The sequence below is a fragment of the Desmodus rotundus genome, chromosome 1 (genome assembly GCF_022682495.2).
Source record: "Desmodus rotundus isolate HL8 chromosome 1, HLdesRot8A.1, whole genome shotgun sequence".
Taxonomy (NCBI): domain Eukaryota; kingdom Metazoa; phylum Chordata; class Mammalia; order Chiroptera; family Phyllostomidae; genus Desmodus; species Desmodus rotundus.
In genome coordinates, this window is record NC_071387.1 from 136579215 (window position 1) to 136651303 (window position 72089).

Consider the following 72089-nt stretch of genomic DNA (forward strand, 5'->3'; position numbering starts at 1 on the left):
TCCATGGCGCCCGGGGTGGGGATGGGGGAGGGGGTGGTGCCCTGGGGACTGAGTGCCCCCCTCAACAAGAGGGCAGGGAAAAGTAGAACCACCTTAGTTCAGACTGGAGACTCTAGTGAGCCTGAGAATGAATATTTGAAGGGGTAGCTACTAGATACCATATTCTTTCTACCTTTGGAGAAACTCAGTGTTATTGTGTAAAATAATCTCTAAAATACAGTACTATAGAGTTATACTTTCAGGGATATGGAATGAAATCAAAGAAGGTAAAGACAGGCTTCCAGGTTCTACAAACTCCCTTTAAGAGCAATTGGGCATTAATCTCTTTGATTAATTTATTATCTCTGCCTTACTAATTTATCTCTCAGGATTTGGCCCCAGGAAGTAGAATCACTATAATTGATGTAGAAAGGAAATTTGTTACAGAGACTTTCACATCCCACAGCTGTGGGAGCTGGTGCAGAAGTGTGTACAAAGCTGTTGCTGTGCATCTTGTACTAGGCCTCAAGTCTCAAAAGGTTGGGTAGGTCAGCAGTCTTGAAAGAAAGCTGGATGTGCAGTAGGGGAGAACAGAGAAAAATTAGAACCTATGAATGTAACAGGGTTACATGTAAGGGGGGACCCCAAGTAGGGATTTGTAATGGGGTCCAGAACTCAGAGTCCAGGAAATATTAGAAAAATATATGTATATAGGATATTCTCATCCCCACAAGTCTGAGCTGGGGGATGGGACGCATGGAGCAGGGCCATTGAGAGTTGTTTCGAATAGCAACAGTTTTGCAGGTAATCTCTAGAATGGTCACTTAACATATCTATAACCTTTAACTGGTTTTATAGCTATGTTAAACAGCTCTGGCCATGCTTTGAGCCAGGGGAACGGGAGTGACTTCAACCCATGAGGTAATTGGGAGGCCACTCCCCCTGGTTACAGAGCCTGCGTAAGAGCTTGGAGATGATTGGCTCCACACCACAGGGCCACACCTGCCCAGACTTACTATGGCAGCCCAATAAAGCTGGAAAAATACGGGAATTCTGGCAGCTGTGGCCAATTGTGGGAGTGTTACAGAGCAAGGGGGGGGGGGGTTCACGATAAATTATTACAGAAAGGATTCCCCCTTTCTGTCTCTGGAGGTTCCTTCCCCCACGCCCACCAGCTAGGTTCAAAATGCCCACCTGCTAGGTTCGAAATGCCCACCGCCAGAGGAAAGACGTCTCTCAATGCCAGAGACTGGTGAAAAGGAAAGGAATTGTTTATTTAAAAGTTACACAAACTTAGAGTAATGACTTAATGTCTTCAATAAGATACCAAAGTCCTCTAGAATGCCCACAGATGCACAGTCCTTCCCTCTCCCTGTGCCCAGTCCGGGGTACCGTGTCTCAGGAAAAGAAGTAGAAGTCCGTGATTCAGGCTCCCGGCACCATCAGCTGTGTGGCTGCCGCAATCTCCAGTTAATCCAAAGCCATGCGGCACCTTCTCACGGCCCACCAGCAAGAGTCCTTTCTCCCCTTTTCTTCCTGGCAAAGTCTCTCCTGCTGCCTAAGCCACGTGGCAAAAAGAAGCACTCCAAAACCTCATGGTCCTCTTCCTTTCCCTTCAGAACCGCATGGACCTCTACCTATCTACTTGCTTCAGAACCTCGTGGTTCTCTCCTTTCCCCTCAGAACCTCTTGGTCCTCCTATTCACTCCAGAACCGTGTGGCCCCCTATTTACTTCAGAGCCGCGTGGTCTACTCCTTTCTCCCCCAAAACCTTGTGGTCCTCCCCCTTCTATGGCTGCCGCGCCTAGGTTTAAATCCCAGCGCCCATCTTCCTTTGCAGCCCCATTTCTGACTCCTCCTACAGTCAGCTACACCTGCCAGCATCCCCATATTCTTCCAGCTTTACTGGGCTGCCATAGTAAGTCTGGGCAGGTGTGGCCCCATGGCATGGAGACAATCATCTCCAAGCTCTCACACAGGCCCTGTAACCAGGGGGAGTTGCTTCCCAGTCCCATCCTGGGTGGAAGTCACTCCCATCTCCCTGGCTCAAAGCAGGGCCACAGCTATTTAACATATCCATGAAACCAGTTAAAGGTTATAGATCTGTTAAATGACTGTGCCAGGGGTTAGCTGCAAAGCTCTTGCTACCCAAAACAGCTCTGAATGGCCCTGTTCCATGTGTCCCATCCCCCCTGGCTCAGGCTTGTGGGGGTGAGGACATCCTACATACATTTTTCTAATATTTCCTGGACACCCCGAGTCCTGGACGCCATCACAAATCCCTTCTTGGGGCCCTCCTCTTGGCTGCACCCTGCTTCACCATGAAGTGAAGAGAGCCGTGTGCATCAGCTCTCTGACTAGGAGCTACCAAACGGCCATTTCTTTTCATTCCAGCCGACTTGGTCTTTGGCAACCTAGGCACGGCTGTTTCATGGCATTTCATTTTTTCTTCCCTAACAGCCTTGTCTGAGTCCCAGGTCCACTTTCTTTTTCTTTCAAGTGTCATCAAATATTCTATAAGTATTTCCTGAGCCCTTAACATGCACCAAGTACAGGAAAAACCTTAGGCCCGGGCTGGGATAAAATATGTGGTGAGGGAAGTCTCTTCAGTTTGTGGGAGGACATAGCATATTCCCGTGCATGTCTGCTCCCCGAAAGATTGCAGCAGCTTCATTAAACTTCAATAGATTAGATACAGATATAGATGTATAGATATGGGCATGATGGTGCTTTTTAAATTTCACCTAACCTATCGCTGCTAGAGTTTTGCATATAGAATTCTGATTGTTTTCTCTTGATAAACACTCCATGTTTCCACTACAGCACAATTAATATGTGACTTGGAAGACACATCAGATCTCTAGGGTTTGTTTATTAGTATGCTATGCCCAAAGCTTGGGCTTTCATCTTACCCACTAAACATACATTAGAATGATTAACCTATAGATGGCATTACATATTAAGGAGTTCTAGTTAGGATATAAAATGAAAAATCAATTTCCATTTTTACTCTTTTACCAACCATCAGTACATCCTACCACAATGCAGGAAGAATCGTCAACACATTTGTGCCAAACAGCAACAAAAGACACAGTATCTATCATTAACTTTTTACAAATGCGACTTTAAAACTAAAAGAAATAAAAACAGGGGCCATATAAATGACTGCAAGTTTATTAAAAAACAAAACTTAGTTCCACACACATGTAAAGTATACAAGTGTGCAATAAAATACATTCCAAAGCAGAAACTCATAGTTATGTTTATACGCAAAAGACAGAGCAGACATGTTCTAACTTGCATATTCAATTTTGTTAGATTTTCCGAACAAGTGGATGCAAAATACTAGACCTACCAAAAGCAGTGATGCCTAAACTATGTTTTTAAACCTAAGGGGAGAAGAGAAATTTCCTGCTTCACCATTCAGGTTGAAATACTTTTTAATTTATTTTTCAATGTTGGCTCCTTTTACTGCTTTATTAAAGATACATTAGTAGCTCTAAAATTTTAATAATAAATAATTACAATAAACACTACAAAAAGTATGTTATTAAAAAACACTTCTGAAAGCACTTTAAAACTGTGGACCATGTGAAACTAATGTATAACACAAACAAAAAAGATTTATATGCTACCCTCAGTCACTACTATTCTTTATTTTTCACTTACATTTGTACACTCAGTGCTTTTGAAAACGATTTGGGGAAACATAAACATACATAGTATAACAAAATGCATATCAGAAGTGAATAATTTGTGGCACAGGTAAATAAGAGCAGAGACAATGGAATAAATTCAAAAACTACACAAAATGCATGCCCTAGGGCAGGGGCCGCACCCTCAGGCCCCTTTAGTGGCCTGTTAAGAACTGGCTGCAACTGAAGCTCACATGAGCTCCTCCTCCTGTCTCCCCGCCCATCCCCACTTAGTTCGTGGAAAAAACGGTCCTTGGTGCCAGAAAGGTTGGCGACCCCTGCTCTAGAGTACTATAACTGACATCAAGCCTCTAATTTGGCAGTGCAGTGTCTGTAACAGTAAAGCCAGAGGAAACAACCGGTTACTTGCCCTGTAGCTTCCAAAATATAAAGATCGGCCAGTTTCTCAATCAAGCACATTTGTTGCTCATAGGGGCACCGAAGATAAGTATCTTTACTAGACAAAGTTGTATGTTTTGGTTTTGTTATTGTTTTTAAAATATATTTAATATACATATTAAAGACATACAATGTAATATAATATATGTATATACTTATGCCCTAAGGTAGGATAAAGAATTCATGAAAGTAGCTTCCAGCATCTATTGGGAAATCATACCGTCAAATCAAATGAATGCATAGATAGTAAATGCTTTGAAAGTCTGTAGCAAAAAATGATAGCAACAAGAATATTAGTCTAGAAAATATGTGCCATGCATTTTAGCCACACTTCCTGATGTTTTAAAAAAGTGTGTATTTGTGTGCATTTGTATTTTTCAGTAAAGAACCCCCAAATACTTAATAATAAAATATCATAGTATGTATTCCAATATACATGTCAATTGCTGAATACAAAGCAATAAATTGTTGAAAGACATGTACCAAAGGCCAAAAGATGCCTTTGGTTTTGGAATATCTGATCTGAAGTCATTCTTTCTAACATTAACTACATCATCAATTCACTTGGCTCAAGTTTAAGAAAATACATTTCTGTCGACTGCAAAAAGGAGAACGTATTACTTTCCTATTCTCTCTAAAAAGAACATGTTTCCAGTTCAAGCAAAAGTGACAGCAAGTCAAGATGTTTGCTATTAAATCTGGATGTTTAAAAATGTATGAAAACATGAGTACTGTACAAAAAATCAATAATGAAGTATTTATGTTGATTCTAGATAGCTATCTTCTTAGGTGCTGTACATATATGAGATAAATTGAGAGAGCATTCTGATAACATTTTAAATTACCTAGGTCTCTCTAGTCAAGAATAATGTATAAACATAAGCTACTGATTTACATGGGCCAATAAATTCCATTTTGTATTTAATTGTTTTGAGTTTGGGTCACTTTTTTCTTTTTTAATTAAATTTATTAGGGTGACATTGGTTAATAGAATCATATAGGTTTCAAGTGTGCATTTCTATGATACATGATCTGTATATTGCACTGTGTGCCCACCACCTGAAGTCAAACCATCTTCTGTCATTATATATTGGGTCCCTTTCACCTCCCACCACCTCTGCACCCCTTCCCTCCGGTATCCACTATGCTATTGTCTGTGTCACTTCTCATTATGGCTGCAAATAGTACACCTATATGTCCTGGTCACTAAATAAAGGACAAAGTAAAGTCAACAAAGGATCCACATTATCTAATATTATTCTTAACTGGTATTTCCACAAAATGATGAAAACAATGAGTTCGATACTGAAATCCTCATACTTTAAGCTAGCCTACCATTCCAATAAAAAAGTTGAGATAGAAAGCCCAGATTGCTAACTGTCAAGTACAGAGTCTGCTACGCCTTTTAGATGGGATAACTATTCAGTCAACAGGACTATAAATTGGTAATACTAGAAGCTTGCTTAAAGATGAATAAATTAGCTAATTCTTTCATCCAACTCTTACTGCATTGTCCTTTGTCACTTCAACTAATCTTTCAGTCTGTGATTAAATGTCTCTTTTTCAGAAACCCTTCCCTCAACTTACAAAGTAAATCAGAGTTACTCTTATAATTTCTAGCTGTATCTTTTACTTTTACGTAGCTTTTTGTCAGGAATTACATTCCTATGCTCATACGATTATTTAATAGCAGTATCCCCACCACTATAAACTGCGATTCTTGTGAGTGTACTATTCTCTCTCTGTTTCTGTTGTATCTTCAGCATCAGCATCCAGCATAGTAGTACCTGACATTAGTAGGTGGTACTGGATAAATTAATAAATGAACAGATGAGGAATTGGATGAAAGAATGGATGACTGAAACAATATGCATATACTAAAGAAATACATACGTATGAATACTCATTTTCCCCTTCCGAGTTCCAGAGCCCTGCATTGTCAAAATCAAAACAAAGCAGTAGTGAGAAGGCATCATTGAATCTTACTATACAACATGGAGCAGGAGTTGACAATTCAACTACTTTCAACAAATCAAGTTCTGTAAATCACATTATTTATTGATGCGTGTTTGTAGGCAGGTCCTTAAAGTTTGGGAACAGGACTGAACTCACTGGGAGTAAATTGGTTACAAGTATGCCATTTGTTGAACATGAAATAGGAGAAATTTCATGAATTGTTTAAGATTGACGCTAGAGAGATGGGAGTAACATTGACTGTGTGCTATGTGTGAGGCATATTTTATACAGTTTCACAATAAATTAAAAGGTGGGAATTATTATTCCATTAGGTAGCAGGAGAAACTGAAATTTAAAGCTTAAATACAGTGAAATATGCCTAAAACTACAAAATGAAAACGTGACCTTCCCCCTCTAACACATGGCCTCCTCAAGGAAAATTATAATCTGAATGTCCATTTTATTATTCTAACTGATCTAGTTTAATAAATATATACATGCTTATGTCTGATTGGTAGTGAAATTTGAAAGTGATTAAGTAAAAATTTTCTTTACTAGAAATATGCAAGAAATATAATAGCATCTGAGTGGCTTATGCTTTTAATGGGACCAAAAAAAGATGTGTACTGTGCAAAGAAAACAAAAATGAGTAAAGCTTTGTAGAGCTACATAGAAATGCAAACATTTTTGAGTGTTTAATAAATATTATCTAAACAATACAACAGGCAATGCAACCAAAAAAAAAAAAAAAGACAAATAGAGCTAGGGAAGACGTTATGTACAAGGTATATTGTGAGTATAAAAACTGGGTTATAAAAGTACATGCATTATATAACATTCATTATAGAGATAAGTATAGTGATAGAGAAATGCCATATGTAATCAATTCTACAGTGCTTATTTTGCTAGTCTTTTCCATGTTTCCTCTCAGATCCTTTTCCCATCCATCCCTAGCTCTGACGACCCTGCAAACTCTATCCCCTAGGCTTCTTGCCATCTGGCTCGCTTTTAGTTTCAAGTAATGGAAGGCATGTGTGAGCAATTGGGGAAGGGGAGGGAAGAGACGAGACAGCTCTTTCCTTTTCTCCTTGCTGTAGAAGGCATCTTAAGCCAGGCATCCCCTCCATGCTCTAGCTCCAACTGGTCTCTCCCTCCACGGTTCAGGCTCCTTCCATGATTCCAGCTTCTGCCAGGTACCGTGGCTCACATATCCGAATAACACCACCCCATTCCTTTACTCTTCCACCCTGAAATTGAGATCAGCTCCTATACGGGGCTAATCTCTTGTCTTAACTTACCTCTGTCTGCCTTTTAGCTTCTAACATTTTTTTAGTAGTTCTCTACTAAATTATTTCTACTGAATTTCCTGACAGTGTTTCCTGATTGAACACTAACTGATGCTCACATTGTTCTGATGTCCTAACAACTCTAAAATTGGATTGGATACTATCATTTTTGATGAAGAGAGAACAAAACTAATTTATTTACCATTGCCTGTGTATGTGCATCAAAACTTGCAGAATGGGCGTCAGCAGCTTAAAGAAAGATCTCGGAGAAGACAATCAAACACTCTGTTAAGAGACAATAGAACACACTGCATCATCTATGCTCTTGCAGTTGCAGCAGACATCAGGGGAAAACATGTAAACTGACCGCTCTGAGACAAAAAGTGATTCAACAGAGTTAGCATTTCATGTAAAGATAATTTAGGAGTATCTTAACCAGTTTGCTTTGCTCATATTTTCTTCCTTCTGCATGTACATGTGCAATATGTGCTTGAAGTATGTGCTAAATGTCTACAAAAGGCCTTTTAGTGCGTAAAAATAAAAATATGTCAGAGACAAGCATTTTATCATCATTTTAATTGGCAGAATTTTTTTTTCTTTTGTCGTGGTTCTAACATAATGAATCATCTTATAACTGATGTTATCTTAGATTGGATGAAATATATCAGATGTACAGGCCAATCACTAGAAACATTATTTCCAAGTTCAGATTTCCTCAGAAAACTAAAAATGGATCTGCCTTTTCACCTGGCAATTCCATTGCTAGGATTATATCCTAGGAACCCTGAAACACCAATCCAAAATAACTTGTGCACCCCAATGTTCAGAGCAGCACAATTTACGATAGCCAAGTGCTGGAAGCAACCTAAGTGCCCATCAGTAAATGAGTGGATCAAAAAACTATGGTACATTTACTCAATGGAATTCTATGCAGCAGAAAGAAAGAAGCAGCTCCTACCCTTTGTGACAGCATGGATGGAACTGGAAAGCATTATGCTAAGTGAAATAAGCCAGGTGGTGAGGGACAAATACCATATGATCTCACCTTTAACTGGAACCCAATCAACAAAACAAACAAACAAGCAAAACATAACCAAAGACACTGAAATTGAGAACAGGCTGACAGTGACCAGAGGGGAGGGGGGAGGGGATTACAGGGGAAAAGGGTGAAGGGTTTGCAGGAACAATTATAAAGGACACATGGACAATAATGGGGGGGTACAAACAGGGGAGGGCGGTGAGGAGAGCTGGGGGTGGGGAGAAAAGGCAGAAAACTGTACTTGCACAACAATTAAAAAAATGTTTATCTCAAAAAAATTTGAAAAAAAAAAAGAAACATTACTTCCAAGTTCAGTATAGGGACTGCTATGACTTTTTAGTTGCTTCATAATTTTACTCCCTTAACACTTTTCTGGTTAAATTACTATGATGTTGAAGTATCATTAAAGTATTTTTAAATATGAAAAATCTATTTCTAAACAAATGACATATTAAGTCTAAACTTGTATTAGAGGTGTATTCTTGACTTCTGGCTTACATAGCAGAGTCTGCATTCAAACCTGGTTTGTTAATGCTCCTCTCTATTTCTCTCCTTGGTTAATCAACACTATAGCCTTTAAATCAAACAGTATTTCCTTTTCTCATAAAAGGACCAACAATTATTGACATTTCTTTTTTGTGGTTAAAACACTTCGAAATGATCTCATAGTTAATGGGTAGGCTATATTTAACTTAAATATTATCCAATAAATTGATCCTGGCAAAGAGATGGACCCCAAATCTGGGGTGTTCAGCTAAGTAAGTTAAGAAACAAGATCATGATAAGAATGCAGGAGAATCCATTCTGGGGAAATAAACTCTGGATTAGAAGTGAGGTTCCCAATGACAGGCTGAGATCTCCCTAATAGTATCCCTGTTTGTCAGGATGATAAGAAGGAGGTAATACAGGAAGGGAAACACATACAGCAATTACAAAATTCGGGACACTGTTGGAAGTGTTTTACATGCATTTACTCATTTTATCTTTCCAATAACCCAGTACTATTATACCTTCAATGTATGCATGCAGACTAGTGCAAGAAGCCAAAATTATTTGGAGAAAGAACAATAAATATGCCTCATTGCAGAATGTAAATATTTACAGTTTTTGTAGAGATTGTCCTTAACTTTAGTGCCTGCCATGTATCCTAGACACCATGAACTGAATAAGATTCTGAAACCAAAATAGAACCTTTTGTTTTAAGTGTCCTAGATGCAAAAGATCATGGTTTCGGAAAGGGCGAGGTTCTACTCTATTGGTAACTTCATAAAGTGAAAGTATTTTTTATATCACTTGTTTTTTTTCTAGTTCTGTAAAATCAACTTTGGGGCTCTGATTTATACCAACCTGAAAAACTTCTGCACAGCAAAAGAAACGATCAATGGAGCGAAGGCACCGACTGATTGGGAGAAAATATTTGCGAATCGTATATCCAGCATGAGGTTAATCTCCTAACCACATATGCAACTCCTACAACTCAATAACAATAAGAAGAAGAACAACAACAAAAACCCTAATGACGTGGTTAAAAAAAATAGGCTAAAAATTGAATAGGCATTTTTCCAAAGAAGACATACAAATGGCCAACACATATATGAAAACAATGTTCATTGTGACTAATCCTCAGGGAAATGCAAATGAAAACCACAGTGAGATACCACCTTACACCGGTCAGGATGGCTGTGGAAAAAAACAAAAGTTAAGTGTTGATGAGAATGTTGAGAAATTAGAGCCCTTGGACAATGTTGGTTAGAAGACAAAATGGTGCAGCCACCATGAAAAACAGGAGGATGCTCTTCAATTATTTTTTTTTTAATGAACTACCTTAGGACATAGCAACCCTACTTCTGGGTATATAAACAAAAGAAATCAGGATCGCAAAGAGATATTAGTACTCCCATGTTTATTACAGCACCAGTTGCAATAGTGAAGATGTGGAAAGACCCTGAACATTCACGGACAGTGAATGGATAAGAAAGATGTGACATACACATTAAAGGGAATATTATTCAGCCTTTAAAACAAGAAATTTCTGCAGTATGTGATGGTGTGAGTGGACCTTGAGGATCTTGTGGTAAGTGAAATAAGCCAGACACAGCAAGTTAAAAGATTTATGATTCTGATTTTATGAGTTATATAATAGTCAAGTTCATTAAAATCAGAGCCTGGAATGGCAGTAGCCAGGCATTGGGGTCAGCAGGAAATGGGGAGTAATTAATCGATCTCCACATCAAGCACTTCCATTTGCTGTCCCCTCAAAAGGTGACCCTAATTTAGGAAATATCTGTATTGCCCTCGCAGGGCACTGCATTCTTTCAAGAGCTCACTCTGCAAATGCAGCAATTTCCAAATCTGACTATACATTCTAGTAACCTGGGATGCTTTACACAATACGCCTGAGGCCCAGCCCTAGAGAAGCTCACTTAATTGGTTGGAGTTGTAGCCTTGGTATCAGAAATGTTTTAAAATCCCCCAGATGATTCTGATATATAGTCAAGATTGAAACTAGTTTTACAATCAGAAGGTTCAATTTACAGAGAACAACTAATCTTGTCAATTGGTTTCAACGTTTCCCTGGCAGCAATACCAGACTGCAGTTCTTAAACTGAGGTGAGCTTCCAGGCCACATAGTGAACTTGTAAAGTCACAGACTGTCCAGCCCAAACTTTTTGATTCAAAAGTATGGACTAACACCTGGAAAACATAAGAGCACAATATTTTAAAGAAAACATTGGTGTGAAAGTAGCCAGGCCTTGCAAAATTCCAGAATTGGAAACTAAAATGCTATTTGTTGTTAAAACAACAGAACAAAATGAACCAAAGCAAACAAACATATAGTTACTATCCACTCCTCCTCTTTGTTTCTCTCTTGCTATCATTTTTTCACCGTTGATATAAATTTTGGCTACACCCTAGCCCATGTGGCAGAAAACTTGGCCGAGGTTTTACATTTTAACCATTCAATAACCATTCTCAGATATGAGTCAAATCTTAGTTTCAGCTCTCCATTCACTGTGGTGGGCTCTGAATGGCCCATCTGGGGTCAGGTGCCCACCTGCTTTGCCAGATGTAGCCTGAAGGCAGAGTCAGACTGCTCGAAGCGCATGTGAACGCGACCGTGGAGCAGCTCCCGGCAGAGGTGCTGGGGATGTCCCCGCAGTGCTCACACAGGTTTGATGACAAGACAAATAAACGAGTGACTCACACTAAAGCATAACATCCAGTTTTAAAGTTTTTATAAATAAGCTTTGATTCATACATCCTTAGAAAGGAAAGTATTTTTCCCTTGGTGTCAAGCAAAATAGTAATTAAAGCAATTTATTTGGATTTACATTATTTTTGGATACTTGATTCCCATCCTTTACCCTCTCCTGTACTTGTGTTGACTTCATATTAGTAAGAAAGCCTTTAAACAAGTGCAGAACTGGCTTTTCATCTTTTTTTCTTCTCTTGTAAGAAAATATATAGTTTCCACATAACAATATACTCAGTGTATGTTTTTAGAACTGCTTTATTTATCAGTATCCTCCAATGATTCATGTTAAACAAAAATGTTTGTTCACAAAACATATGAACAGTGCCGATACTAAACACTGGAGTTCCCAGTTTCTACTTCCCTTAACTCCCTTTACCTAATTTAGTGATGTTTTTTTCACAAAGACTCTATCAGACATAGTGGAATTTCATTAATAGTTCTATAAACTCTCTATAATTTTTCAAAGCCCTTTCTTGAGGTTGCAATGTGCTAGGCCAGGATGCAGGCCAAGTGCAGGGTTAAGTGTCTTCAGTAACAACATAAGTAAAACAAAACCAAGAAGCACGCCAAGAAATGAGGGACCAAGCAGGAAGCAGAGTGCAGAAGCAGGAGAGTGAGGCTGGGTAAGTATCTGAACTGCATCATGAGCTTGTGGCCTGTGATTATTTATTTGATGTGCCAAGGTATACGAACAGATCACCTGGTTCCATTTAAAGTTTTAGTCTTAGGCTAATTTCTTCTTTCCTCCACCTTTAGGGCTTACACAGCAGATTTATACACATTCTGGGGCATTCCTAAAGCTACAGGGAAGTTGGCATCATGGTTTTATTTTACTTTACCCTTTCTACAAAATCAAAATTAGGAGCTTGCAACAGTGTTTGTGGGAGGGAAGTACTTCTTTGATAACCTACCCAGATTCCCCTTCTTGTATGTCAGTGTTGATTGTGGGGGTGATGGTGCATGGGGGAGCCTGAATCTTATTAGGACTGTGGAAAAAAATTTACATAGAACATAGATTTAAAACAGAATTTTTAAAGAAAAATTCTTAATTTGTAAAACAGATTATTTACATATTTGTCTGTGATCCTAGTCATCCTTTGAGATGAACTTTATAGGTATGCTACATAATTTTCAACTTTAAAAATGGGTTTGCTTTATAAAATGGAAGAACCTTCATTGCTGCTAATTAATCATGCCAAAGTGGTCATCAGATCACAATTACAAATTTCATTATGGCTTAAATGATTTAAACAGTATATACATATGATTAAATTTTGTTGCATATAGTTATATTACCTCCATTTAGAACAGGAAAAAACAGTTAATTTAACTTTTAAACTTTTTTCTTAATAAAAGAAGATTCAATGAAAAAATCTAAACCCTTAATGGATGTCAGAGATTAAATCCTTATAATGCAATTGTTTGCTCTGTTGTAGTACTATTGATGGTTAGAAAATATTGTGTAAAGGGGTCCCATTTTAAAAATCAGATTTGCATTTAGTCTTGGCTTTTAGTCATATTTTGTATGCTACAAAAATTATACAATAGATCTAGACATTCCTTTCCTTCTCTACAAAACTGAAGGTATTAAATTTACTTCTAAAGTCCATTATAGCTCTAAGATTCTACAAAATACAGCAATCTATTTAGTGTCCATTTTTTTCTTTCAAATAATAGCAGTTGATTAACATGAAGAATTTGCATTATCTTTTCTTTTTATTATTCCTAGGAGATTTTGTGGTACATGAATGAAAGAAACATCGTGAGCATTATCCAAAATTATCAATTTTACTTTCTTATTCATTCTACAAATTAAGCAATATTTTTTGCTTACCAACCATGTGAAGGCATTGCCGTTAAATATCATGGCCACTAGAAATTCTTGCTCTTAAAGGGCTTTCACGGAAGTTTCATACTGCTGTCCAATGAGTTGTATGTCTTACATATATTTGATTTGCTCTGCAGTGCTGACTGCATGGTATTTGTGATTTTTACAAGATTTTTTAAACATTTTATTTGCTTATTAAAGAGTAATTTTACATAAATACATCCATTTCTGGTTTATTTTTCCTTTGTGTGGCATCCAGTATATCCTTCCAAATTAATGAGCCATTTAAAATATAATGATTATTACCCAGATATGATATGCTCTTTTTAGAATTAAAACACAAGTATGGTACTTCTAACAGATTCCATATTTTGAGTATACACATCATAAGTGTGCCCTTATTATTCTGAAAGGCATTAAATTTCTTTTAAGAAAATTAGAAGATAAAAATAGGTTTTTGTATATACACATTGATTCTCCATTTATTTGATATTCTCTCCTTCCTGTAAATTGAAATTTCCATCTTGTATTATTTTCATTCAACCTGAAAAATATCCTTTTGTATTCCTTGTAGTACTGTCTGTTTGAATAAGTTTCCTCAGCTTTCATTTGCCTGAAAATATCTCTATTTTGTCACATTAAAAAATAATTTTACTGGATAAAGAATTCAGGATTGATAGCTTCTTTATTTCTTTTAGCACCTGAAAAATAGTACTGCATGGTCTTCTGGTCTCCATCTTTTCTGATGAAAAGTATGCTTTCATTTGTATTATTGCTCATCTGTATGTAATGCATTTTTTTTCTATGTTTCTGTCAAGATTTTCTATTTTGGACTCTGATATTTGTGATGCTTGTATGACTCTGATATGCCTAAATATGGTTTTCTTTGCATTTATTTTGCTAACTGCTCCTTGATCTTCTTGGAACTGTAGGTCAAAGTTTTCCAGTTATCATTTGAAAACAATATTTCATTGCCACATTATAGTCTGATTTTTCTTTGGGGGCTCCAATCCATATATATTAAATTGTATAGTATTGTCTTATAAGTTCATAGGGGTTCTGTTTACTTTCTTTAACATTTTTTATTTTTGTTCTTGAGACTGAATAATTTTTTCCCAAGCCACTCTAAATGGGCAAGATTCAATGTCCTAATTCTGTCTCTTCCAAGAATCTTGTTAGAACTTGATTTTAAGTTTTGTTAAAGTGCCACAAGAGTGGGCCTTTCTCTGGGTATGGCCTTTATCATGGAGCAGTGATTCAGCTTGATTCACACATTGTTGGGAAGTGTTGTGGAGGTCTGTTCAGTATATCTGGGCGTGTTTAACACCTCTGGCTCTCACCTCTGAGAATCACCAAGCCTTGAATGGCCGTGCCTATGTTTGCACTGTCCAGCTCTCAGGCAAGGACTTGGGGTAACCCCCCCATGACCTTGATGACCTCTAAACACTCCTTGTTTTAATGCCCTGTCACACAGTTTCCAGCCACTTCAAAAGTCCAGAGATCTAACCTCTGCCTCTTTATATGAGAGAGACTTCCACATTCTCATTGAACTCTACGTAAATGCACTGCAGCTGGAAAATTCTCCAGAGGCAGAGATCCAGAGAAAGGGGGGGCTGGCCTTCTTTCTTTCCTCTCAATAGCCATAGCCCAAGTATAAGGTTTTCTTTCATATATCTAATCCTAACCCTTATTCATGTTCCTAGAGATTATGGAGTGCCTATCCCAACAACACTGTTCTTTTCTTATTCTTGCTCTTTAATCGTCTCTTTGACACTCCAATTCTGCCTTCACATTCTAGCTTTTAGTATTCTTGGCCTCCTGGTTTTGTGATCAGTTCATATTCTTAACTTTGTTTCCTTTTGGACTTCAGGATACAGATGGTCCCCTGATGTGGAAGTTTCCTGCCACTTAAAGTGGAAGAGATTTCTTCTGTCAAATGTGACCGTGATAGTTGAGTAAACCTCCTACCTTGGACAAGTAAGGGAATTTTGACATCAAGAAATAATTATTGAGCCTTGTTTTCCATGAAAATGAAAAGAAAATGAAATAGTTATAATGCAAATTTTATTTTATTTTCTGGCTAACATAAATATAATTTGGCTGGAGAAAGTATATCCATCTAAATATTAAAATTCCCAGACTCCTAAGCTAGAGCGGCCATGTGCCATCCCTGTCACCAGTGAGATTCACATCAGGGGCATGAGGTGGGGCTTTTAGCTAACCATTTGTTTTCACTATTTGTTTGTTTGTTTAAAAAATGACACACATGACCCCTCACTTCTTTTCACGCCGGGTCCCCACGCCCCTCCCCCTCACCCACTCTGCACCAGCAAGTTCTGATCTTAGACTTGATGTACATGACCCAGACAGAGTTGTGTGATCTCAAAAGAATGGGAGGTATCTGGAGTAAAACTGAACTAAACCTGTGGCCTGGTACCAAGCCTCTTACAGCTTCAATTTAAATCCGTCAATCCCAACTTGACTAAAGACATCGGAGAAGTAAATGCTTATTTGCTGTATGACACCGGCATCTTTTGGGTTATTGTTTATAGAACATTATTCTAGCAATAGTTGACTGAGAGGACAAGCTGGACTCAAATCATGAAAACCCTTCATTAGGAGAAGATAAAATGTAGCAGGGAATAGCTCACCTCTGCTGCTAAACTGTCTGGATTCACTGCCCAGCTCTATTGTTTTTACTCATGTGGATTTTCACCAAATTGATTACCATGTGTCTCAGTTTCCTTAATTGTAAAGCAGGAATAATAATGTGGGGTTTTTGTTTGCTTGTTTGTTTTGGGTGAGGATAAACAAAGATAATCATTTAACATTTGATAACACTACATCTAGTACATAATGCTTAATTAATATTCAAAAGTATCATTCAATACTACTGTGGAATTTAGATTTTACTAGCAGGCCAGTGGTTTTTAGCTATATTTCCATGAAAGACTGGTGGGTTTCCTGATAAATTAGAATAATGGTGGTCTTTTTCCAGTATGCAAATTAATGTAAGTAAATTGATATAAACTACACATTATAAGAATTCTTCTTCCCTATGTTTTTAAACCTTGAGTGCTTGACACAGTGTTGTTATAAGCCAACTGAAAACAAGTAAATGTACAAGTATTGCTATTATTATTAATTGAAAAAAATCAGAAACAACAATTATGTTTAGTTTGAAAGCTTGTCTTTTTAAGTAGACATGTGTACCCCAAATTGTCATTTTTTATTATACAAGCAAAATACAATATTTTCTCCCAGGAAACTTGCTCATATTGCTGTGATGAAATTGAAAATATGTTTCATGAAAATTTACAAATAATATGGTATTCTGAGGAAAAAATGATAATTTGTACCCTGGCCAGTGTGGTTCAGTTTGTTGGAGCGTCGTCCCATAAACTGAAAGGTTGCAAGTTCAGTCCTCGGTCAGGACACATAACCTAGGTGGTTCAGGTAGTCCCTGTTCCAGCACCTAACAGAGGCAGCCAATTGATGTTTCTCTCTCCCTTCGAAGTTTCTCTATCTCCCTCTGTCTCTCAAACCAATGCAAAAATGTCCTTGGGTGAGGATGAAATAATTTGCAGTTGCTTTCCCTGTTTTTGAGGACTGAGAATCTTTGGGGGGAAATCTATTTGTTTGTTCTTTGTTATTTTAAGACAAGTTTTGAGCTTGAAAGTTTACCCTAACTGTAAGGTATAGAGCTTAATTGAAGGTATATAGGGCTGGAAACTAAGCAGGCTAGTGGATAGCCCTAGCAATATAAAAATAATTTCTTGTCAAAAGCAGGGAACAGAAAAGAGTTAATTAATAAAAGGACATTTAGGGAAGTGAAAAAGATTTGACAACAGCTGGATGCAGTTGGTGAGGAAAAGAGAATCTTAAACTATAGTATAAATGAAAATTACCCCGAGAGTTTAAGAAAAATGCATTCATAGTCCATGTTCCCACTCCCCAAAATTCTGACTCAGACCTAGAAACTGTATTTTTAACACTTCTCATTTCTGATTCTGGTTCAGGGGGCTGACAGTCACACTTGGAGAAACTTAGAACATGGTATACTCTAATCATTTGAAACCAGTAGTTTGACTCTGCTATTTCAGAATTACTTAGCACTTTGCATATTCCAGTTACTGGCAAGGGTTGCTGTAGATGAGAAGCCAACAGGAAAGGATGATGTCAAGATTTTAGCCCTGAGAACCCTAGAGAAGAATAATGCTAGTAACCAAGAAAAGGAACACAATAGTAAAATGTGATATGGTAAGGAATGAAAGATGATGCAATTTTTTGATGTGTTGTATACTGGACTTTTTTAAAGGGTGGAGAATGGCATAAAATACCAACCCTATGCCACGTATGGCTCTGAATAAGGCTGTGAATAAGGGAGATGAGTAACCTAAAGAGCCACCTTATTATCCACTAGGCTGGAAGCTAAAATTAGGGTGTGTCAACAACGGTCTTCCTCACACTGGAATCCAGCAGTAAGATGCCCAGTACCTGCAATTCTGCCACACAGGACCTATTACATTAATCTGTTACCCCTAAGCAGCTCAAGCCACTATGCTGTCTACCCTACCTACAATAGTCCTTTAAAAATAATTTTACTGCAGATCCCATACTTGTCATTTATAACATGCACTTCAGCATTCAAAATGTGTCCACTTGTTTATTTTGTTATCTCTATTTGAACCTAAGTGCAGCAAAGATCACATCTTATTTGTCTACTCTCCAATAGTCATAATTTAGCACAGTGTTAAGCAAGTAGAAATTCTAAACAATTTGTTAAGTTTTTTTAAAAAAAGAACAAATATTAACTTTGGCTTCTGGTCAGGTTTTGTTGTTTGTTATTACCTGCTCAAGCCAAAAATCCATGTTAGTGATGTCAAAGTTAAACAGGTGAGAAAGACATTATTCAAAATTATCATAATAATAGAAGACAGAACTCAGAGCTCTACTACCCAGAAACAAAGAGCTAGAAGAGACTTAAAACAGTTGAAGCAGGGATCATCATTGGGCACTTGTGTTTACAAATTGAACCTATTAAAAGGAAAAGTTAATTGTTTTCTCTTAGTTGCACAAAAGGCAGTTCTACAACTTGGAACAAGTTGCCTCCCACAGAAACTGGAAATAGAAGTGCCATTGCCTTTGTTGATCGAATTTTGAAAGGATGGCTCCTGGTTTGTAAAACAGACAAAAACTTTTTTAAACATTTACATCTCAAAAGGGCAGATAATGAGTTTACGATTACAAGATTTCTAAAGTTAATGCTCGTTAATGCTCGCAGGAAAGGAACGTCAGGACCTAGAAGACGGGAAGAAACTTGTCTAACATTCCGTAACCTGAGCTGAGAGGAACGTCAAGCCAGTCTTAATCATTGATTGGCTGTGTTTCTGCAGTTTTGCACCAAGGAATTCAAATTGCGAACTCGCGATTTCTCATGGCCTCCTTATGCAAAGAGTTGAACATTTTTGCTTAGGACCTATCCATAGACCTCGACCCCTCTCCTGGCTGGGCACGTGCACAGAAGGCACCACGCCCTGACGTCACTGCATGCGCCTGCACTACATGTTAGCAACCGAAAGCGTCCGTAGTAGCAGTGGCTACAGAGATGTACGAACTTCCGGTTTCTCGGCCGCTGCCGCCCCTGCAACTGCTGTCGTCTCTGCCACCTGCCGCGGCCGGGTCTCTTCCCCGGGAGTTGATCACTTCTTCCTCGTTCTCCATTGCGCCCATGGTCCCTCCTGGAGCCAGGACTGCGGGCCCCGCGGCTCCGGCGTGGTGAGAGGCTGGTCCGGGTACAATGAAGGCCCTGCAGCCCAGCTGCTGCCCCCGCCGCCTTCTGGCCTCCGCCCTCCTGCTGTTGCTAATCCTACCAGGGCTAAGAGGGCCCTTGGCGGTACTGCTGCAGGTGGCAGAGGCCGCTGCGGACTCCGGCCCTCACGACCCTGGACCACGGACTCTGTCCCCCCTGCCGCCTGGCCCTACTGCCGCCCACTCCCCTGGCCGCGCTCGGGCTGAGGCCGCCGCACCGCGGAGCGCTGAGGGTGGCAATGGCAGCAGCCCCGGGGCGGCGCCTGCCTCGGATGACCTAGCAGGGAAGGCGGGGGCAGAAGGCTCGGTGGGTGGCGCCGCTGTGAGCCCCAACCCCGGCGAGAAGCCCATGACCCAGCGGGCCCTGACCGTGTTGATGGTGGTGAGCGGCGTGGTGCTGGTGTACTTCGTCGTCAGGACTGTCAGGTGAGGCGAAGCCTCCATGAGCCGCCTGGTGACCTTCTAGCACAGCAGTGTTCTGTGACCTGGCCTTGCCCTCTCTCCTCTCCCACTCTCAGAGGTGCCTGCCTGAGAGAGAGATGTGAAGATGTCTTAAAGGCCTGTAGTGCCTTTGGGAGAATTTAAACCCCCAAGTAGTTGCTCCCTTTCATTTATAAGTTATAAATTAGTAGCCCCCACCAAATCACTTTTCTTTGCCTCAAAGGGCACACTTTCCTTGAAGAAGTAGTAATCTTGTGTTCAATCCCAATAGCTTGTAATGCTTCTCTTTCTACTCTACATACTTTGTCATTTTGCCTATTAGAATGAAAACTTCTGAAGGCAGGATTCCTATTTAGTAACATTTTTAAGTCCTAGAGTTCTTTGTACAATATCACCACTTAATTGGAAATTAATACTTAAGTGGATTAATAGTACGTATTGCAGAAGAACTTTAAGGTTATTTTGTAAATTATAAAAGAAGAAAATTGCTTCCTTAACCGTGGTCTCTTAGCATTGGTCTTTAATCTACCATCTACATAATTAGATTGTACGTTCCTATAGTCCACCAGCTTTGACCTGGAAAAGTGATGATTTTGTATGGTTCAGTCTGTGTCATACTCCTTATTAATCAGAAACATTTAGCATTTACCTTCCATGGCACAAAGTGTTTCAGTGCAAAGTGTTATGAGCTGCATGGTAAGATGGAAACCTGATAACCTCTGCAGCAAAGGAAGAAAATGTCATAAATATGATCCAGTTTTAATATTAGAGCAAATGTTTAGTATCCTAACAAAACTGTAAGAATTGATATATTGACTTTAAATTTACAAAGATTTTAATAAGTGTATGGATCGATTTGATATGTCATGCAAAACCTTTCCAAAATGAATTCACCTATAAATAATTCTGTCATTCAAAAATTTATGACATAAAGGTTTTTATGACAGTATGTCAAAAGATTATGACATAAACATTTTATTTTTTACTTTAGAGAGAGAAAAGAAGGGAGAGAGAGAAACGTCGATTTGTTGTTCGACTTAATTATTTATTCATTGTTTCATCCTCGCGTGCGCACTGACCGAAAGCACAGTTGAAATCCTGGCTTATCTGGACAGTGCTCTGACCAACTGAGCTACCCGGCCTGGACCAAAATGAACAGTTTCTAAAGCCTTACTATAGGATGCTAGATTGTGCAGTTATTTAAATTTCAGATTTGGAACACATATCGGTTAAATGACACCTTTCCCTTTACATATGAGGAAGCTGACCCAGAAGTACAGTTCTTTGTTTTCTTTGTTTGATACTTTTCCAGTTAAGGTGGCTGTGTCCTGACTGATGATAACCTTCTAGTTAAGTAAACCAGATCATTGTGTTGTAAGTACTGGGCTAAACATAAAAGTAGATGATTGCCACTTACTTTTTCTACTACTCTTAGTGCCTTATCAATAGAAAAAGAATTATATAATCCCATTAGTGATCTTTGTTACTGTTATCAGTAACCTCCATTCGATGCATTCCTTTGTTACTGACGTAGATTTGTTTATGGCATCATTCGTGACATTAAAACATTCCAACCATGTAATAGGATTGATTTGGAAAAACCTGTAATAAAGCCTCTTTAATGGGTTATTTGGGGACCCCCCGGAAGAGCTGATATATAAAGCCAAGATGTCATTGTTAGAAGAAGCCAGCCAATAGGAGAGCTAAGGGAGTTTCCTCCTTTGTAAAATGGAGTAGATGGCAGATTTGTGGGAATGTAGCGGTTTATTGTTTTCCAAACTTGATATTTTTTCCTGTAACTACTTACCCTCTATTATTTCATACATTTCTTTAAATGTATTTATTTAAATTAAAGTTTCCTTTAAAAATCTGTTTATTATTTTGTGAATGGGAAACCAACATTCATTGGCTTAAATAACTAATTTAAAAAGTACTCTGTAAGCCACCAGTTCTAGATATGTAATACAGGGAGCCCTGGGGAGGGTGAGGGGGGGCAGGTGGAAGGGGGTTCTCTGAGACCTCTTCAGGAAATCTGCAAAATGAAAACTATTTTCAAAATAGCACCTTCTCCTACAAGTTGATAAGGTAGAAGAAGTTCAATGATAGAGTTTTGAATTCCACATTGCAACTATCTTATAGGAAACTTCCTCTGGTTGAGTTTTGCTGTGGTAGCAAAAAAGAATAAACACCAGCATCTGGAAAGTCTATTAAAATTCTCTTTTCTAAGTTCATATCAGTGTGAACCTAGATTTTCTGCATATCTTCAACCAAACAACGCATTGTAAATGATGGAATACAGAAGCAAATACAAAAATTTAACTTTTCTATTTTTTATCATTTTCCATTTTCTATCTCTTTCTACTTTCTGTCTAGTTCTGTTTAACAGTAAAGGGATTTGAAAAAACCTAAATCAGTGCCATTTTTTTTTACAATTTTGGCTTTCATTTTGATAATATATTTTTCATGAGAAAATATTTTACCATGCAATGGATTTTTTAAATTAAATAATAATTCTTTAAAAATTTTCTTATATTTAATTAACATTAAATATATCTATCTATATCCATATAAATATATCTCTCTCTGTATATGTTCTTTGGGGTCCTAAGTTTTAACAGTGTAAAGGAAACCCAAGACCGAGTGTTTGAGACCGACTGGTATAAACCATTATTTGAGCTACATACTATTGCTCAAGAAAGCCAGTGAATACAGGCTCACTTTCTTTTAAAAAAGGAAGTTCTGAAATGTTTGTGAGGTGATAAAGTCATATTACCCCCAAACTGAGACTTTATTCTTGACATAAAGATTAGAAGAAAATTTAAGCAAAAATTCTTTTTTTTCACTCTATGATTGTTATTTAATTTTTTTCACTCTATGATTGTCATTCAGGTTGACACTTGAACAACATTGGGGGTTAGGGATGCGGATCCCCCTGCAGTGGAAAGTCTGGGCATGACTTCTAACTCCCCTAAAACGTGACTAATAGCCTGCTGTTTACTGGAAGTCTTATTGATAACATAGTCAATGAACACATATTTTGTATGTTATATGTATTATACACAATATTCTTACAATAAAGTAAGCTAGAACAAAGAAAATGTTTATAAAATTATAATGAAGAGAAAATACATTTACAGTATATATTTTTTAAAAATCCACGTGTAAGTAGAACTGCACAGTTCAAACTGTGCTGTTCAAGGATTCATAGTAGTTCCTCTAAAGATACAGAGTAGCCTGCATATTACGTTTTTTGTAAATTATGGGTCTCTGTTAAATTTGGGGGATGTATACCTATGGGGTGGGCAAAAGTAGGTTTACAGTTGTTTATATGGTTTTATATATTGTAAACCTACTGTTGCCTATCCCTGTATATATAAATGTTATTGCCATTGATTTTCTTCTTTTTAAATTACATTTTATTGATTATGCTATTACAGTTGTCCTGATTTTTCCCCCTTTGCCCCCCCTCTACCCAGCACCCCACACTCCCTCAGGCAATCCCCTTACCATTGTTTATGTACATGGGTCATGCATATAACTTCTTTGGCTACTCCATATCTATACTGTACTTTACATCCCCATGGCTATTCTGTAACTACCTATCTGTACTTCTTAATCCCTTCACCTCTTTACCCATTCCCCCACACCCTCCCATCTGGCAACCATCAAAATGTTCTCTGTATCTATGATTCTGTCTCTGTTCTTGTTTGCTTAGTTTGTTTTTTAGATCAAATTATTGATAGATTTGTATATTTTTTGTCATTTTATTGTTCCTAGTTTTGATCTTCTTTTTCTTAAGGTAAGTCGCTTTAACATTTTATATAATAGTCTGGTAATGATGAACTCCTTTAACTGTACCTGTCTGGGAAGCACTTTATCTGCCCTTCCATCCTAAATGATAGCTTTGCTGGATAGAGTTCACTCTTGGATGTAGGTTCTGACCTTTCATGACTTTCAATACTTCTTTCCAGCCCCTTCTTGCCTATAAGGTTTCTTTGAGAGATCAGCTGATAGTCTTATGGGAATTCCCCTGTAGGTCATTAACTTCTTTTCTCTTGCTGCTTTTAAGATTCTCTCTTTAACCTTTGGCATTTTAATTATGATGTGTTTTGGACTGGGCCTCTTTGCATCCATCTTGTTTGGGACTCTCTGTGCTTCCTGGACTTGCGTGTTTTTCCTTCACCAAATTAGGGAAGTTTTCTTTCACTATTTTTTTCAAATTTCTAATTTCTTGCACTTTCTTTTCTCCCTCTGGTACCCATATGATGTGAATGTTGGACCTCTTGAAGCTGTCCCAGAGGCTGCTTATACTATCCTCATTTTTTTGGATTCTTTTTTCTTCTTGTTCTGATTTGTTGTTTTTTGCTTCCTTATGTTCCCTATCATTGATTTGATTCTAAGCTATATCCATTATACTGTTGTTTCCCTGTAAATTGTTCTTTATTTCAGTTAGTGCATCCTTTGTTTCTGACTGGATCTTTTTTATGCTGTTGAGGTCCTCACTAAGTTCCTCGAGCATCCTTATAACCACTGTTTTGAACTCTGCATCTGGTAGATTGCTTATCTCCATTTCATGTATCTTCATTTTCTGGAGTTTTGATCTGTTCTTTCATTCGGGCCATGTTTCTATGTCTCCTGATTTGGGCAGCCTTCCCATGATTTTTTCTAGGTATTAAGTAGAGCTTCTTTGACTCCATGTCTTGGTATCGTGGCCTAATGTAGTCGGTGTCCTGTAGGGTCCAGTGGCACAGCCTCCCCCATCCCCCAAGCTGGGTACTCAAGGTGCACCCTTTGTGTTGGCTGAGTACACCATCCTCTTTTAGTTGAGCCTTGGTTGCTGTTGGCAGATCAATGGGAGGGATTTACCCAGGCCAGTCAGCTACAAGGACTGGCTGTGACCGCTTATCACCAACCTCTCCTCTGGAGGGGCAGGCTGGTGACACTCTGACATAGTCTGTACCTGTCCTCTACATGTGCTGCCCCTGGGGTTTCCCGAGTGGTTCAGGTCAAGGTCAGACCGCTCATGTGTTTTTCCCAGGGCCATGCTACATGTGTTATAAAGCAATCTGAGATGATTGCTACTTGTGCTAGGCTTGGAGATTTCCGGGCGAAGCCAAGCTGTGAATCTAGGCTGGCTGCTGCTAGTGCCAGGCTTGGGGCTCACTGAGGCCAGCTGTTGCTTTTTTTATAGGATTTAGGAAGTTGTGAAGCATGAGCCAAGACCAGCCATTCATGTGGAAATGCAGCGTGGATGGGCCAGTAAATTGAATGGGGCAGAGTCTCTGGGGATCTCTAAGGCAGGTCAAACAGCATTAGGTTGATAGAGTCTCAGATATGGCACCAGCTTGTGGGCTCTGTGGGGGGGAGGGTTTAGAAAAGGGACAGTGGCTTCTGCTTACCTTGATCCCAGACATTTCAGTTTCTCCCTATATTCCATTAGTGGTTTTTAAGCTGCTAGCCCAGTGCTGCACCTCGGAGGGAGCGAGTCTGAGTAGTTGAATTTGTGTGTGAGTTCTTTAAGAGGAACTTTTTGGGTCTCCAGAAGTATTTTCCACTGACTCAATCCCTGCTGGTTTTTGCAGCTAGAAGTTGTGGGGACTCATCTTCCTTGCACTGGAACCCTGGGCTGGAGTCCTGGTGTGGGGCTGGGACTCCTCGATCCTGAGATATCCTTCTTGAATTTTTATCCCCCACATGTGGGTGAGAGACCAGCCCGTTCTACATCTGTGCCCCTCCTACCAGTTTGGACAGATGTGGTTTCTTTAATTCTGTAGTTGTCAGACTTCCATTCAGTTTGATTTCTGATGGTTCCAAGTGATAGTTGTTCTATATTTTAGTTGTAATTTTGATGTGGTTGTATGAAGAGGGGAGCCATGTCTGCCTGTACCTCCATCTTAACCAGAAGTGCCATTGATGTTCTCTCTTTGTTGCTGTAAAGCTTGGAAGGCTACAGTTGTTTCAGTACAACTAGGTTGGATGACTCACTAACATGTATGTTAACTGTCAAATTCTGAACTATGTCCAGGAAAAACTGCACTCTTTAACCAGCATCTATTTTCTTCCTTCAGTATAAGTCCTAAATATAGTGGCTATGTGATATCCAAAGCTTGACTGATGCTAACAATATCTGGATAGTGTTCAGAACTCATATACCTTTTGCTTCTAGATTGTGGGATGAAAACCACTCATTTTGGTGAATGCCCATTTTGGCCCCCCTCTTCCACAGTATGTGTGACAGCACACCAGCATTAGTGATACTTGCCAACGGGGAAGAATACGCCAAAATCATAATTTCTTTAACTGATATGAGGTAATACTGAGAATATGTTACTTGTAAAATTAAAACCCCAAATTCTTTTGTTCTCATCTAATCCAGTTATAATGAATATGTGACTAGAAATGATGTCAACTTTGAATCTGGAAATACTCTAAAGAACAATTAGAAATTGAAAAATATATACAAGTGACAGTAGGAACAGATCAGGCTTCCTAAAATTAATATATAATCTCTATGAGAAACTCATTGTCTGTCTTAATTCCCTGCTAAATCCCCATTCCTGAACATTATGTACATTTTGTAGGTTCTGCATAGGTAGTTAGTTAATGAATGAGTGTTCTTAGTTCTTTATTTTGCTGTATAGTTAGGTGTTAAAGATTTGGAAATTTAAGGGTAATTGCTACTTATTGATAGAACAAAGAAGTATGAAGATCTCATTTAACACTTACATTTCCTTCCTCTTGGAGGACATTTTTCTCACAGCAAAGTCTATAAAGCAAGAAGAGATTACTGCATAGGGCCATTATTATTTTTAATCAAAATCGTAGGTTTTAAGGCCAGCCAAATTGCTGAGTTACCATATGGAGGACAACTGTCCTGGAGGATAGACCAAGCCTGCAGCTTAATTTTCATAATGGAGAAATAAACTTTGATTGCATTAAGCCATTGAGATTGAGATTGTTACCTCAGCATAACCTATATGGACCTGATTAAAATACACAGCCTCTCATTGGTTCCGGTATCCTTTAAATTATATGTGTACCTCAGAGGTTTTGCCATTTCAGCATAAGTCCTTCACAGTTGTCACAGTTGGGTAAGGGAGACTACGGAATGCAGAGGGGCTCTTGGCTGGGTCAGGCCAGAAATGAGTCTGATTGTATAAAGAGCTGGGAAGAAAGAGGGGTGTGTGTCTGTGTGTTACAGGTTGGTGGACACCAGTAATGTCTGCCATGTGAAGTGATAATACCAAAGGTCATATAGCTGGAAATTGGCCAAGCTCCTCCAGAACCCAGAGTTTGAATTCTATTTTTGGCATTCCTTCTGTGTTGCTTAGTGAGTTCTGAAATTATTGATTGATTATATTTTTGTTCTTTTATTGGGATGAATTTGCATTACACAGAATAATAAGACAAATTTTTATTGATACTGAAAATAGTAAGCAACTAAATAATGTTTTAACAGTTCAGTCTGCATTATTCCCCCAAGCTTTCTTATAAAGTATACACATTATTATGGATGCACGGTGACACCCATTGCAAAACTATCCCAACTCTTGAAAAAGTAGCACTGCTATGTAACCTTAACAAAATTTATCTACTCTTTAATTGCCTGTTCTTTTTTCTTCTCACTTTGACTGGCTTACTTAATTTACTATGTATATCTTTTTCTACTTCATAGTTTCTGGCTTCTACTTTTTACTTTCTTATAATGTAGGTCTGCTATGACCCATCCTTCTTCTTACTATGCCTTATAGTGTCTCCAAGAGTCCTTTAGTCTCCATTACCCTTTCAAAATGTCTCCTCTTCCTGTTTGCACCTACCTGCACCTGTTTTCTCCCCTGTGGACTTCCTAAGCAGATAATCTGATTGGCTTATCTCTGTAGGCTAGGCTACTTCATAGATCACAATCCAGTCTAGAGATTTATAGGCTTTGTTTGGAAAAGGTGCCCATTCCAGGATCATATTGGTTCTAGCTGAGAGTAGGGGGTTTGCATAACAGAAGATAATTAACCATCCTTCCCATTCAGAAGAGCTTATAGGACTAGGGACAGTGGACATGACAGGTCACATGATAACATGCCTTGTGCCTTTTTCTAGTGTCAGAGATTTCCATCATTTTTAGGGTTAGGGCCCCAATACGTAAACTGGCTGAAAGCAACTATGCTGATTGGCAACACTTCCACTGAAGCCTGGGACTCTGAGGAGTCCAGTATAAAAACAGTTGTTTTAATAAATTTGGGCTGCTGAAACTCTGAGGAGAGAAACAGATGAAAAGGATATGATACTATAGATGAAGATGGGACCACTGAGCTAAGCTGAAAAAATCAAGTAGAATAAAGCTATGAGAAGTTGGTGGTGGTGTGTGTGTGTGGCACTTTGATTTTTGATTGACAACTGCTGAGAGGAAAAAACAACAACATATGATTGATTTATTCAGGGTGGACAGATTGCTAATAGAACCTGCCTGAGAGATTCTTGAAAAGAATGAATCAGATGGAAATACATATCTGGGTAACAGAAGATTGACAACCTAGCTCAGAGAAGCTAAGATGCTAAGTGCCCTTATCAGTTAGGTTTTCACCTACAAGTAATGGAACTCCAATTAAAAGTGACTTTAATAAAAAATATTTATTGTTTTTGTTATTAACTTATCATGAATATGACAGGCTCAGGCTTGGTTCAGTGATTTTGTGAGATTAACCAGACTTCTGGCTCTTCCCACCCGTGACTCTCCATAGAATGGCTACTTCAGTTTTTAGTATTATGTTCTTACACAATTATTGTCTCAACCAGGAAAGAGGGAAGGGGCCTTGAACACAGGCTTTCTCTTCCTATATTTTCTTTTTTTTGACCAGGGAGAAAAATCTTTTCCAGAAACCCTGCTACTGGAGGCATCCCCTTCTATGCCATTTGTCTGCACTGCTTTATCTATTCAACCCTAGACAATGATCGGCGAAAGGAAAATTACACTTTCAGGATTAGTTTATACCAGTTATTATGATAATTATGTATCTCTTAGGGCTGGGCTCAATTGCTATCTAAACAAAATCATAGTCCTGTTAAGGAGAGAAGAGGGTTTCCTGTTGGATAAATAAAATGTTCGTATTAATGCAAGTAGCTACCAAGTTATTACTTTTTACCACAGAAGGATTAACCAAAAAGTACAGTTCCCCAGAACAATATGCCCAATCTGGTATAATGTAAGGTACTGGGGATCAGAAGACTGTCTTGGTAGCCACTTTTGTGACCTTGATTTAAATTACTTTGATTTAGTAGGAATACAGTATGACTTAATATTTAAGAACCCAGGCTTGGGAGTCAAATTACTTGTATTTGAACCCTAGCTCTACCATAATTTTTTCTAAGCTCTGCCTTTCTATGTTTAAAATGAGGGTAATGGTTCTGAGGGTACAGAATTATTATGAGGATTACATCAGGTAATGCTTGTAAACTCCTTAGCCCAATGTTTGACATATGTGCACATTCAGTAACTATTTTTAGTGATTTTTGTGTGTGTCTAGAATGGAATTGTAATATATTTGGGGGGCTACTATAATATCTTTTCTAATACCTCCCCCATACCATACTATGTATGATATCTGACCTCTGACACTATAATCGGGGAGAGGGCCGATCTAACAAGGTTGTGGGGGGGGAGAAAAGGAGATTATAAGAAAAATTTGCTGGAGGGGCTGGTCAAAGAGTCAGTCAAAGGCCGTCTGGGATGAGTCTTGGTGGGGGGTGATGGTAGGTTGTAAATAGGACTTTCAGGCTGCTTAAGAAATAAACCCGTGCTGAACTGTCAGAAGTGGAGGTCAGAAGAATTATCAAGCCCCGCATCCCAAGGCTTGTGGCCTAAAGAGAGCACTAGGAAGTCCACGCACAGACGGAGAGATCACTAGGGCACTGTGTGCCACATGTGCGTTTCACATAGGGTACTTCAGAGCTAAGCCTGTGACAGGGACTTAGGATTTACTTCCCCTGGAGGTAACCACCAGCGTACCGTCAAGTGGGAGACAGATCTAAGCATAAGAACTGAGAGTATGCGCTGAATTACAAGTAGATGGGCGGGAAAAGGCTATCAGAGAAAGCAAGATGGAAATATTGTGAACATAGATGAGCACACATTTGATCTTTCCTTACTTTTGGGTGTTAGCAGTGAATGTTTTACTGAAGATGACCAGTGGTGGAATACTTTGTTGCAGGAATCTTCTATTTAGCGCTGCACTTGGTCAAGGTTGTGGTAGTGACAGAGCTTGTTGAATGATAGGCCAACGGAGAGGATCTGAGAACAATTACGAAAAGAAACTGAAGAAATTTAAAATAACAGTGGCTTGAAAACTTTACTGTGGGATCAATAGTTCATGAGAGCACCATTGCTTTGCATCAAAGTAGAATAATCATAATGATCCTCACAGATTAAAAAAACAGTCAAATTAACCCACTTTATCCCGTATAGTACGGCAGGTATATTGCTAACATTGGATGTGGCTTCCATGTAGAATGCTGAGAATGTTAAAGAGAACAGCACAGACTCAGTTTGGCTTTTGACAGGATAAACTTTAGTGAGTAGATGAAAGATAACTACATGTTACACTATAGTAAATTTTCATACCCAAAAGATAAAAATGGAACTCCACAGAACAGGGTGCAAGTTGAATATTGGGGGTTCTAATTTGGGTAGTATATGAGAATCACCTGGCTTCTACCGAAAATATCCAAATGCGAATACTAGAGACCTGGACTGAGTGCATCTTTCATGTAATGATTCTAGTACAAAAGACCATTATCCATATTATGATTTAAAAATTGAGCCCTGGCTGGTGTAGCTCAGTGGATTCAGCACAGGCCTGCGAAGCAAAGAATTGCCGGTTTGATTCCCAGTCAGGGTGCATGCCTGGGTTGCAGGTGAGGTCCCCAGTGTGGGGCACATGAGGGGCAACCACACATTGATGTTTCTCTCCCTCTCTTTCTCCTTCCCTTCCCCTCTCTCTAAAAATAAATTAACAAAATCTTTTTAAAAATTTAAAAATAAAAATAAAAATTGACTAGCTCCTCTAAATTTTACTGTGGTGCGTTCCTGGAGATAAATGTTCTTTCAGGCTTCTCTTATCCCAAAAGTGATGGTTTGCATATGAAATTATAGATATCTTTGTTTTACAGAGAAAATGCAAGATATACTGTGAATCCATATATTTCAGTGAAATAATTTAACCTATTTATTAGTCATCTGCTTTATGCCAATGCCTGTGTGTTGTGGGTATAGTAGTGAACAAAAACAGATCTGTTTTCTGCTTCCATGAAACTAATGGTCTAGCAGGAAAGGCAAATAATTACACAAATAAGTATGCAAGACATCTTTGGGAAGTTCTTTAAAGGAGATGTACGTAGGGCTATGGAAGCCAGTAGGTGTTTGTGACGGAGCTAGGTTGATCAGGAAAGGCTGTAGCTGAAAGATGAATAGGCACTAACATAAGGTGGTGGGTGGGGAAGAGTGTGAGGCCAGTGAGAGAAAGCATGGCTATTCTAAGGGAATGAGAGAAGGCACTGGCCGGAGTGATGAACGTGAAGTAGAATGTGAAAGCCATGTGAGGTAGGAAGCCATTGGGGGTTTTAGAGGATGGAGGGGAGGTTAGTGGGTGACCAGAGAGTAGATAGAGGAAGACGGTTTGAAGCTATTTTAATAGTCAAGGCAATTGATAGCAGTGGTGAGCACTGTAAGTGAACTTCAATGAATCTCAGGAAGTATAATCAATAGGACTTTGTGTTTGCAACTTTAGTTTAACTTGACTGACTTTGTGAAGGCTCTACCTTCAAATAAGGTCATATGCTAAAATTTTATCAAGCTTACTTTAGTAATGATTTTTCCTCTGTAGCTTTTACATGTTATTTTAACAGAAATAATTCTTAACAAACTGAGTATAATGAAACATGGAGGAATCTGAATCTCTATATAGGATTGGTATTTGAATAATAACTTGAATATGTAGAAGAGATCTGATCAAGATCATTTACCTGTGCATGCCATGTGATGAGTGAATGTAATTCAGTATAAGGTTAGGATTTCAACATGTGAATTTCAGGGAACACAATTCAACCCATACTCTTATCTCAATTCAACCCAATATACTCTTATCTCTTATTAGTGTTTACTTATTGAAAAACATGAAATGAAAACTGATGGACTGGGTTTGGGTGATAAGAGATGAAGATGAGAGAAATAATTTTTACTGTATGTTATATATACAGTTGTGATGGATTTCTTGATGAAAGTCATAGACAACTAATATTGTGGCTTACTAATTTTTGTTTCCTTAAGTCACAACAGCAAAAAAAATTAGTTCCAAAACCATCATTGGTTACTAATTCACTGCTTTGCAAAAAGCAGTCGAGAAAAATTTCATTTCGGTAGTTGCACCTTTATTTATTAAGATTTACTCTGCTCTATCATTATGTCTCATCACACAGGGGGAGTATATGTGTATAAAATATACAATAAAATATACCTCAGTCTAGTTTTGAAAAATGCTATAGAAGAAATTAAGGAATAATATTACTGACGTTATTTCATAGTTAATGATACCCTACAGGCATTCAGTGTAAAGGGGAAAAAAAGACTAAAGTCTGATGGGTATGGCCAGTGACCTTGGTTGGTTTTCTTACTTTCATAGAGGAGAAAATGAAATGGAGTTTTATTCTGTTGTGTTTGTTTTGTGTGGCATTATACATTTTTACATAAAATTTTATCAAGCTTACTTTAGTAGTTTAGTTTTATTTTCCTACTGTAGTTTTCCCATATTATTGAAATAATTCTTACCAGCCTGAGTGTAATGGAATAATGAGGAATCTGCATCTATATAGGATATCTATTTGAATAATATCTTGAATAACTAGAAGAGGTCTGATCAAAATCATTTACCTGTGCATGCCACGTGATGAGTGAATATAATTCAATATAATAAACCATGTAGCTAATTTCTTTCGCCCATTTAGGCTCCATAGTTCCCTCTCTATTCATGTAGAAATAAAGTCCCTGTTTTTTTGTTAACCAAGAGCCAACAAAATTTGTGTTCATACTGTGATATGCATTTGCTATGTTAAGTAGAAAAGTGTGCATGTCTATAAATTACATGTATATAATTCTCAACACATCTAGACAAGTTTTGGGTATCACGAGCTTAATGGAAACAATTATTTGTAGGACAAGAACCAAGCTGTTAAAATTGCATTAATTTAAAGCCTCCTTTACTTTTTTGATTAAAATAATGACAAAATTAGCTAGCAAAACAGAAACAGTCTCAGAGATACAGAGAACAAAGTGAAGGTTGCCAGATGGGAAGGATGTCCGGGAGCCGGGTGGAAATGGTGAAGGGATTCGGAAGTACAAATAGGCAGTTACAAAATAGTCGCAGGGATGTAAATGCAGCATAGGGAATACAGTCAGTGATATTGTAAGGACTATGTGTGGTGCCGGGTGGGTGCTAGACTTATTGGGGGGTCATTTCATAGCATACGGTTGACCATTATGCTGCACACCTGAAACTGATATAAATAATAGTGAATGTCCACTGTAATTGAAACATAAAAAATATTAGAAAAGTTTATGGCAGAAGTCTATTTAAGGTTTCCACTTCTCTGCCTAATTTTGGTGTTCCTATTCTTTTCTTGTACACTTGCTGTAAAAAGCATAGTAGAAGTATAACTCTCTGAATATTCATTTAAAAATAAAAATAAACTTCTTAAAATAATGTATTCTGTATACTCAGGATATTTGTATTGCATTTTACACATAATGTTTGTTAGTATTTTAAGTAGATGGTTTATTGAATCAGCCCAGTAATTTTAAAGGTTCACAGGCGTTTTTGACCTTCCTTGAGAACAAGCAGTGCATATAGGCACATATGTGTGTTATTACACTGTATTCGATGTTTGCACGGCCATCGAACCGTCACGACCATGCTGCATTCACTGACTGTGTGTTTGGATTTAGGAAAGACATTTTTAGGGAAGCTCATTTCAAGTTTAAATTCTGTTAAACACTATACAATTTTTTTATTCGACTTATTCTTGTAAAAATTAATAACATTTACTAAAATACTAAATTAATTTAAGTTGATCTGCATTCCCCCATTTATTTGGTGCAGAACAATGCACTCACTATCTCTGTATTTGAAGTAGTTTCTTGTTTTTCAGGAGTCTGGATTTGTGTTCAGAAGATATTTGTATACACGATTAAAGGACAGTACAAGCTGGCACAAACAACAGAGTACTCACCAAGTCCAGTCAAATGTTTACACTCTGTGCAGAGAGAGAAAATTGTATTATTAGGCAGATTTGTTTGGCCACTTATTGAAAGATTGGGAATTTATTCAAGCTATGATGAATACCTGGACAGTGGAGAAGAGTGGTAGCTGAGATAAACTTAAAAGCTCTTAAGCTCTATGTTCATATTATTCCAAGGTACCTTATGACCGGTAGTGACCAGATTATTAACATATGGAGTATTTGATACATAATATATAACCTGGAAGGATCTGGTTTATTTCAAAAAATAATTTCCCATGACATTAATTTCATATCTTGTTGACTGAGGATGAATGTTTACAAAGCCATGTGGTTTCGAAAATTGAACACCAGACTGGCAAAAGGAAAGAGGAGAAATTATAACTCTGAATGTTCTTAACTTTCACTGCCATGTAGCTTCCTTAACTTTTCAGATCGAAGGAATGCGTACAAGTGTTATTAATCGCGTGGTTCCAAAGGACCAACAGTGAACCATAACACCATTCTACATTTTTTATTTCTAATTTCAGAGTCGTTACTTTTACCATTTCTGTTCTTAGTTTCTCTGTGAGTTACTTTCACAAATCTAAATTAGAGGTTGGCAAACGGTGACCCATAAGGCAAATTTAGTCTGCTGAACTTTATTTTAAGGCCTGTGAGCCAGGAATTTTTTTTTTTACATTTTAAAAGATTGTTAGAAATCAAAACAACAAATCAATTAATATGAGTATGTGACAGACAGTATGATCTACAGAGTCTAGGATATTTACTATCTGACCCTTTACAGAAAAAGTTTAAACCTCCGGTCTACATGCCACATGTGTGAGCATGTGTGTGTATGTGCACACACACCCATGCATACCAACATTCACATAAATATACATGCTTGTTAATTAATTATCTAAATGTTTAATTTTTCACTATGTAAGAAAGACCAGCTCATGCTACTATCAATCTACCTGATGTTGATAGTTCTTATATTAGTATTAACTTTTTTTTGGTTACACTTTTAGCTTTAAATACTGTACTGTTTCTTTTAAGATTTTCATTTATTTTTAGAGAGAGGGGAAGGGAGGGAAAAAGAGAGGGAGCAAAACATCAATGTGTGGTTGCCTTTCCCACACCAGCAAATGGCGGACCTGACCCGTAATTCAGGCATGTGCCCTGACTGGGAGTTGAACCAGTGACCCTTTGGTTCACAGGCCAGTACTAAATCCCCTGAGCCACACCAGCCAGGGCAAAATACTGTACTATTCTTAAATCTCTGTTTTCTGTTTCAGCACCTTTGGGTGGGCGTAAGGATAAATCTATAGATAGTGATTCGTGGGAATTATCTTGATTTTTATCCAGGAATAGGCATGTTTTTGAAATTTTTATCACTGACCCTAGGTACTTTATACCCAGAAGGCAGCACCATGCCTGATACTCGGTAAGATTCTAATATTTCTTGAGTGTATGTTTGTATGTATAGGACAGTTTGTTTCTCAGGGTTCCCGTTGTCATGTTTGCAGAGGTTTGTATTGCTTTTTATAGTTGATGCCATAGTTGTAGAATTTCTTGTCATACTTAATTACATCCAACTAAGTGAATCAGAATTTAAGTAAACTTATTTGCCATTACTTGCTGAAATACCTTCTGTTTTGTTTTTAAACTACATAGATATTTGTATGACACGCGTTCCTTTGTGTGGAGGTAAGGTTGTTGCATAAAAAATGACTTAGGCATTGACATGATATCACCCAGACACTCAACAAACACTTAAAGTGTGTGTTAATGCCACACACTGTACTAGAAGTAGTGTAGTCACACGGTGTAGTGAGCGAGACAGTCATGGTTGCTGCCCTCAGGGAATGTAGTGGGAAAGACAGGCAAATAAACAGTCATGTACATAAGCACATATAAATGCAAACTGGTGTAAAGAATTTGAAAGAAAAGAAGAAGTTATTTGAGAGAAGCAGAGAATATGGTTTTAATTTAGGAGACCTTTTCATATGCATACAGATAATGTTTAGCATCCTAAAATATTTCCTTTCCTCTAGGGCAGTAGTTCTCAAAATTTGCATGCATCAAACTCACATGGAGTATTTGTTAAAATGGTGTGTTTTGGGTTTCCAAGTTCAAAATTTCTTATTTACTAGGTGTAGATGGACATGAGGATTTGCATTCCTAATAGTTCTAAGTGTTTGTGATTCTGCTGATCCTGGAAACCACACTTTAAGAACCACTGATCTAGGATGATGGAGTCACTTGTAGAACTTGAACAAAATATTGATGCTTAGTTTCTGTATTTGGAAATTCTGACTTAATTGTGTGGTGGTATGGTCTGAGTATGGAGCTTTTTAAAATGCCCCAGGTGGTTCTGATGTACAGCCAGCGTTGTAAGCTACCCAGTTGGGAATTGAGTACATATACACATACCATTTCTTAGCGGGGCTGAAAGTACATAATCCTGTATGGTGGTAAGAATGCATGGAACAGGTTGGCGAGAAGGTTGGACTAGAGGCTGCAGTAAAAATATGGTACCTGAACTAAGGCTTAAAGGAGGATCAGTCAACACTGTAACCTGACAGAGAGAGATGCGGGTACATCAGACAGAAGAAACAGTGAGTAGGAGTAGGTTTTGTTTCATAAATAACCTAGGCTGAATTTCTGACATGTAATTATTCTGATATTGAGAGTCTCCTGTGTCAGAAAAAGAGGGGATAATTTATTTTTAATTTACAAATAAGTATAAGGATCACCTGTACCATATTCTAATAATTTTTATTCACTAATATATGTATTTAATAGGATGCGAAGAAGAAACCGAAAGACGAGGAGGTACGGAGTTCTGGACACTAACATAGAAAACATGGAGCTGACCCCGTTAGAGCAAGATGATGAGGACGATGACAACACGCTGTTCGATGCCAATCATCCTCGGAGGTGAGTGTGCAGCCGTTTAACTTCGTGAATCAGAAGGTAAGTCCTTCACCAGTAAATTGAAAAAACAAGGTAGAATTTGATATAATATTTAGTTTTTATTCTAAAAGATTTCACTCAGTTCTTTTTTAATGAAGTTCTTTGTAGTCCCCAACCAATAGCTCACATTCACATTGCTTCACTAAAATAAACATAAACAATAGAATACCATCCTCCAAAGAAATCTTTATTGTACATCTTGCACAGATTTGCTTTTTTAACTCCTGTATCCTGGTAATACTATTAACTCTGTGTGTGTCCAGGGGGATAGTAAAGTTATTTTATCAATGCATTCTGAATTTACTGCGGTGTTAGTCTGGGTTACTCTGCGGTATTTCCTGGCAGAACTGTGGGACTGATGGTATATGGCCTGGTAGTGTAGCTATGTCTTCTCTCAGACCTAGTCTTACTGAGTGTTAAGATCTTTCCTAAGAGGTTTGGATAAGTGAAATTATATGAATATAGAATTTCTTTCAATGCAAATGAATGAAAGAAGGAGGCAATAAAGAGTCATTTCAATAGGGAAGAACATTTGGATAGAAGAGTAACTATTTTGATAAAGGAGTTATAATCAGGCACAAATGTAGAGTACAGAAATCTGGGGTTCAATAATATGTCTATTAAAGTGTATCTATATGACCTTTTAGTTGCTGGTAGTTCATTTAATAAAAATACATGTGTGAAATGCCAGTTGTAGAGTTAGAATAGGATGAGAGACTGGATTTATAAACTTTAACAAAACAACTACATCTGTTCATTACAGACTCAGTCTCTTAGCGAAAACTAACCTGAATAAAATACATTACATAAAAATTTTAGAATATTTGAATATACATTCTGAAAAGCCCTCAAACTGCCTGTGAAGTATTATACAATTCCCATTAAGTCAAATACTGCCAGTGGCTCTCTGCTTCTTTAGTGTGAACCAGAGAAAGTTGCTGGCATGTATTTAAGAGCTACTGTGTATAACAAAGACTTATCTTGATACATTAGAAATCACAGTAAGAATAATATGAAATACGGTTGGAAACAGACTGACGGAATAGCACATCATTTCTGTGATTTTGGGCTCACCCTACAGGAGGTTCCCATTGAATAAGATGGGGGTGGAGTCTCACTTATATATAATTATTAACTTCTTTTAATTTTTTACACAATTTTTACAGTACTTAAAAAGTATAGTATTTGCAGTATTCTTAAAAACTAAGTGTATGTGGGGTGCCTCTCCTGTACTACACAGAAAGGGAAGACCAAAAAGGAAGTTGCTAACTTAGGAAGTCAGGGTAGTTTCCAAAGAGGAACTGAATTTGAACCCAATTAATGTATTTCAAGGAGGCTTGACTACAGACAAAGTTAGCTGTAGGCAGCAGCAACTACCTAAAGTGTAGTAGTTGTGGGGGATGGTAGTTCAGGGAGTGCAGCAGAAAGTGGCCAGAACATAGCCTGTTGTGTGTGCACATGTATTTATACAGGCAGGGTTGGGAGGACCAGCTGTGAAGGACACACAGATGTGCAAGTCTTTTCGAGGGAAATACACAGTTTTGTAATCTACCAAGAAGTTTGGTATTACCTTGCTGTCATTGGAGAACTATTGATGCTGTTTGGAGTGTATGTAATCAGATTATCAGGTTTGTGTTGTAGAATAACACTTTTTTTTTTTTTAGTCCTCGCCTGAGGCCTGAGGATATATTTTTTATTGATTTTTAGAGAGAGAGGAAGTAATGGGGTTTGAGGGGAGAGAAACATCCATGTGAGAGAGAAACATCAATCAGTTGCCTCCCACACATGCACTGACCTAGGGATGTGCCCTAATTGCTAATGGAATCCACAGCCTTTTGTTATACATGAGGATGCTCCAACCAGCTGAGCCACCTGACCAGGGCAGAATAATACTTGTAGTAGTGAGGAAGGTGGCCTAGGAGAAATGAAGAGAGGAGAGGCATAAAGAAGGGGTCAGTTTTATTAAGATATAATTACCTATAGCAGTCTTTTAGTCTGCATCCGGGCACGTCACAGACCTTCCTCTAATATTTACCCACTCTTTACCCCGCTCTTCATGAATCTTGCATCCCATTAGGGAGCTACACATTAATCAGAGTTACATAAACGGAGAAAGAATAAGTATAGGGTGGTATATGAACTTCCAGCAGAGGCATAGAACACTTAACCAAAAGCTAATAGTCCAGAAAATCCTCTTGGAAGTGATACATAAATTGAGACCTGAAAAAATAAGTAGAAATTAGCACAATGAAAAGTGGTTATTTGGGTGGGGATTGGAAAAAGAACAGCAGGTACAAAGTACCAGAAGCAAAAGAGAGTGTAGAACATTTAAGGGACTAAAAGAAGTTAAATAGAGGCTATATTACCATGTATGACAATGAATAAATGTGAATGAATAATTTTTGAGCTTCGAATGCAAAAGAAAGTGATAGGTAATGCGGAACAAAGAATCAAAAGGCAGATCATGATCCATATTAATCAGTTAGAAATTACAAATTATGAAAGCCACTTGGAAAATTTTAAGACAAACACAATCAAAGGTGTATAAAAAAAGTTTATTCTGCGATACATTGCAGAAGAGTTAAGATAAGGAATCAGGTGACTAGGAAGACTGGTTAGATGGTGCAAGTACATGGGGTGCCTAGTGCTAGAGTGATAGCAAGAGAGGTAGAGAGGAGTAAATTATTCAAGAGGCTTTGAACAGTATTATCAACAAGATTTAGGTGTTGTGTTTTGAGGGTAAAGGAGGGAGAAATAGTAATAATAATAGAGAAGCAAATTTCAGGGGTAATGATAATGATCAATGATAATTTCCATTAAGTCCTGACTCAATCATCTTGAGTTTTTTAGCAGTATGACCCTATTTACTTTTAAAAAATATATTAGGGAAAAAAACTTTAATGTACAGATGTCTAGATAAAGTAAAAACAGCAAATTATCACTGCTTTTCTGTTCACTTATTCATTCATTCATTCATTCATTCATTCACTCATTTATCCAATAAATGAATGATGTAGCAGCTATTTCTATTACAACTATCCAGTGCCAGGGACTGGTCTAGGTGTTTAGGACGCATTAGAGCAACAAAACAGAAAAAGAAAAAAAAAAGGAAAGAAATCCTGACTTTGTGGCACTTAGCTTTAGTGAGGGAAAGGTGAGATGTGGAGGTTGACAGTTCATTTTTATTTTCACTTTTCTTTCTGGATTCTTCTATGTTGTCTGATTTTTGTTTCTTCAAAGAGCATATATTTGTGCGTTACTTTAAAAAAACCTTTTGTTTGGGAATAATTTAAAGTCTCTGGAAAAGTTAAAAGAATAAAAGTAGTACAAAGAAAATCCTGTAATTTTTTATGTAGATTCAACTATTAATATTTTATGTAATTCTCTTGTATGTCCTCTCTCATAATATAGATACAAAATAATGCATCTCCCTCAATTTATATTTACCTGATGTTCTGGTGTTTCATCATAATTAGATTCAGGTTACGCATTCTTAGCTGAAATACTACGCAGATCATCCTTCCTTCTTCTCAAGATACCATATCTGAAGACACATAGTGTTCATCTGTCCTTCATTAGCAGTGGTGATTTTGATGCACCTGTTCTAGGTTTTATCCAATTTCTCTAGTTATTGCTTTTTTCCCCTTGCAACTAACAAGGAGATATATTAAATCATGACAGTATTCTGCTTCTCATTAAAATTTCCCCCAGGTTTAGCACTCAGTCTTCATTTTTGCCTGTTCTGATCTTCACTATTATAGTTGCAAAATAATGGTTTTCCAACTTCAATATTTGTTCCATATTTACCAATGATCCTCACCCTCTGTAACTTAGAGATTATTTTCTGTGAGGGGATATACAGTCCAAACTCCTTACTTCCTTTGAAGCTGATTCAGCGAGTAGCTTTCTCTGATCTTCTGATGTCGGTAGTAGAGATTCAACATACATTATGGCATCAATTTATTTAACAGCTCAAATTTGTCTTATGGGGAAGATGCATATAGATCTTTTTGTGACTCACTTCAATAACACATGATCATCATCTATAATGCTATTTGTTTCTCCCAGTAAAGGTGAAAAATCAGTACTTACATGGAGACTAGACTAAAGGTTTTGGGGGGCCCTGAAAGAGGACTTTCACCAGGGCTTCCCAGAACAGCCATATAAATGGTGGGAGGAACCATGGAATGGATGATGGTGGTCAAATGCCTTCAGAGGGATACGATCAGGGATCCTGTAACTGAGGCCAAGGGAGAAGCCTGGACAGAGCCAGGTAACAGAAGTACCCTAGGGGTGATTTAATAGTCACTTGTTAGTAAATACCGATTCTAGTGTAGGATGTACTCGACATTGTACTAGGTTCCTTACATGCACTATATGACCTCAAGACAGTTGTGTGAAGTTTGTCCTGTTGCTTTCATTTTAAAGATAGGAAAACTGAGGCTCAGGGAGATTAAATGAGTTAGACTTCCTGCACAATCTCATTCCATTTATTACTTATTTGATTTATATCTATGAAGAGAATAATTATAAATTCTATTCATTTTGTTATCTGTACCAGTGCCAGCTATTACTTATTTTTAAATGAAGACCCTAAAAATGAGAATTATAAATACTTTGTTTTGTGTACCGTGCCAGTTGCAATACAGAATCATATTAGTCCACAGCATAACTGCTGGTAATTCATGTTGCATCATCTCTTATGGATGCTGCCTTCATTGTTTAAGTGCTTTCTAAAATTAGTTCCTCCTCATTTTCTAAATTCTGTCCACAAAATAACAGGAAGCAAGTCATTTCCAGAGAAGTAAATGGATTTCCTTGCTTACAATTTTATCACAGTATAAATTTATCCTTTTGTAGTTAGCTCTTTCTGAGAGGGATGTTTTTAATGTGACTTTTAGTATATCAAAATTTTAATAATGATTGTAGTTGGTAGTTAGGATTGGAGGTAATTATTTTCACTGGTCCTTTATATTAGTTTGGACAACATGAAACTGCCAATATATGCTTCAATGTAAATTTCCTAAAGAGAATGTGTTATTTCATATGGAAGGATGTCACAGAGAGGGCTGACTCCAGGCACAGTATATCAGGGCTCTGGCTCCTTTCCTCCATGAACCCCTTGCTTCTGCCCATTTTCGTGTGTTGGCCTCATTTTTAGGCTAATAATAAGAGGATGCCAGTAGTTTCTGTAATTACACCCAGAATGCTAACTTTCCATGGAAGTTAGGGACTAGTTCTCTTATGTCTCTTTCTTAGAAATTAGAAAAGTTTCCCCAGAAACTCTTAACAGACTTCTTTTCTGGAAATGACTTGCTTCCTGTCATTTGTTTTTGTTTTCCATATCATTGGTCATGTGATCATTTCTAAACTAAACCCTGGGGAGAAAAATCAAAGTATCATGATTAGCTCAGAATCATCTTTTGGAATTGAATGGATATTAAGGAGTTAACAATCACCATTACCACTATATCTAGTAGTTTAAGCATTGAGTTTAATACGGTCAAGTTGGGAAAATTTGTAGGTTGTGGGAAAAAATAACTTGAGCACCTTGGTTAATATAACTTACCTTGAATTTGCTATTGATACTCTGATTTTTTAAATAGAGATTTCTTTTGTTTAGTTATGGAAACATTTTACACGAAGAAGTTATAAAACTAAAAAAAACAAATACCAATTCTTTAACTGTTTCAGCCCTCTCATACCAAAAATTTGACGAGGAATAGGAGAGTATATACTGACTAAAAATTACCTTCATTTTCTTCAAGTGAAACATTTTATGTATTTAATACAATTCAAAAATATTAGAAACATAATCATAACTGGTCTCAAAAATGCTTTCTTGCTATTTTGTTTGATTTCTACTGAACAGTAAAATTATTAAGCTAGTAATTTATCACTTTCAGACTATTTTAATAATTTTTGCCACGTTTGTAATTTTTTTAAAAAAATCCTAAATTTTCACTGTAGCCACCTCTGTTTCATTAAGTTTAGTATCACATTATATGTGTTCATTGCATTTGTACTCAGTGTTACTTAGCCAGAAGATATTTTATGGGTTTTAATATCAGCATATCAGAATCAGAAAGCAGTTTCGATTTAAGTGTTTGACCAGAAAGCCTATTTAAAAAAATCTTGTTTAAACAGTTATCAATTTGAAAATATTTTAAATTGATTTTTAAAACAGCACTTTATGCGGAACGCAACATTATCAGAATAAACACTAAGGTTTTCAGATGTACATGACGCACCTAAAGGGAACAGTGGTGTCTTTCTCATTACTTAGCCGGGTAAGCCGTCTTGTGGAATTTTTTGTATGTTTTACTTTTTCTGCGGACATTGAATCTTAGAAGGAAGTTTGTCTTGCTCCGTTAATAATTAGACATCACAGTGTGCTTATTGGATAGGAACATGTATCATTTGTATATTATTTTAACAAATGCTATGTAACATCAAATTTTTTTTTATTTTTAAATATAGCTTGTAGTTTAGAACCATTTAATTTTTTATTTTTATTGAATTTATTGGGGTGATAGTGGTTAATAAAATTATATAGGTTTCAAGTGTACAATTCTATAACACATCATCTGTATATTGTATTGTGTGTTCTCTACCTCCAGTCAAGTCTCCTTCCATTAAATTCTAATTGGTAATACTGTTGTCTCATCCCAGTGCATGGTCTGGAGTTGCCCTCTCTAATTTGATAGCCCCTAGCCATATGTGGCCCTTGAAATGTGACTCACTCGTGTGACTAAGAAACTGAATTTTTAATTTTATTGAAATTCAATAAATTGAAATTTTAATTTAAATTGCCAGATGTGGCAAGTGGCTACTGTGTAGGACAGCACAGACCTATAGCAAAAGTCTTTGATTGATCTGGTGTAAACTAATTCTATTAAATGAAAACTCTTACACAACAGTTTCATTATAGGTTCCTGTTTACATAGCAGTCACTTTATTTAATAAAATGCTCGCTTCTTTGGTTCAGGATTTATATTCTGCTGTGTTTGTTGGGTTACTGACTCTCTGAGGAAACAGTGGGAGAGACGGACGAGGGCGGCAGAGCATAGCCACCCCGAAGGTTGATTTATGGGACCGGGGTCAAGACAATGCAGGGACCAGGACCTCAATTTTATGGGTAGGAAAAGTCCTAAACACAGTTCTTAAGGCATGAACCTTTCCGAGTGCTCTGAGATTGTGTTTATTCTAAAAAATCCACAGGCATTATATCTACTATAAGAACACCTGGGAAGAGAAAAAAAACTCCAGGAGTCTAGTATTTGCAAATTTATTTAAATGAACAAAAATATAACAATGCTCTTAACTGCACTAGAACAGTTTTTCGTTTCAAATTTGATTTGATTTTATCACCATTTTGATAGTTTCAGATTCCCAAGTTGGCTTTTAAGTTTTCTTGAAGAGAATATCTTTTTAAAATTATTGTATCATTGTAGAATGTGTAGAGACAGAGCATTCTTGAAGCTTGAAAAATACTCAGAGTTAGATTTCCTGTAAAATATGTTAATATCATGCACTTGCTTTACCTCATAGAAAGCATGGCATTTGTTTTTGTGGAAAGAATATTTAACATGAGATCTACCCTCTTAAGTTTTAGGTGCACAATAAGTATTGTTAACTGTAGGCACAAGGTTGTACAACATATCTCTAGAATGTATTCATCCGCACTAACCAGTACTTTATAACAGCTGAATAGCAACTCCCTGTTTTCTTCGCCCCTCAGCTCCTGCCAGCCACCACTCTATGCTTCGATAAGTTCGACTAATTTTTACTACTGGTCATAGAGAACCTGGAATTACAAAGACTCAAATGTTTTCCCCACGTTGTAAGAAGTCTGTAGTAGCTGACCCCTGGCATCAATTCAATGGCTATTTGATGGCCGGGTCTACATCTATACAACTTTCTCAAACATTTCCTCATGTTTGTCCTATCGTGGTTCACATGGCTGCTATAGTTTCATCCATCACAACCGTGCTCCAGACAAGAGGGTGGTGGGCAAGAACCATGCCACGTCTGCCTCTTTATCAGGAAATCACAATTTCTCAGAACTGTCCCCTTCCTCCCAGGAGACTTTAACACCCCCTTCACTCACCAAAAAAAGAAAGAAAAAAAATATCAGCCAACTACAAGGAGTGAATAAACATTGAGTAGACAGCCCAGGTTATTCAAAGTATTTTCTGAGGTTAAATCCAGTAACTGGCAAGAGAGGAATGTTTGGGTTTGGGTGTTCCTAAACGCAATGAAGGCATGATTCTGAGGAGTTACTGTTCGAGTAGCAGTTTTACAGATAAGTAAGAGAAAATAGGATTATTGTTCAGGAAAATAGGGTTATTAAGATAGAGCATAGAACATTTGACGTTTAATCTTATCTTTAGGTTTTGTGATTAAACCTCCTGATTTGGAAGCCATCAAGGCACTAAGTGTTGAGGTTATCTGTTTTCTCAGGTCACTGTACATTTGAAGTAGCTTTGTTTGTGTGGGTTCTGCATGTCACTATCATAGCATGTGGTTGAACAAGGGTGTAACATTCTTAATTCTTTTGCATCTTTAATTCTTATGGTAAAGAACTTGAACTTGTCAATTTCAGTCATTTCCAGCTTAAACATTGTCAATTCAAGATTTAAACATCATTAATTAAAGATTCTCCACGCTTTCCCCTTTCCTTTTAATCCAAGTTAATCTAAATTCTGTGGAGATTTGCACCATTAGTCATTTAATCTAAGACATTAACTTTAAGCTGTAGCACTAAGAAAGAAAAAATACTGTCAATTTAATTATGAAACAATATACTGTGTTATTTGGACTATAAAACGCACCCCCCCAATTTGGGAGGAAAGTGGGAATGCGTCTTATAGTCCCAATGTAGCTTACTTGGCTCGTGGGGGTGGGGGCAGCGGTGGAGCAGGGTTTTTTCCTAGTTTCCTCCTCTAACACCTAGGTGCCTCTTATGATCCCGTGTGTCTTATAGTCTGAAAAATACGGTAATGATATTTTTACCTAATACAAGAATCATGCACAGCAATCACTCAACACAACTAAAGTATTTGTCAATTTTATGCCATCATGTGCATTTCTTGGTGTGTAATAGTCTCATTTAGAACAGAAATTAAATGTTTTTTGGCAAAAATATGGAATTGACCCCGCTGTTTTAGCGACAGACATTTGTGTCCTGGCATCAAATTATAGCCTACTGTTATCTTTCATGTCTTTCTACATATATAACTTCTGCTTCAGTGATGATTCATGATGCTATATTTCGAAGGCATTTTAGACATTATTAAACTCATTCCTTGTAATACTAACAGTTCAGTGGAAATACCAATACAAAGAGCTTCAGTCAGTTTTGTGCACATACGGGCAATACCTGTGTGACAGCAATTCTAAGATGCCATCAATTGGGAGACGAATTCCAAATTCAAAGATGTTAAAATATGAAATATGTGTTTTAGAAATTGTGAAGTATAGCACCCTCAGTAGGAGAGGGTACACTTGCAGTCCTGCTTGGTTTGGGGGCTTTAGCCTCTATCCCTGCCTCTTCTGCCAGAAGCCTCTTATTAACAGGTCCACACAAATTACAGTGCGTATTCCTGGGTGCGCCTCCAGTCTTCTCCGATTCTACCAGTCACACACACACACACACACACATACATACATATGTACATATATATATATACACACATACATACATATATATATATTCCAATAAATATATATATTTATTCCAGGCATTGGGAACTCTTGGGTTTCTTACCCTGCCCTATGCTAATAAATGTACCACATTTTTCAAATTGCTGTGAGATCTCTGAGAAACTGAGTTAGGGATAGAAATATAGGAGATTTCACTGAGGAAGTGATAATTGGGTTGTAGTTATTTTTAAAAATATGTAAGAGATTTGCCCTGGTTGGTGTGGCTCAGTGGATTGAACACAGGCCTGCGAACCAAAGGATCACGGGTTCAATTCCCAGTCAGGGCACATGTGTGGGTTGCGGGCCAGGTCCCTGGTGGGGGGCACTTAAGAGGCAACCACACACTGATGTTTCTCTCTTCCTCCCTTCCCTTCTGTCAAAAAATAATAAATAAAAGCTTTTTTAAAAATGCATAAGAGATTCAAATAAGAGTATTATTTCAAGCAGAGCTGAAAGCGTGAGTCGAGGAATGTCCTGGCAGGAGTGCGTGCGTGGTGTGAGCCGCCACAGCACACACGGTATGTGAAAGGGTCCCAGCAAATCAGTCAGATTTGGGGACCCAATCAAGCAGAACGTGTTAAAAAGCAACGTATTAAGGATTTGGGTTTTGCTAGTTGTGAAAATGGTCACAAATCATTCACTGCTTTGGAGTGAAGGAGTAATAGCATGAAACTTATTTTCTTGGAAAATGATTTTGTTGACCTTGTAAAAATGAATTAGAGTTAGAAATAAACCAAGGTCCAATTTTCTGAAGTTGTGTCAGTTCAGTTGATAGATGGCAAAGCAGAAGCAAAGGCCAAAAGGGAAGGGGTTGTATAAAATGAGGACTACATGTTAATTGTGTTTTAATAACCTTCACCATCTTTTTGAAAAAGCTTAAATTACCCCCAAATTAAAATATATTAGAATCTCATTAGCCTACAACAATCTAGAGGTTTATTATAGATTGCCTACTAAAGATTTAAATAAAACAGCAAGCTGGAAGAGAGCATTACTCATTCTCAAACATATCTCCCATGAATTTGTAAATGTTGATGGTTGTAAGAGAAGAATAGGTTAGTCAAATTAGCATACCTTTGGCTATTCTTGTAGTTTGTCTAAATGCCTTTGGTTGTACTGGCTCTGATTAGCAGAAGTTTCTTAGAAGCTATGATTTCGATTAAGTAACAGTAAAGCCTGGTGTGTAATTAGAATTAAGGTCTGTAAAAATGGGTGTGATGAAAGTGGGAATTCTTTTGACCATAAACCAGTCAATAAAGGAAGAAATGAGCAAACTTACCCCATTATATGTTTATGGAAGACCTTATCTTCTGTTTGCATGAATTGTTACTGTGTTATAAATATTAGAAGCAATTTTTTGTTTAATAGAGTATGTACTTCCAGGCCTGCTGCTTCAATTGATTCTTGTTTCTGAAGATTTAGAAATACAATCAGTTAAGAATTGTATTTACAGAAATTATACAAATAACTGTATTTTATACTTAAGTCAATTAAAGTCATTTATGAATATTATATGAGGGTGTAACTTGGTAACACTATGAACTATTCTTTAATTACCAACACTAGTTACATATAAAATCCCTTTGAAAAAGTTAGAATTATAATGTAAACTATAGTATCTGGCATAATTAATATAGACAAAGCCATCGTGTGTTTTATCGGTGTCATTCATGATAACTCCCGTAGATTAAGTACTTTCATTATCTTCTTGACACTCCAAATCTTTGGGAATACTTTAAAATATGATTAAATTTATTCCAGGATAAGCATTTAATGGTATTTTATTTTTCTTGCAGATAAGACTGTGCCTTTTGCGAAGATTTCTTCTTTCTACAATGAAGAGCAGAATTTTTATGTTTAAGGAATAAGAAGCCACTTTATCAATGGGGGGGGGTATTTAAGTCACATATATTATGACAGCTCTTAATTTGTTATTGCCATAAATACTATATTGTTTTACTATGTTTTTGTATATATAGAAGTGCTCTTAATGGGCTTAGAGTTATTTGGAGTAAACTGTGCTATAATAGAAATCTGTTTGAAAGGTACTTTAAAGCAGGGTGTTCTCTGATCAGTTTTTGTTTCCCACTTATTATTGGAAACTGTTTTATACACTAATGACTTTGTTTGTTTTGATTTTGCTGTTTAATTATTTTTTTCCTGGAACTATAAATTCCAACAACTGACTGCTGTGTAAAAAAAAATTTTAAATTTCTTTATCAAGATATATTTCCCATTGTTGCGGGGGGAAAAGCCAAATTTATTACTTTGCCTTTGGGTCTTTTAAATATTGATAAATGTGTGAGTTGTATGGAAAACAATAAATATGATTTAAAGTTATTTTAAGTGGTACAGTGTTTATAAAATAAACCCATACTATTGAATTATTATATAGTAACATGCATTTTATATGATTTCTAGAAAAAATCTGTCAAAGAAGGGTCATTACATTTTAGCAAATTTCTTATTGAATCAGGATATCTATGTTTATTAGATATTTCAGAAACCAGTAAATTTCAAAGCCAATATTTTTATTAATAGTATTGAGAAATAAAAATAATGATAGACATTTTAATCATATTACGGTATAGGAGAGTAAGGAATTAAAGTAAGTGCATAAAGTAAGAATCAGACAAACCTGGACACAAAAGGTGATTTTATTATCTCTGAACGAATTATTGAGCTTCATTCAACCGTATCAAGCCTCAATTTTTCACATTCTAAAAATAGAGGAGAACTTATAGCAAAAGCACAGGTCGCACACTGAGTTTCTTACAGGGGACAGGGAGGTCATTTAAATGTGTGTCACTCAGGATAGGCTTAATAGGGGTGCCCGACCTGCGGCCCATGGGCCACATGCAGCCCAGGGTGGCTGTGAATGCGGCCCAACACAAAATTGTAAATTTATTTAAAACATTATGAGATTTTTTTTGTGATTACATGTCCCAATGTATTTAATGTGTGGCCCAGGACAGCTCTTCTTCCAGTGTGGTCCAGAGACAGCAAAAGATTGGACACTCCCGTCTAGAACATGTAGTACTCCCCACCTCACCATGGGTTATGACATAGATTTTTTTCCCCTCACTTATGCTGCCCATTTCTTATTGGCTGTGATTCCGCTCTTTGTTGTCTTTTCTCAAGAGCCAGAGTCAATGGAGAAACCTCTGCCTGGAATATTGCCTCATAACTGATATCCAGACATGGTGAAGGACATGCCAGTTCATAAGTTTCTGCCCTAAACTACATTTTATTGGTCAAAACAAATCTTAAGGCCACATCTGAGTTCTACAAGGCACAGATAGGTAATCTAGCAATGAGATGAGTTGGAGATTTGACCATCCAAAATGCCCACTTAGTTTTACCTGTATGTTAACTGGCATACCACGATGAGTCAAGTCCACTGATGTCAATGTGTTTGTGTATATTGTGTAAGCAGGGATTAAAGCAAAAATATGTTTCCTCTTCTACAGGCATCAGCTTCTGTCTGGCTCTCACCAATGGTTAGTAAGGGAATACTTCCCTAGTGTTGCTAAATCTTTTAGTTTTAATTTTCAAGAGAAGTTAGACTCCATATTTCCTATATGAAGTTTCCTTATTTTAAAATATTATTAGAACATATGTTTGAATTACATGTAGCCCCATACCTACCATTTTGTTATATTTGAAAAGCATACACTATAGTATCTTAGAAAGTGATTATTAATATCATTCATTTAATAATTGCTATTATTTATAAACTAACTTTTATATTAAAAGTAAGTGGAGGTAAGAGTTAAATCAGAGAATAAAAATTCTAATTATTAAGATAAAGTAATGATTATTTTCATAAATGATTTTTAAGTTGGGTTTAAAGAAGATGTAACCAAAATGTTTTAAGCAGTGGGAGCAACTTTATTAGAAAAACAATTTCTCTTGGTGACTCCTTCAACTGAATGTGGAAAGTCTGGCATGTTTGTTGAAAATGCTTTTATTTCATTACTTTTATATAGTCATTCTTGAACTGCAGATCCACTATTATAATCATCAGAAGACGGCATACTTTGATTAAAGCTAGACAGTATGCCAAATTTTAGCTTCATTAGATACGGTAGGATTTCACCTACAAAGCTATATGTACATTATGAATAGACAGTGTTATCTTAGATGTTGTAAAAACATGTTCCTGTTCTTCCCATTGTGTACTTCCTTTTGGCTATTTTATTGGCAAGAGCCTCACTTAGAAACTAGAGGTCAATGGACACTAGTGTAATTGTGTTCTAGCTCAGGAGACAGGTAAATGGAGAAAAAGGGTGGTTTTTAAGTAATTTATAGATATTCTACCCTTGAACTGCAAGTTTCTGACCAACCACTGTTCAGGGCTAGTAAACCAATTGCAACCTAATTTCTCTTGATTATTAGGAAGGTAACCACTATGATGAAAATTAAACCCCAGAGCTGGGTGGGTGCCCAACTTCCACCTTGTCAGCTTCTAGCTGGTTTGGGGATTAGTTACCTTACCAAGGATGTAATCTGTTACCTTTTGTCACTTATCCTCTCTTTATTTAATTTTCTTTTGCTACTTAATTTTAATTTTATTCGCTTTCACTTATTCAGTATAGTCTTACCTGATTTACTTTTTTAGGGGAGCAATAAAGGAAAGGGGGTTATTTTCTCTCATGTTGGGAGTGAAAAAGATTGAAAGAATGAGTGTAGTGAAATAATCCATTCCATAAACATGTAATTGGAATCCTTATTTCCCTGAATACTCCTCTAGCTATCCCATCACTTTCAAGGGTGGCTTTCATAAACAGCTTTGCCTTCAGTGCCTTATAAGAATCAAGCAGAAATTATTACCAATATAGATGCTATGCTTGTTTTACTGTTTTCATTTTTCCTTTCATTTCACAGTATCAGTCCTTATGTGAGAAGTAAAATGTTTTAAAGTCATAGTTTTCAATATGTTTTGCCTGCCCATGACAATACCATGTTACAAGAAAGGAGTAAAGGTAGAAAGGAAGAAATTAGGGGAGGGACGCTCCCCAAAACTTCCGTGTCTGGCTGGGTGAGAAAGCAATAATGTTGCATGTTCCATGAAAAGATCCTATTACAGGGCCACAGTGTAGTATCTCTAGCCAGGTTTCCGGCTCTATTTTTGCTTCTGGCTTTAAATATCTGTTTTTATTTGGGTTCTCTGTATTCTTATAATACAGGTTCCTTCAGTACCCATGCCATATCACCAGAGATAAGGCAAAATTACTCAGATAGCTTTCTCAAATAGGCATTTGAAGCACATTAAACCAAACATCTCTCGTAGTTATTTCTCTTAATCTGCCATGCTCACCCTCTTGCCTGAAGAAAGTTCTTGACAAAGAGGAGTGTAACTCAGACTGTTTTATTTTTAATTCCCTCCCTCCCTCCCTTCCTCCCTCTCTCTCTCTCTTTCTCTGTCTCCATCTCCCTCTGGTTCTTTACCTCCAAAAGAGAAAGAATGGTGATCTTTAAGCTTCAGGCTTTTCAGAATTTAGCTCTTATCCTTTCGTTTTATCCATTTTTTCCCACTGAATCTATTATTACTATTCATCCATGCAGGGTCTAACCTCCTTTCCTAAAAGAGAACATACTCCCTCCCTCTTTTTTTTTTTTTTTTTCTTTGCAGCTGGATCAATTGTGCCTCCTAACCAGCGTCCTAAAAAATATGTCTATAAAACTTCTAACTAGACCCTCAGACGCATTTTCCAACTGTATTTTACCCAGTAAGTTTCTCGTGGACTAATAGCTTTTTCTGCATAAATCAGCTAAATTTCAGGTTGACTAGCACCAGTATGGTCAGAGGCCCAGGGAGCCTACAGATTTCTAAGCAACAGACATGTGACCTTTAATTAGTTGCCCTTGGATTGTCCTATTTGCAGTACACCACGGAGCTGTGGATTGAACTAATCCTAAAATGTGAAATCAGTGGGCACAATCTTTCAGAGATGACAAACTCCGGACAGTTCTGCTGGCAATTGTTTTTTCTTGGAATGTGGCAAACCAGGTTCCCGAAGTAGTCATCCCAAATCTTTATATTTTGTCCTTTCTAATAGATTTTAAATTCTGTTTTCAACATATGTGGATTTTATTTCACAATATCCCATAGGTTTTTGTTTTGCCTTGTCTGACTCTCTGTGGTAAAATAGACTTTAACAGATAGGGGTAGATTAATCAAGCTTATTTCTCACGTCCACAGCATTCTGCTGTTTATTGCTCCTGAATTAGTTGCCTCTCATGGTACTTAATATTCCTAGCAAAAGCACCTTCTCTGGATATTTATGTATAGTTTTATTTACTTTTAACTTCCTTATGAGGTACAAGATAAAAAAAAACCACATTTATATCTTGGGTCTTGAAACCCAAAACTGTTAGCAGGACCAAAGACGCTCTTCTTAAGCATACTAAGGAGCAAAAGATTTCTTTTTTTGCAGGGAATGTAGTGGTTCCTAGTCTATGGAAATTTTTAAAAAATACACATGTGCTTGTTCCACACTCAAGAATTCATACTATTTGGGCATAGGGAGTGGCCTAAGCATCCGTATTAGAAAGCTCCACAAATGATTCTGTTGTGAACTCAGAATGAGGTCCTCTGCCAGTCTGAAGATTAACCGCATCATGAGTAAGAGCAGAGTTTCAGAGACTAACAAACCTGGTACTGAATTCTGGCTCCATGATTTTCCCCAACTTAAATAGCTTTAATATTTCTTTTCTTCAAGCGCATTCTCCACATGTAGCTCATAATCCAGTCTGATTGAACACTAATGTATTAAAAGCTTTAGATTTGTTAATTTGTTCAATCCTTTCACTAGCTCTTTAAAGGAGAGATTATTCTCACTTTGCAGATATGAGCACACTGAGGCTGAAGAAGATTAAGGAATTTGCCCCAAATTAAACAACTGGTAGTAGCAGAATGGCGTATTCAATATGAGCTCATGAAATTTATTTTTACTAATGTAGATTTTAGTTTGTTTGCAAAGAAAGGATAAGGTTGTTTATAAATGTACATATAATGAAGAGATAAAGTCAACTTGAGGGAGTGAAGGAACTGAGGCTCAGGGAAACAAAAGGTAGGAAACTAAGGTCATACTATGATTTTATTGTTTCACATCTGTACTATGAAATCCCTCACACTTGCTATAAATGCGCTGTAAATGTCACTCAAGAGAGAAGTGAAGTTGTTCTGTTACTGCCAGTGCAGGGACTAGAGGGATATTTCTTTTACCAGGTTCTCGAAGAGTAACGTAATTGAGGTCCTCTGGTATAGCAGTAGTGAACACTTTTTTCAACACATTTGCATTAAACCTGCAAAGTATATCATGTACATCTTTCTTATAATGTCTTTTAATATAGACTAGTAGCATCATACTACAATATAAGTCACTAAAATTAATTTCACGGAACGCAAAAAAATTCTGTTTGTATACACCATCTACTGATTCATATTAACTAAAGGGTAAATTTTATTAGCATCTAAGGCAGTCTTTCCCCAAATAGTCTATAAAACAACTTATAAAAAAGAATCACTGTTTCTCCTTGGTTTCCCTGATATTCTTTGTTTGTTTTTCCTCCTCTCTTTTTGGTTGTAGCTCTCTCTATTTTTTTGGTTTTGCTTTTCATACTCTGATCTCTCTCTAGGCACACCTACTCATGATTTAAGTTTTATATATAGACAGTATCAAATCAAAACTTGTACTAGATAAAGTAAAACAGGCAAGGAAGACTTTATTGAAGGCTACTGCATTAGTGGAGAGAGGCCAGAACTAAATTTACACTCAACTCCACTGAAACAAAAGACAGAAGGGTTTTTAAGCACAGGGGGGAGCTAGTTAGAAAGGGAAAGTACTGGAGGTTGTTGGGGGAAGTCGTGTCATCTATTTTCTACTTGGCTTTATCCAAAGAAAAATTAAACCCATATTTTCATGATAGGAGAAAGTTTTGCAGTGTGGCTCCTTCAGAATTAGACTCCTACACTCCCATTAAAATTGGATATAGGTACAGTCTCCCTTGAAATTTATTTATGCTCCCAGCAGCTGGCATTCAGGTCCCCAAGGAAGACATTCCTGGATTGTAAAACTGTGGAGAGTTGTTTTTAAAAAATTTTACATCTCAAATGGACAAGGAGAATCTACAAATACAAGTTTTCTAAAGTAAATGCTTTAAAAAAAAATAGATGGGTAAGGGATGTTAAAGTTGGAAATAAGCCAAGAGGAATGGCATGGGAAGGCCATTTAGATCAACAGATTACTCACATATGCTCATTTCCCTACATTTTCTCTGACAAGACCTATGTATCAAACTGCCATATATACTTCCAAATATACTTCTCACACCCACATGGAGAAGCCATGGACCCCTCAAATTAATGATCATTCTCACACAAACTAGGCCTTGTTTGTTCTATGTTCCCAGTCTTAGTAATGGGTGTCAACAGGCATTGAAGTATACAAGCCCGAAGTCATGAATCTTCCTTAGTATCTTCCTCCCCTCACATATCCAAATCAACACCATGTCCATATATACACAAGTCAGGGAGGGCATTTGGAATTACCCGATTAATTTTATCCGAGTTAAAATTATTGGACATATACTCTATGGACTAAACCATTAGCATCTCTGATTTTATAAAATGAACAGAAATGTTCTGCTAGACAATCCTTATTTTGTTACTGGCTACTATCTCAGGCAATCTCCAGATTAAATTAGAGTCTTCCAACCAGGCAATATTCTTACTAGGCTTTCCTGGTTCCATAAAAGGATGCTAACCATGTTTTTATCAGTATTTAAGGCCATCTTTAATTAAATGCAATATTTACACCCCTGGGTTTTATCAGATTTATCAAAAGCTTACTAGCAAGATGCTTTTAAAAAGATTGGTAGTAGCAATCATTGTCAACCAATTCCTCTATATTCTGTATTTTATTCTTTGATTAATTCAGACTACCAATAGCTGTAGAACAGATTCATTGTGTTTGATTTTGTGAAATTGCTTTGGACTATCTGGCATTATGCCTTTGCTAAAGAGATGTTATAAAATATGTAACTGTGAAAGATAAGTTTATATTTGTTAACAATGGGTAAGTGATACTATATCATACTATATCTTTTTTATACATATCTATGAAGTATGTATTTACTTCAGTTTGGTATAAGAAATATTTGTCTTCCCATTGAGCAGCTAATATGATTGTTATTTTATGTACCCTGACAATTTTATAATTGTATGATTGATTTTTTCTTCTTTTTCCACAAAACTTGAAGCTGAACCAGCATCCTCTGTTTACTGAAGTACACACTTTATGGTATTATTTTATACATTTCCCTCATCCCTGGAGTATCTGGTTACATGGCTGTGTGTGACCAAAAACACAAATAGGAGATTATTTTTCTAATATCTTGAAGTTAGAAAGTTTGTGATTGCTAGCTTCTTTTATAGTTTAAGGAATTCAGGGTCAAAGTCCCCAAAAATGTCTTGATAATTTCCTCAAGATCTCAAGATGATTGTTCCAGCTCTAGGCATCATGAAAAAGGAGGGAAGGACCAGAAGAAAAATAGTTCTGAACACATGTGTTTTTGCCACCTATTTTTCATACCAAAACTACTCAAAATTAATAGCTTAAAACAATTCATTATCATCACATATGGTCGTGTATTGATCGACTAGGCTCAGCTGGCTGTCCTTAATTGGGATCTCCTGTGATTGCAGTCGGACTGTGTCTGGGGCTGGAGGCTTCTGCAGGTTTAACTGGGCTCAAAGTCCAAGGTGACTCACTCCGTGGCTGAGTTGATGCTGGCTGTTGCCTGGGAGCTCAGATGAAATGCCTGCCTGTGGCTTTGGCTTCTCACAGTGTGGCAGCTGGGTTCTGAGAGGGAGCGCCCCAAGAGTGAGTACTAAAAATGAAAGCGGGAAGGCTTTTTATGACCTGGTCTTAGATATTTGAGAATATTGCTCCTCACATTCTAGTGGTCAAGAAAATAAAGTGTACTCAGATTCAAGGGAAGGCAATTAGAGCCTACCTTGTCATGTGACAAGCAAGGAATCAAGAGTGGCCATTTTGGGAGACTCCCACAGTCTGCTGTCTGGGCGCCAATGTGCATGCCCCTTCCACATGGAAAATAGACTAACCTCTTTCCAATATCCCTCCAATTGTATTCCATTATGGCTTTGGTTTAAAGTCTAGGATTCACAATTTAAATCAGGTTCAAGGGAAGATGAGGATCCAATTTTTCAGGTGCAGTTTCTCAAGCATGGATTTCTCTCTAATGGAAGATTTTTGAACTAAAGAGACTCAATAAACTTAATAAACAATATTACAGTGGTGATACAATATAAAATTTGCAAAAAAAAAAAAAAACCTTCCAATGTAAAAGGGATGGTATTTAAGAGGAAGCACATAATGATCACTCATCCACAGGAGGTCTGAAGTCTAGCTGAGCCCATGTCACCACTTTCTGACTGGAGCTGAGTTCTGCTCCCTAAGAATATGTTTCTGTGCCACTTGCCTCTGCCCTCTATTTTCTCACTCTGTGCTCTAAAACTTCTTTTCCTTTAAAAATGGCCTGTGTTTGCTGCTGCGTAGCTTCTCAGCCTACTTTCTGCCTTCAGAAGTTTGGAGTTGTCAAGGATTCTTTTTTACTTTGAACTGCCTCTGTCCCTTTTAGTCCAGTCTTATTGGGTGGGATTCACTTCATTAGATAAAAGCCACCCCACAGTTTTTACCCCCAGAGAGGTTCCTCTCCACTTTGGGATGAGAGTCTTGATGGTGTGGGATTACATCCTTAAGATTCTTTGGAGCCCTGTTTGCTGGTTATGTTTGTATGTCACTCTGCATGTAAGCTGCTCTGACATTTGCAGAAACCTTTGTGTCTGCTTGAAACCCTGCCGTAAATGTTTCTGAGGTGTGAGTAAAGGGTGCTCTGCATGCACCATTGAACTTTACCCTCCTGTTGTGTGTTACTGGAAATACTCTGGGTAAGTTTTGTCCTAAGGCCATTTCTTGTTTTGAGAAACCTTTTGCCGCCTGGGAAGATCGAAGATGATAAATAGTTCTATTTTTGAGTCCAATAAGTCTTAATTCTTCTTTTTCTTCTAAAATCTTCTGTAAAACTGAATATTGTCTTAAAAAAAAAAACCCTCATTCTTTCTCTATTTGTATCTTATCCTATACATCTAACAGAAAACAATAGACACTTTCAACATTTTGCCTGGGAAATCCATAACCTGGTATATCGGTTCATTAGGACCATTTTCTATTTTCTACGTTACTCCAGCTTGTCATCACTAAACGTTCTGCCACTAAGAGATTTCACGTGACCTGGTTTGCAAAATTCCTATGTGTCACTTCTGCTCTATCCCATCTGTCAAAGCAGTCACTAAGGCCATCCCATGGAAAGAAGAATCAGACTTCTTCTCCCGGTACATGAAGGAACATGCCTGTAAAGGAAGGGATTTATGGTGGCCGTCTTTGGGGATATCTACCCCATAAGGAAAGTAAAGTTTTCCAGAAACCTGAGCACACGTTAACTTTTCTCGTTTGCCAGAGTTGTTTCAGAATGTATTAAAGGAACAGCACATAGACAAGGAAATACGGCGCTTTTTTTTTTTTTTCTTGGTTCATTGCCAAGTCACAAAAACGTAGGCATTCCCTTAGTGAGGAAGAAGAAAATGGTTATTTGGTGGAAAACTAACATTTTCTGTAGTCCATACCTTGTCTACTTAATATTTTTTATACACTATTCTTCCAAACAGCAGAATATAACTTCTTTTCCTATGGAGACATTCTCAAATTCTCTTCTAGTTGCTGAAGCCAACTCAAAGTTCAAGGTGTGTAATCTTGATGATAGGTACTCTCAACAATGGGACCACTTGTAGTCCTGGTTCTCTGGCACTTGATTAACTACAAGACAAATTATCTGTCTCCAAAAAAACATGTCCATGTTTGGAGAAGATAGATTAGCTGTTATGAAAACTTCCATTTGGGAAAAGAGAGGATTAAGAAAATAAAGAGAAATAACATTCATAGCAATTTTCAAATCCTGCTGATCAGGAATAGCAAGGAATCCCTGAACTGGAAGCAGAGTAAGCTCTGGGTTAGCCAGTATCTGACTCTCTCATTCCATTTTAGTGATCCCTGGCTCTGCCCTCTGAGATACTGCATAGATCTGTTTTCAGAAGCAATTGTCTGTGCTTGTGTGTTGAGGGATCCTAGGAATTATGCCATAACTTTTTTTACTGGATCAATGACAGGCACACGATTGTGCAATCCAGACTAGGTGTCTGGCTACCATACGGTTCTGCCAGAGTGTCAGTGGGTTACGTGCGCTCAGTCAGTTTCCTGTAGGTGTAGGTATAGCTGGCCTTTACGTTCTTCCCCACCTCCCCCCCTTAACTGAATGGCCATTGCCTTGGGGTGATTTAAAGTAATTTATGTGGAGGAAGGCCAAATCCTTAATCTTATTTTTGCCTTCAGACAGGCTTCATTTGCCTGGCTTACCTTAGCAACAGTTTGCCTCTTGCTAAGGTTGCTGCTTTTGCTACCCTTCCCATGGTTTCTATTTAGAGTAAGAAATGTGTTTTTATTTTTTAACTTTTTAAGTCTCTGAATTTTAGCATTCTATGACAATACAAACATCAGACTGCAGGAAGAGAGTACTTCTCTCACCAAAGAGGTATTTCCTCCCATTTGGGCTTCCAGGCTTCTACATCTCACCTGAGTTCCTCCAGCTTTTGTAGAATTTCCCTAAAGGTGGTCATAGAGCCAGCACTAGCCAACATCCTGGTCAGTAATCCCTTTGCAACAGTACATCCTCTGTCAGTGTAAAGTTTGCTTCATGAAGTTCATTAGGTGATGATTTGACGAAATACATTTCATTATATAGAGAGATGTGTCCAGTTTTCCAGCGTCAGTATCTCAGACCTGAATTTTCATCTCTCCACTTGTTCCATTAAGTCAATTCCACATATTAGTTTCTGTTACTTATTGCAGCCTATTTCTAGTAACAGGTACTGAATCCATTGCAGTACTTATGCACAAAAACAATGCATTTCTTACTAATTTAAGCAGCAACCATGTGTCAAATCTGCAGAAGAGCCAGAGAAAAACACTGTTCAAAGGAAACATGGATGATGCCATTCTTGTCCCCTAACACTTATGATTCTAGGAACTGGAGAACAGAAACTACAACTTGCTCCCGAAAAACAGACCTCTGTGATTATGCATGCCGGAAGATCAGATCTCCTTGCCAAAGGCTGACTCGTGTTCCATTTTATTGATAGACGTCTGCTTTGTATTGCAATGCAGTCTGGGATTGCAGTTTTTAACTTTACAACCTCTATGTTACAGAAAGGCAAGCTAAAAAGGATGCAAGAATAGGCATTGGATAAATGAATATCTAGAATCTGCCACACGTAATTTTTATTCTATTGTCCTTCCTGTCGAGGAACCACATAGCATAGTGGCAAATACAGCACACAGCACTCAGACTCAGTAGCATCCATACCATGGTAGCTGTGTGGCCTGGGATAGAACTTACCTAATTTTTCAAACCCTCAGGATCCCTATTTCAAGAAATTAGGATGATACCATAATATAGGCTTACTGTGGTAAAGATACGGGACAGTGAGAAATGGTATTACCACAGTATGTACATGAAGTCAATTCTTAAGCAATAGTTATTGCTATTATTATATTATCTCCACTTTGAAGTGGTCTATGTTAGCTTTTTTCTCAATCTGAAATTTACATTCTATTTATTTTGAAAAATAATTCATGGTTTTTCATGGTTTTGAAGTTTCTTTTTGGATTGAGACATGGCTTGAATATAAATAATTCTGAATATTAAAATATCAAAAAGTTTGCATGAAAACTTAAGACAAAAATTAGAAAGTATCTCAGGCCTTCTGTATAATTGTTTTATGGCCTCACATTCCTCTTTGGATTACAGATAATGTTATTGAGTCTTAATATTTAGTAACTAATTTCAAAAAAATTTGCTAAGTACCTATTAAGTGCTAGTGTCTGCACATAAAAATGAAAAAACCTGACAAAACCTCCACGTACATAGAGATTTAAAGACAAAAGACAGTGAGTCAGTACACAAATATTGGTGAAATGATTACTGATTGTAATAAGGAATCTGAAGTAAATGCCTGGTTGCTGTGCTAGCAAAGTATCGGTAGGGGCATGGTAAATCTACTTAACATAGATTTCAAGAAATGTTTCTCAAAAAGGGTAGATTTAAAATGGGGCCTAGAGTAATGAAAAGAGACAGATGTGTGAAAAATCAGTAGGAAACCATTCCTGGGAATTAGAATCTCAAAGTTCCCTAAATGGAAACTAATTTGAACAATTAAAGAAACTGAGAAAACACCACGGTGCCTGGGGTTTTGTGAGCTAGTGGAAGAGACTAGTGCGAAGTTAGAAAGCCAACACAGGCCAGACTATGCAGCGCTGTAAAGACCTGGCAAGAAATTTGGGGTTTAATATAACTGAAATGCAAATGGGAAGCTATGGAAAGGTTTAAACTAGGGAAGGAGTCTCATTGAAGTTTTAAAAGATCCCTCTGGCTATTGTATAGAGAATAGACTGGAGTGAGTTAAGAGAAAACTTAGAGCAACCAGTTAGGAGGTTTATGAAATACATAAGTGGCATACGGGGGTAAGGTGGTGGCAGGTGAAATGGACCTAAATGGATGATACCTGACAAAACTTAGATCCACAGCCAACCAATGGGACCTACTGGTAGATTGGAGGAGGGGGATAAAGAAAAGGAAGGAGTCAAAATTCCTCCCAGTTTTCTGACTTCAGTAATTGGGTCAGCTGTACTATTCTGAGATAGAGAAGGTTAACAAAAGGTTAGGTTTGAAGTATCTTTTTGGGATAACCAACAAATTAACATTTCCTTTTACTCATGTTTAATTAAGATTTCAGTGAGACGAACAAGCAGGGATATCAAGTAGACAGGTAGGTACGGGTCAGGAACACAGAGGGAATGGGATGTACATTTGAGTAGTACCAAAATGCAGTGGGTGGTATTTAAATCATGATTCTTATCTGGAGACTTAGAAAAAATCCATGCATTATCAACCAAAAATAGTGTAAAAAAATGACCTAGTGAGATTGTATAGACTTAGAGAACTCACTGTCTGAGGAAGCCCAATGTATAGAATTTGTGAAGAATTATGAGTGTTCTTGGCCTATTATGTTACAGATCACAGAAAAAGTGTATATGTGTTTGTGTGAGTGATATTTGATTTTGAAGAAAAAAAATCATGGAATGGATAAGGTCATGGTCACTTAGAGATAGTATATAGATTTAGAAGGCCCCGTGTTGAGCTTTGAGAAACTTGAACTAGTCAAAGTTTAGTGAAGAAGGATACACAAAAGAATTTTTTAAAAAGATAAGAAGGAGAGAGAGAGGGAGAGAGGAAGAGGAAGAAAAGAAAAGGAAAGCAATAAACTGAAATAGAAGAAAAACCATGGCTGAGAGAGGAAAATGTTTTATGAAGGATGGAGTGAGTAGTCCACTGTATCAGATGCTGTTGTAAGTTTGAATAACTGCATAAAACATATATTAAGTTTGGAAACATGAAATTTATTGGTGGCCTTATGAGATTAGTATGAATTAAAAATGATGGTGATTTAAGCCAGAAAAAAATAAGTTGAAGACTGAACTTGAGATGAAGTAGGAGCAATATAGAAAACACTTAATTTTCTTTTTCAATGAACATGAGTGAAGAAATGGGTTCCAGCCCCTGCTCCCCGTGCCCAGTGCAGAGCTGACTTGGAGAGACATCAAGGCGGGCTGCGTGGTGGACACGCTACTTTCCGGAGCTGACATGTTCTCCCCCGGCCTGTGAGAGCATGAGTGGTCCAGGGAGGCAGGAAAGGAGTCAGCGGGGACTGAGACATGGGTGCTGCCCCAGGTTGCATCCAGAACCTGGAGTCGAAGAGGCTGGGATATTATTAGGGCAAGGCTGATCATTTGACCTGAAGAAGCTGCGACCTCAGGCACATGCAGATGGCCCAGAGAGTAGACAATGTCCAGTTCCTGCCCTTTCTTACCGGGGATGTCAACAACCTGAGCTGGCTGAGTTACGGGACCTCAAAGGGAGCCAGGGCCCTGATCCTCTGCAACACCACGGGCACTGTGCTTCAGACCACAGTATCTTGGTGTGCGTGTACTACTGCCCTCTGAAGCAGCTGCGCTCCTACAGATCCATCCCTGCTGGTGGGTCCCTCTCCTAGGTTTTGGCTACTTTTTGCTCCCGGTGCCTAACATTGAGTCTAGGCTTCAGCAGCTGGGCCTCTTCCGCAGCGTTTCCACCATTAGTATGTACCTCTCACCATTGGCTGACTTGGCCCAAGTTATTCAGACTAAATCAACCTAGCATCTCTGCTTTTCTGGACTATTGCCACCCTCTAAACCTCTGCCTCCTGGACTTTATGTGGATTTCCACTCAGAGATCTCCACATCATGGTGTTCAACGTTCCCAGAATCCTCATCAGCTTCACGTAACTTCTAGCTTTTCTGAAAGTACCATCAGGAGCAAAATAGGATCTGTCCGCTCCTACAAACCAGAAATAAGTTTGTAGCGGCCATGGGACACCTTAATGCCAACGTATTATCAAAAAGGTTCAAACCAGCAGTTCAAACCAGCCTATTTCAACTGTTCCTGCTAAGCAGCTTCCCCGGGTGCCATGGATTGTGGGAAAGAAAAAGAGAAGACTTTGAGAATCTGGGGACCAAAGGAACAGCCTCAGTTGGAAGATTGGGTGAGATCTGGGGGACGAAGTACTTGTTTTTTAGAGATTATATTTTTTAATTTTGGAGGTTGGGGTGAAGTCTTTAGAATGTACCTTAAAATAAACTGTTCCCTACCCCTGTCCTTCAAGGCTCATTCTCTATTCAGTGATTGTCAACCTGCCTGGTTTGATGAAGGGTGGAGTCATATTGCCTGATCCAGAGTTGCTCTTGGGCTGGTAGGGTTGGCTCAGAAAAGGTATCTAAAAGAGCCAAAACAATCTAGGAATGACCTAGGAAGGCCTTTAAAATGACGGAACTTGGATGTTATGAAGAAGAATGTAAGTTAGGCTTCAAGAAGTACTTCCTGACAGGTTAAAAGGACCATAAAAATAAAACATTTCTGTCCTGGTAGATCTTGAGAACGAGTCTTTGCCTCTTTTGGAGCAAAAAGGAGGAATCCCATCAGGATGCAAAGACAAAGGCTCAGATAACCTCAGGAAGGTGGCTTGTGTACGTCTCACTTCTCAACAGCTGGTATATACACAATCCCCAATTCCCATTCTCCATTAAAGAAGGAGGAGGAGAAGGAGGAAAGAAGAAGGAAGAAGAAGGAATAATAGTAATAATAATAATAATAATGAAGAAGAAGAAGAAGAAGAAGAAGAAGAAGAAGAAGAAGAAGAAGAAGAAAAGAAGAAGAAGGAGAAGGAGAAGGAGAAGAAATAATAAAAGAAAAGAAAAAGAACCCAGCGAAGGAATCAAAATTCTTTTGAAAACAAGGATGATGGGGATCTATAATCCAAGAGGAAGGGTTGGTATTTTCTAGGAGCACAAAGTTTTCTTCAGATGTAACTAGAGGAAAGGAGAAGTTAGATGCAGACGCTGATAGGATTGAAAGATTAATAATAGGAAAGTGAGGATTTCATATCTGGTTTTGATAAGGTTATCAGTAAGAGTGAAGCTAAGAAAATGATAAGGAAATCTTTTTTAAAAAGACGGTATAAAATCACAATTGGAGTCACTAGAGAAGAAAAATTAGAAGGAAAGATAGGGGATTACTCAGTGCTCAGGAGTACAAAAGTGTTTATTCAAAGTTATTGTTCATAATTTATAAGGAAAAATGAGGTACATGATTACTTGCTAGTTAGTATCTCAGGTTCCTCACAATACTTTGGGTCACAAGTAAGACAAAATGCAAAATCAACCAGTTAGGGAGATTTATTTTCTCAAGTAAAAAATAAAAAATCCTAGCATTGCATCATTCCAGAGTTGGTTAAGTCAATGGTTCACAGTAATCCAAGTTCGTGAAACTTTCTCTTGGCTACTCTTGCAGTGTTTGCCTTTTGTATGACTAGCTCTCCTAATGGATGCAAAATAGCCGCTATAGTTTTAGTAGTCGGGTGTAGACATCTGGCCAAAGACGATAGACCATATCACCATTATCTCTTTGTAAGTGTGAAAAAACTTGTTCTAGAAGCCACTTAGAAAACTGACTTTCATAGACCCAAATTCTGGCGTTCTTTCACGCTTAAACCACTTCCCAGCAAGTGGGACGGGAAAGCAAAGTTGGCTTAGTGTAAGCAGAATCTACCTCTGCAGGTGAGTCAGCCTCCCCTGTATTACCTGGCATGGCTATACGAAAAAATAATAATAATAATAATAGCAGGATTCTGTCTGAAAGGAAATGGGGAGTGACTTTTGTGTAGACATTGAACTATTCATGTTATAGTTGAGTGGAACTGGGTTTAGGTTTTGCCAAATGAGTGCAAAAGAAAGAATGGAAGACAAGACATTTAGAAGTATTTTCAAATGAAGTAATAATAATAATAATAATAATTTAACAATGGAATTTAAGAGAAATGAAAACATAATAATCTTGATGAATTATGAGAAAATGAAAAGATCAGTGGGTTGGGGGGTCTTTAATAAATCAAAGTATTGCAGAATTAATGGGGATATTATTAAAAGTAATCTTTCCAGATGGAAAATGGTTTGGGGTTGTGAAGTATTTGAAATTGTGATTGTGAAGACAGTCCATTTTGTGGTATTAATTCTGGTTACTTTTTAATATTCCTTTTGTTGTGATGGGATGTGGTTTTTGAAAATTGGTCATATGGCCCAAGACTATTTTTTTAATAGGTCACAAAAATTGGGCTTGAAGTTACCTTTCAACTCTTACAGAGTAGAGACCACTTTTAAAATGCAGTTAAGATTTTTACAGGTATCTCAGTTAATAATAGTGGGAAATAAATACATATTTTATGAGAACGCTAAAAAGGATATAAAATACATAATATATAGAACGTATGAAAAATGTTTCTCTATGTAGTGTATAAATAAATCACCTTGGACTTAAATGACCTCTTCTGTAGTTCGTCACCAATACAATACCTTTAAAACATAAAAGTAATTATCCAAAGTTTTTTATTAATTAAAGAGAATTAGAACTAGTGAGGATATCTGATGTTTTAGTTATCAGGAAGAGACCTTTAATAAACTACATCCCTCAGTGGAAATCCACATTTTGTTTTCTGTCCATTTCTTTTGTCTTTGTACCGTAGCGGCGTTTGGCCCCTATGTACCCCCTGCAGAGTGCATGTGGCCAGATTCTACACTACAGCTGCGTCTGACCGTCAAAGTCGGCTGACTCCCGTGCTTTTTATCCTTCCATGGTTAACAGGCGTTGTTTTATGCAAAAATATCTGTTGGCTGAGTGTGAGAGTTCATAAACATAGTTGCCCCCTACTTGGAGGTTTGCTTTTCTTCCTCTTCATCTAAAAAGCTTTTAAAAACTATCACTGTCTCTAAAGCTTCGGGAAAGGCAGCCTCATTGGGGAGGCCATCTTGTGTATATCGGTTAGCTTCTATGCCAAGATGCATTAATTATTTATGAACTTTGGATTTTTAAGATGCTTCACTTTGAACAAAAATATCCATTTCTACTCCCACTGTCCTTAGACTTAAAAAGGGAAAGAGTGAGTAAATGGCACAGGAAAAATTAAAGCAAGGATAAATCTAAAACCCAAGAAATTTTTAATGGGTAGTTGCATAAAGAAATATTAAATAAAGAATAAAGTATTTATATAAAATAAAGGATAGGTTTTCTGAAATTGACCTTGTCATTTTTCATATTTATATAATTGGTTTTATTACTTTTACTTTTGGAAATTTCAACCAATTCATTAGTGATTTAATGATCACTTGTTACATGAAGAACAGGAGGATGATGCATTGGGAAATAAAAATGATAGTTATTTTTTCAGCCCTCAAAGAGCTTAGATTACATACAGGGTTTTAAAAGCAATGGAGTCCAGTAAGTTTTTAATTGCATAAATCCTGTAGGTTTTGTTTCAAAATATCTTTTTAATACATAGTTCACGACAGTAATTTCTATATTAATTTTTTTCTAAACATACACACATCAAAAAGCCATTATCAAAGATTCAGACTCAGAAAAACTAGACAAAATGTGTAAGACTACACCAGACGTCATCTTTGCATTTGGGTTTAGAACCCATTTTGGTGGTGGCAAGACAACTAAATTTGGCATAATTTACATGAAGAAAAATGAACCTAAACAGACTTGCAAGACATGGCCTGTATGAGAAGACGACTTCAAGAAAATGGCAATGCAACAATTGTGTGAGGATAGTCAGGGGGACTGCAACGGCCAGGGCTGGTGCTGGCAAAAGGGGGCTGAAGATTAGACAACAGAAGGAGCGAAGATTCTCCAGTACTTTATCTGTGGTGATTGTTCAGATTTTCACTAAAGGATTAATAAACTAGGAAATTTTATGCAAAATATATTAAAATTAAATTTAAAAAAATATGATGCCATTTCTAAGGGGATCTCAGCCAGCTACAGCTGGTATTTCCCAGGGAGAACATAGTTCCTACTCCACATCCTTCCTAGGACCCCAGATACACAGGCACACTCCATTGGCTCACATGGAGTCACCGGGGTGACAGTTGTTTTCACTTGCTCCCTTATCTGACACGAGAAGAAGGCCTATTTTGTCAGCACCTGTCTAACGTGGGCCCACCTGCTAAGGAAGGGAGGGCAGCCTCAGCCAGAAACAGCTCAATTCACTTTTATAGTGACCGCCTGTGTGACACATGCTACTGCGTTACACCACAGTGATGATATAAAGTTCCTTTTAAAAAGATATTTATGATTTTAAAATTTTTTTCATCACCACTTATCTCCTATACCCTTTTCCACCACAACCCACCCCCTTCCGCCCCCTGCAGTCATCACACCGTTGTCTGTGTTCATGAGTTACAGATATTTTTAAATAAATAGACCAAAGCAAAAAGGCAAAAAAAGATAAAAAACTGATTCAAACTCATTCTTTTTTGATACTACACTCCATTGCTCTCATTTACCTCATATTTCTCTTAGAGTTTTTTAAGGAATGCATATGTATATTGGTGAATTTTCTCTCTACTGGTTTTTTAATCAATTTATTTCTTCCTTTTATATTCATTGGCATTTTCATATCACCACCAACTTAGTGCCCTTTACACATTTCATTAATGTGCTGATCTGTCAGGTCATTAATGGAACCATAAAGACGTTAACAAATAATTTACTGCTTTGCTTGAAAGAGCCCGAGTTATTTGGCCCTGGGGGCATGATGGAAAACCCATCTGTGGTCAAACAGATGCCAGATGAAGCAGCGCGCTCAAGATCCAGCTTCCAGCCCTAGTGTGTTATAGAGAAGCAAAGGGATTATTTTTATGCCAGAAACAATAGAGTGCACAGGCTAAATGATATCTTAATTGTATGTTTTTAGGTACTTTGCCAGTTAACGCCAACTTTATTTTTGACTGTGAAAGTCAAATATTACCATTAGAATTTCAACTTTTTATCTTGTACTCTGAAATAAAAATGCGTTTATCACAAACATTTAAAAATATATAAATTTAGAGTAAAAATATTAAAATAACCTGGTTTTCTATCACTGTTACATAGTATATAGAGACACACATTCAAACATGTTAATGTATAACTATACATATGTAAAATGTAGTATAAAGAGCTATTTAAAATTTTAAATTAATATGTTGTTTTGTCAAAGTCCTCAACATAATTATTTTTATTGACTACATACACCCTATTGTGTGAAATAGTATAATTTATTTAATTAAACCTGATTGTCAGTCATTTTTTATAAAGAATGCCCAAATAAATCTACTTGTATATATAATCTTTGGCTAGGTTTCACTGTTCAAGAAAATTATATCAGTTATGACATTAGATTAAATACACTAGAATAACTATTCTTCAACACATAATGGAGGTAGTCCGTGATGTGACATAACAATAATGCTAAAAAGAAATACCCTTGCTAGTGTGGCTCAGTGGATTGAGTGCCAGCCTGTGAACCAAAGGCTCACTGGTTGGATTACCAGTCAGGCACATGCCTGGGTTGTGTGTGGGCCAGGTCCCCAGTAGGAGGCGTGCGAGAGGCAACCACACAGTGATGTTTCTCTCCCTCTTTTTCTCCCTCCTTTACCCTCTGTCTAAAAATAAATAAATAAAATCTTTAAAAAGTACATGAACAACAAAAATTTGGGAAATTACAAGAATGAAGCCCTATGGCCCAAGTGATGCTGGGCTCGGAATCAGAAGTTGAGTCTAAAATTTCAACCCTTGCATTTGAACAGAGACAGCGTATCTACATGAACGTGGTTGGCGAAGTTTTGCCCACCTGTAGGAGAAACACACTGCTTGTATGTGGTAGAAGAAATGGCAGCACAACTTGGATCCTGGCCAAGCCACATGCTAGTTTTAAGACAGGAATGCTGTACTGTCATCTAATGTTCTGAACACGTATGGATGACCTATTTCCGAGCTATGGACCCCCGCACCGTGCCGAGATGACCTCAGAAAACTGCACAGAAAGGGGTGATATGGTAGAAATGAGGGACCATGCAGGATCAGCTTTCCAATTAAGATTTGCTGACATAAAGTACAAGAACTATTCTTTTTCGCATAACAGTACAAGGGTGGGAATTTGCGTTTGATGCTGGCTTTCAAACGTACAGTTGTTCAGTGACCTGTAGGTGGTTCTTCCATCTTCAGCTCTTGGCTTGAAAAATTGCTCTAATCAACATTTTAAAGGCCACAGGAAAATGAAAGAGCTTAAGAAAGCATGGATAATATCTAGGATTAGCAGACTCAAATGAATTATAGAATAAAAGCATGCAATTGTTAATAAATAACAGGTAATATAAAATTAAACAAATATTGGAATTAAAATGTAACAGTTGATATAGTAAATTTTAATAGAAAAGCTCTACAGTAGATTGGGCATATGCAAACATATAATTAATGTAAAACTGATATAATCACTCAGAATTTTAGAACAGAGATAGAAGAATATTCAACAACTGTGTAATTGAATTTCTAGGTGCAGTACAGAGAGGTAATTGGAGAGAAATACAAGTCAAAGTTATAATGGCTAAAACTTTTGAGCATTGAACAAAGTCGAGAGTACTAAATTAACAAATAATAAATCAAAGCATGCAGAATAAAACATAAAATATACATTCATATATTCTAATAAAGCTACTTAATGTCAAGGACAAATAAAAAATGCATAACTATGAAAGAAAAAAGAATGATTACTAAAAAATGAATGCTGAATCATAGAATACCTCATATATAATAAAAATGTCTGAAAATAATAGAATTATATTTTATAACTGCTGAGGGGAAATTGTTATGAAACTTATATTCTTTATCCAGCTAATTTTTTGCTCAAAAGTGAAAGTAAAGTATGTATTCATATATAAGCAAAATAGCAAAATATGGTTAGGAGTTTAAAGGCTTTAGAAAATCTAGGGGGAAACTATTAAAAGATGCACTTCAACAATAACAACAAAAAAAGAGATACCAGAAGAGAGGAGTAGAAAGCAAGCAAAAATGGTGAAAAAATTAACTAGTAAACTAAGTGGTTAAATACAAATACATTTAAGTGTAGAAGGAGAAGATGGAAGAATGAGGTGTATGGGGAGGAGGTAAAATATATTTATGTGCTGGCTTTGAAGGTTGTCAGAAAACGTTTAATGTTAATAAGTTTGTTCAATATACAAAGCTAATCATTGAAGTTAGAATAGAATTTATAACAATAATTAACAATGGAAAGGAAGGAGGAACTTAAGAATTTAAAAAAAGATGAAAGGAAAATAAAGACAGCGTAGTTTGTATAAGAGATTGCAAAAGTAAGACCAAAGATACGTTAGTATTATGTTTAACAATAAAAATAGATGGAATAAATGTATTGTTTGTGAGGCCCTGACCAGGTAACTCGTTTGGTTAGAACATTGGCCCAATATGCCAAGGTTGTTCGATCCCCAGTTAGGGCACATAGAAGAATCAACCAATGAATGTGTAAATAAGTGGAACAACAAACTGATGTCTCTCTCTCTCTCTCTCTCTCCTGCCTCCACTGTCCCTCTAAAATCAACCAATAACAATAAATAAAAATACTTATTGTTTATGAGGTTAAAAAATTGAAATTATATAAATACAACTATCCCCTCTTCAAAAGGAACATCTATATTAAAACAATAGAAAGAGGGTCAAAATAAAAAGGTGGAAAAGGATTTTCCACCAAAATAAAAAGGTGGAAAAGTCCAGCAGGCCAGGACTAAAAGAGAAAGGTAGCGGTAAATGAAAAATAGAATATAAGACTAATTAATTAGAATATAAATGTAAGAGATTACTTGAAATTACAAGAGGGTATTAATCATAACTTGCAGGTACCTAAAGCATAAATAACCCAGAAAAATACAGGATAAAAATCTGAGAGAATTACAGAAGGAAAAAATAAAACCATATCAGGTTTTCTATAGGGTGAGGCAAAACTAGATCTACGGTTGTGCGTATGTGAAACACAGAGTTTATTCATGTATTATTATTTATTAATTAATGTACTATTTTCCATACAAACAACTGTAAATCTACTTTTGCTCCACCCTGTGTATTTGTTTCTAAAATCAAAATAAAAGGTAACATTTTTGTTTCTTATTTGGCCAGTATTACAGTAAATTGGTGGTGTGAAAGACCCTATGACTTCAAAACAACTAGATCACAGATGTGACACTCTTTAAGGCACTGCTGGTCTCCTAGAGGCGGTCATTACTCCAATTCAGTATCTCCAAAGATGACCCGTCCCAACAAGTGAGCAAACAGGACACAGACTGGTGTTCGTGATGCAGGCAGCAGGCAGTGTTACAATAGGTAGCAGTAGCTTAAAAGCTGTCTGGATACTGAGCTGTGGGCCAGGACTGAGGAAAAGAACGGAGGCTGGTACTCTTTGGAAAAACTGCCCACGTGAGAATGGTGAGAGCGCCCCCCGTGGGGGTCGTGCTTCCCAGCTATCCAAAGAAGCAGAAGCAGAAGCAGATCTTAACTTGAGGACGGCTGTTCCAATTTAGGCCCACAGGACTCCCACAGATTGAAGGGAATCAATGAGCTCACAGTGAAGATATCAGAACACAGGAATTCTCAAGGCCACATGTGTAAGACTCAGTGAAGATAAAACGGTGTGTTTAGACTACTAAGGGTTTACCCAAAGGTAATTTTAGAGGACTTAGGAGGCTTTGTATAAAAAAGAAAAAAAAGACAATCACAATGATGAATCAGATTATTTGACTTTTAGTAGTGGGCACACAATGATATATATATAGAT

The 72089-nt window shown here is 37.3% G+C and overlaps 1 protein-coding gene and 1 pseudogene across 2 annotated transcripts; both read left to right on the forward strand.

Annotated features, from left to right (window-relative positions):
* Positions 1-19022: 19022 nt before the first annotated feature.
* On the forward strand, positions 19023-48976 carry FAM174A (family with sequence similarity 174 member A). 2 transcript variants are annotated; one of them, XM_053911089.1, is made up of 3 exons: positions 19023-19675; positions 36761-36931; positions 48433-48976. In XM_053911089.1, the coding sequence occupies exons 1-2, from the start codon at positions 19239-19241 to the stop codon at positions 36897-36899; spliced, it is 576 nt and encodes a 191-aa protein (XP_053767064.1). In that variant the 5' UTR covers positions 19023-19238; the 3' UTR covers positions 36900-36931; positions 48433-48976. The 2 variants fall into 2 exon arrangements, with proteins under 2 accessions (XP_053767064.1, XP_053767057.1); XM_053911082.1 differs by having other exon boundaries at positions 19025-19675; positions 36761-36895.
* A 13143-nt stretch (positions 48977-62119) lies between these two features.
* LOC112307189 (sugar transporter SWEET1-like) lies at positions 62120-63159 on the forward strand (annotated as a pseudogene).
* The last annotated feature ends 8930 nt before the right edge of the window (positions 63160-72089 follow it).

Coding starts and splice junctions, on each gene's coding strand:
- FAM174A (XM_053911089.1), top strand. CDS start 19,239: ATGAAGGCCCTGCAGCCCAGCTGCTGCCCCCGCCGCCTTCTGGCCTCC. Junction 19,676..36,760: donor TTCGTCGTCAGGACTGTCAG/GTGAGGCGAAGC, acceptor TGTATTTAATAG/GATGCGAAGAAGAAACCGAA.